Source organism: Haliotis cracherodii, unplaced genomic scaffold (genome assembly GCF_022045235.1).
Source record: "Haliotis cracherodii isolate W230 unplaced genomic scaffold, xgHalCrac1.p SCAF_7, whole genome shotgun sequence".
NCBI classification, from domain to species: domain Eukaryota; kingdom Metazoa; phylum Mollusca; class Gastropoda; order Lepetellida; family Haliotidae; genus Haliotis; species Haliotis cracherodii.
In genome coordinates this window covers 10,155,001-10,206,582 of record NW_027266330.1, presented here as the reverse complement: position 1 = coordinate 10,206,582, position 51,582 = coordinate 10,155,001, and the positions used below count along the sequence as shown (strand labels likewise).

General features: G+C 41.7%; 3 protein-coding genes across 3 annotated transcripts; 1 reads left to right on the top strand and 2 right to left on the bottom strand.

Annotated features, from left to right (window-relative positions):
• The first annotated feature begins 3,794 nt into the window (after positions 1-3,794).
• LOC139448657 (uncharacterized) lies at positions 3,795-8,950 on the top strand. Its single transcript, XM_071230217.1, has 4 exons — positions 3,795-3,861; positions 5,249-5,446; positions 6,516-6,758; positions 8,715-8,950. The coding sequence occupies exons 1-4, from the start codon at positions 3,795-3,797 to the stop codon at positions 8,948-8,950; spliced, it is 744 nt and encodes a 247-aa protein (XP_071086318.1).
• A 4,399-nt stretch (positions 8,951-13,349) lies between these two features.
• Positions 13,350-23,569, bottom strand: LOC139448033 (uncharacterized). The gene is made up of 4 exons (XM_071229535.1): positions 23,301-23,569; positions 22,001-22,426; positions 20,150-20,581; positions 13,350-15,099 (listed from the first exon to the last, which is right to left on the bottom strand). Exons 1-4 carry the CDS (start codon positions 23,329-23,331, stop codon positions 14,639-14,641), a joined length of 1,350 nt encoding a protein of 449 aa, XP_071085636.1. The 5' UTR covers positions 23,332-23,569; the 3' UTR covers positions 13,350-14,638.
• Positions 23,570-31,361: 7,792 nt separating this feature from the next.
• Positions 31,362-49,440, bottom strand: LOC139447651 (uncharacterized). The gene is made up of 4 exons (XM_071229075.1): positions 49,350-49,440; positions 36,073-36,519; positions 33,556-34,026; positions 31,362-32,942 (listed from the first exon to the last, which is right to left on the bottom strand). The coding sequence occupies exons 1-4, from the start codon at positions 49,372-49,374 to the stop codon at positions 32,092-32,094; spliced, it is 1,794 nt and encodes a 597-aa protein (XP_071085176.1). The 5' UTR covers positions 49,375-49,440; the 3' UTR covers positions 31,362-32,091.
• Between the last annotated feature and the right edge of the window lie 2,142 nt (positions 49,441-51,582).

The window sequence follows — 51,582 nt, the reverse complement described above, 5'->3', positions numbered from 1 at the left end:
GATATCTTACGTCATCCAGATCCTGTTGCTGTGATATGTCATCATCACTGGCATTAACGGCGCCACCAATGAACAAGTATAAATCACAACATTCTTGTAGAAAATCAAGAAATGAATCTTATAACATTGAGATGCCACATATTGATGATTTGGTGTCATAAGGATGGCCATAGACACGCACAAATAACACATCTTTGTGAATACCAAATAGTGGATTGTTAAAAAGCGGGAACCTAGGAAATCGACGTTCGTTTCACAAACGTTTTGGCAAGAGGGCGTTTTATCATCACAACAATTCTACCAGAAAGCCTGCCATGCAAAGCAGTTCTCTCCGCCTGTAAATCTAACTGGATAAAGTCATGCATATATTGAGAAAGGTCACAGGATTGTACCCATGTTTCACTTAGACCTATGAAATCAAACTGATTTAGAAATGTGAGAAAGCTGTGGTCAGCAAGCTTGTTCACAAGGCCAGACATATTCTAAAATAGACATTCCACTTCTATGTTGTATGCCCTTACATAATGGCAATATTCACCTGTAGTAACTCCAAATGTGCGGAGCAATCTAGTGACAGTTCCACATGTGGATGCAGCTATCAGTTCGACAAGTATCAGGATGCCACCCACAATAACAACCCCGGTCTGCCTTCTATAAGACCTACCAGAGGTCATGAAGAATGCATTTACTTTAGGTAGCTGGTAGTAAACAAGAGCAACAAAACCCTCGATTCCGACAATATCGTGAGTAGGTTTCTATGATCCATTATCAAACATTGATGATACCAAGTGTGCGTGAAGAGGTAAGCGTATCCTGCCCCACCGGTTTCACCCGCCATAAACTAGTGCAAAGGCAAGTCAATTGTTCACCTTATAAAACACGGAAACATATCTCAGAAGTCAAAATAGGGAAATTCATCAGACATTATCTTCGCCTACTCCAAGGGTTTGTAGCCGTCACGAATACATTAAAGGCAGGTCAAAATAGGGAATTTCACCAGACACCATCTTATCCTGCCCAGGTGGTTTGCAGCCGTCACGAATACATGAAAGGCAGGTCAAAATAGGGAATTTCATCAGACATTACCTTATCCTGCCCAGGTGGTTTGCAGCCGTCACGAATACATGAAAGGCAGGTCAAAATAGGGAACTTCTTCAGACATTATCTTATCCTACCCCACGGGTTTGCAGCCGTCAAGAACACATGCAGGTAAGGCAAAACAGGGAATATCATCAGACATTATTTATCCTACATCAAGGGTTTGCAGCCGTCACGAATACATGCAAGGCAAGTAAAAAAAGGGAATATCATCAGTTTATCTTATCCTGCCAAGGTGGTTTACAGCCGTCACAAACACATGCAAGGCAAGTCAAAATTGGGAATGAGAAGACGCTGATACTTCCCTTTTCCGCATTAATAGTCGCAGATATTATTCTAATTCCTCATCTTAGGAGACAACTTGTTCTTTCAATTTGTTAATTGCAAGTTTTGTCTCATCAAACTGCATGGATCGTTTCAAGTGCCATGGTGTACCTGATTGAGACTTGCCACTACAATGTTTCATGGTAACTCTGTGATAGTGATAGTGTTTTATTCCAACGGTATCAGTTACGGTATTATATATCCCGAGAGAAAGGTGTTGGCCATTAAATCTACATAATTGATTAAATTCACAAAATGTTCACGCTGGTGTATAATTTTATGACTCGGGAAGGCTTTTATTCAAATTTCCAATAATCAACTTTACTTTATGTTCAGCAACATTCCCCCGTGGGGACCCGGTGTAGAATGTCCCCAGCACCCATTTGCTTTCTGTGTCGGTGGAGGTGGAGTCATGTGGTTGAGGGTACAGGTTCCAAGAAGAGTGTTCCTGTGCCCAATACACTACTTTTGACTTCGCCTGGTCATGCCAAGTCCTGTGCATCAATATTTTGTTGTACAAGTTTGTCAAACTAATGATTATGTTTTGTTCAAACTCTGGAAATGATTTGTTTTTGTCTTGTTCAAATGATATTTTACTGGAATTTCATAGGTATGTTTTCAGTTTTGTAATTTGCCTGGAGTCCTATGCCCAGAACGTGGAGACACATGGTCAAATCTGATGAAACAATAAAACTACCAATTCTACCATTTGGGTGTATCACCCGGGTATCATTGATGCTCCAAGTCGGACTTCAGCTTGTTATTAGCATTGTCCTTATGGTACTCCATGGTGGGTGGGGAGCACGGATAATGACACATGAACAATCACCATCGCAGTCAGCTCCCCAACATCAATCTGAAACAGCTGTTAAATAAATTGTTAAAATCCAAATCTAACTTATTCCATATAATTCTAATAAAACTCAAAGCGTTTTTTATGACATATTAACAGGAATTGCTGATGAATCAATACCTACGTCTTCTACAAATACACGTTTGTAAACCAGCTAAACTATTGTCAAAAAGAAAGTATACCAACTAAAATGTTTTCCACTGTTTTGATTACTTGAAAAATCAAAATTAATTAAGACTTAGATATGTCGCACGAAAATAACAAGTATTCGGTGCCAAAAAGCAGGACTTATTTAGAATTGTTTGTGAAAATCGTGCATTTTGCCACAGCAACTTTGGGCTAATGCACGTGCAAAAGCACTGAATAAAACTGGTGACACGGCACGTGATGAACACATCAACCAAAAGCACCAAGAAGATATTCCACGTCTAACCACTATACAGAGCGAGAGAGCTGTTGGAATGGCATAACAGGGCGCCACACACGCTGCCATTGCAAGAACGTGTCGATGCACCCATGTCACCATTACCAAATTGATGCAGCGTTTACAACAGACAGGGCAGACATCAGACAGGCATAGAAACGGGACAACATGAGTGACCACACCCATTGAAGACTGGTACACCCGGACCATTCATATCTGAAAACGCTTCCTTACAGCAACGACAACAGCAACGGCAGCGACAGTACTGGGACACAGAGTCAGTCGACAAACAGCGAATAAATATAAAGATAACGTGGTATCAAACCACGTTTAAACAACACACGCCAAACCCAATGTTTCTAAAATATATTCACGAATATATCCAAGGTTTGGAATAAAACGTAAATATCTAGCGTTCACCACCTCAAAAGATGTTGACCCATTATTAACCAATAAATCAGGTAGAGTATATAAACTAGGGGAAACGTTAGCTAAATATTCTTCCTCATCAAACTATATACGTAATTTCAGAAATTCAAGGAACACAATGAAAAAGAAAAGAAATGAAATTTTAATTCTGATAATGGTGAGCATTATAATGAAATCATTTCCATTCAAGATCTGGATGCAACCTAAGGGCAAGTTCATGATACTGCTACAGGTGGTGATAATATTAATTATCACCTATATTTACCTAATTCCTGCTGAACACAGTTAACTACATTTGACCATATCTGGACAACAGGAAATGTTCCTTCATCTTGGTATGTATGTTGTCCTTCAATTATCTAACCCCCCCCTCTCTCTCTCACTCTCTCTCTCTCTCTCACCCTCTCTCTCTCTCTCTCTCTCTCTCTCTCAGTGTTATGCTCCACTCGTTTGATGATGGTCAGGCGCAGTGTTTTTTTGCAAGTCAAATGGGCGACCAGAATAATCCATAAGCACACCTGGTAGCCATAAATAATGTACCTAAAGCGAAAAAGAAACGTTATCCATTTGGGATATCACCCCTCAGCTTGTATCACGTTTCTATCTTCACGTTTGGGATTTACGCCTTAACGTTTTCATTTTGCTTGCGGGTCCTGGCGAGACAAGATGCTTGATCATGCCCTTCCCAGTGTAGCAATCTTCCTTAGCATTACAAGGCTTCAGAATATACATGGTGAGTATTTCTCGTTGAGTCTTGAAGAGAAGGAAAAAATATTCAGCTGTGATAATACATAAGTGTAATTACTATACGAGCTGTAATATGTCAACATAAGGGAGCTAACATTGTAGATGCGGAAACGTTAGCTCAACTCAATTCATCTGGAGAATGAGTGAGTGAGTTTGGTTTAATGCCGCTTTTAACAGTATTCCAGTTATATCACGATGTGTCAGCTTAAAGTGAGAAGAAAGTCCCTAGTGATACAGGTCGCAGACGTTTACTACTTCGGTGAAACCCACGAGCACGGGTATGGTGCTGACAAACCTAGAAACATAATCAGGGCGAACCGAGAGTCGAACCCACAATCATAGGTTTCTGGTGTGCCCAAAGGACCCAACTCTGCACAGCTCATCGCGGCGCCTTAGACAGCTGGGCCATCCGTGACCCCATCTGGAAAGTTGGCTTAAGATCACTGTATCGTACACTAGCTTGCTCAAAAACATTTAGTCCTAAAACGATAGGTTCCTGCAATAGGATCTGAACCAAAATAACAGTCTATCTGTGGAGACCTGAGACAAAAAAAACTGCACCAAAAGAAATTGTGATACTTATAGTGTGGCGATGAGGTGAAATTGGGTTGTCTGTCTGTCTGTGTCTGGGTCAGGTTCTTTGTCTGGGTCTATCGGCTTGCACTAGTCCGGACCTATGTCGGTTTTCTGGAGCTAAACAACTGAGATATCATGTCGCAAATAATCATGGATACCCTACTCAGACACTGTATACTGACTCTAAACCGACCAGTTCTATTTTTTTACCCCTTTAACGCCGAGCGCCAGGCAGGGTATTTTGACGTGTTCTGGTAGTACTCGGCCGGCGTTCCAATCGCCTACCTTCCTTTCCTTGGCCCGATGCTCTATCCACTGGAACAAGGAGTGTTCGATATGCTGTAGCACACCCATCTCAATATGAATTGACAACACATCACATATCATTTATGTAAATAGTTTCACATCTGCACAATTGATATGACCTTTAATTTGGGAGGGGTAATGCAGGATATGGTGGTTTTGACAGAAATTTTGGCCATGGCGTTGAAAATCTAAGGATAACTCGGGTACATAACAAGTTTTTAACAAGTTTGTGTTCCATTAGATCACTGGTCACCCCTGACCCTGGATATTGTAAAGATAAAAAACAACTAAACCAATTTTTATAGGTCCTTCAAAATCAGGTTGATTCATAATGAGTTTGCTATTCCTGTTGCTATGACATTACTACCTACCTTTCATGTACGTTTGTATAATATCAAGTACCTCAAATCCACATTTTCTCGTAATTGAATTGTTATCATTGAACCTGTTCATCTAACAACAGTCGTGACCGTCTCTGTTTTTCCTTGTAGGTGAAAACATTGCTTTTGGAAAAGATGCCAAACAAAGCAGCACTACTACAGGTTATTCTGCGATACGGGCCCTCGATATTACCTACTCTAAAGTAGGATCGGTAACGGGCGCAGGCAACCCATCCTGGTGGGAGGTGGACCTACGGGGTTACTTCAGTATCAGCAACATCACCCTTACAGCATCGGACAGCGGGTACGGTAAGTTAAAAGGACGAATTTGTCCAAAAACGAACATTGTTTTATGATGTGTATATCGTATATCTCTCTTGTGACTGTTACATTTTATGTTTTGTTCAGCAATACTGTTTCTCAGTAAAATGAACTTAAACACACCAATACCATATTTTGTATAATATTAGATAATAATACAGGAGTGTCTGTCAGATGTCATTTATGTTACAACAAGTTGTTTCAAAGATTATCCAGATCGTTAGATACGCTTTGAGACATCGAGTTGTAAGATAAATGGTATCTGAATCTGTAACATAAATGGTATCGGCAGTAATCTGTTTCTTACACACCCTAAAATCGCACCTTTTTAGCATCGGATTTATGCATTTGGTCTGTTCTCGTGATCACAGTGTCGGATTAGTACATGACACAACTGTCATGAGTGACGTCTCACGAAGTACTGCTTACTACACATAAATAACCTGACCCTGCTCAAAAAAGGTTTCCGCCATACCTGTGGATTATCGAGGCGGTGGTGATAATGCAAGCTAGATAAGATCAAAGGACATATATTGACCTGCTGGATGCCGAGTTAATAATTTTCACCTCAAAGAAATTACCAAATATCCACAACAATGTTTACTTATGTGTGACATCACATGACCGATTCTCACAAAATGACTTGTTCAGTGACAACAGGACGCGCGACAACAGTACATCACTACGATCATGAGAATAGACAAAATGCATCGATTCGATACTGAAAAGATGCGATTATAAGGTGTGTAAGAAACAAATTACTGCCTGTCAGATACCATTTACCTTACAACGTGTTGTTTCAAATCTTTCGCTCGTTAGATACGTTTTAAAACAACTCGTTGTAAGATAAATGATATCTGACAGACACTCGTTTATTTATCTTTATTTATGACATGACCATGATTTCTATTTTACTGAGGATGTGTCTTCAATGTTAGCGTTAAGTGCATTATCTAATAAACGTTTCGCAGCAGTTCACGTTCACAAAATAATCTTAGCCACATAGTTTGTGTCCCAACTTACCATCAACAGAAAGTGGGTTTATTGCTTGTTGCAGTTAGTAACCTGAAAAATGCCTATGTGGAGGTGATGGACAAAGATGTCAGCCTCTGCCCTGATGTCCAGGTGGAGTGGTGTGGGAATGTGTCCAGCACTGTCGCCAGGAAGGAGAAGTTCACCTTCACCTGCAATGCCACATTCCCCATCCGCTTTGTCCGTGTCACCAGGCGTTCTTCAAGCAACGTGAAGCTGAATATCGGCCACATTGATGTTCAAGGAGTCGGGGCTACAAAGCGATGTCGTGAGTTTAATTTGTTTGATTCGTTTGCTTGGTGTTTAACGCCGCACTCAGTAGTATTTTTCCGCTATATGACAGCCGTCTGTAAACAATCTCGTCTTGACCAGCCAATCCAGTGATTGACATCATTAGCATCGATCCACACAATTGGTACACGATGACAGGTAGTGAGCCTGACCCGATCCCGTTAGTCGCCTCTAGCGACAAGCATGGGTTGCTGAAGACCGATTCTAACTCGGCTCTTCACGGGTCATGCTGTGAGTAGCCTACTTGTGGTGTACAGTGAAATTGTTTTGTATTGTTTTGGTTTTCTAAACCATCTGCCACTCATTCACGCTTCAACACAATTATGAACTCATCTCAGGTTAATATTACCTGAATGTAACCCTATGGTTTTGCAGTGAATGTTCCATATCTGATGTTGCCTCCTGGATTTACATACATGACCAAACCTATTACTTGTCATGTCATTTGTTCTTAACCATTAGCATTTTTCACACACTCATTTGTTGAGTACGTCATGCAGATCTTAACACAATAGCAAAAACCAGTTCTACTACGAATAAAAATACCAACATCAATAAAAGCGACAAAAAGCATAACCATGATCATTATCTACTAAAAGCCAAATGAAACACACAATGACAACGTACGTGATGATAGTCCCAGTCAACTGAAACACACAATGACAACGTACGTGATGATGGTCCCAGTCAACTGAAACACACAATGCCAACGTACGTGATATAGTCCCAGTCAACTGAAACACACAATGACAACGTACGTGATGATAGTCCCAGTCAACTTAAACACACAATGACAACGTACGTGATGATAGTCCCAGTCAACTTAAACACACAATGACAACGTACGTGATGATAGTCGCAGCCAACTGAAACACACAATGACAACATACGTGATGATGGTCCAAGCCAACTGAAACACACAATGACAACATGTGTACGATTCTGACTCTTAAGATTATGGAAATGTTTTGTCGCGTTTACTTTATGCTCTTGTGATATTCCAAAAAAACAAATTTAATACTGAGATTGATTGATTGTGTCTGGGTATGTATGTCTCTGTATGTATTTAGCCCCGTGAAGCTGTGAATAAGTAACCTAGAGTTATAGTTACATAAGGGATTCATTCAGAGTTCGGGTTGTAACCATAAATTCATTACAATGTCACCCGTGAAGATCCGGGTTAGAATAGGTCTTCAGCAACCCATGCTTGCCGTCAAAGGTGACCAAAGGGATCGTCCGGTCAGGCTCACTGACTTGGTTGATGCATATCATCGTATCCCAATTGCGTAGAACGATGCCCATGATGTCAGTCACTGGAATATCTTGTCCAGACTCGATTATTTGGAGACCGCCATCATATAGCTGGAATATTGCTGAGTGCGGCGTTAAACAACAAACATCACAATGTCCATTGACATGGAGTTTTCATTTTATGACATCACTGGGCACCAGTTTTATCCGAATTATCTACAAATGTGGTTTTGGTTTCATTATATGTTCGGGGCGGTCGGGTAACCTAGTGGTAAAAGCGTTCGCTCGACACGCCGAAGACCCGCGTTCGATTCCCGACATGGGTGCAATGGGTGAAGCCCATTTCTGGTGTCCCTTGCCATGATATTGCTGGATTATTGCTAAAAGCGGCAGAAAACCAAACTCACTCACTCACTCATTATACGTTCATGGTTTCACCCATCGAACAACTTATAACCATACGCAATAGTAATTATTCACTCAAAGAAAAATGTATGAACCAAAGGAAGGAAACACGAAATAACTGTGCTAACTGTACTCTATTATCTTCAATGTGACACGTATTTCGATCGTTCGACAAACCAATGTTCTCTTTGTCCAACACAAACATACATATTTCTAATCAGAAAGGGGCTGACACGCTGAATATGATTTGTAGCCGTAAATTCGATCTACTCTCTAGGTTCCTACTACACGCCAACAACGAAAAGGAAGGTGTCCATCCCATCCTTGACTACATCAGCCATAACAGCTGGCGATTGCGGCATCCTATGTCAGCGAAATCATTCGTGCATCGACTTCAGCTACAGCACAACAGCATCCTCTGAAGCTAACTGTCTGCTAACCAAAAAGGAAGTACCTAAGAATTCTGTGGCAAATATTGCCTGGACCATGTACACCCTGGACAATTGCCTGTAAACCCAACTTATGTTGGAACGTTGGAACTAAACTTGAAATCTCATTTAAGTGTACTGCAAATTAGATTGTTACTCTCCTACCAGAAATGTGCATGTGCATCAAAGTGCACATTGGGAACGTTTTAGCTTACATACATGTAAGGACTTCTTTTGAATTTTTCATAGGTATTATATCGCATAAGGAAATTGGAATTTTCCGTTCACTGAATTTGACCGTTTCACTCAAACAAAAGTAGATGTTTATGATACATTGCATGAAGATAGTGTGTCAACGACCTGAAAACTATAGCAAACTAATTTATTTATAATACTATTTTATTTCCTGTCACTCTCTCTATTACGACATCAGAAGGGAATACTGTGTTATGAGCTGTTGATATGATGGTAGAAATTGGAGGTTGAAACTTGATAGACAAACAGTTCTGTGGACCATGTATGCATACACGGATGTTGTCTTTACTTTTTCAAAACATATTATAATTGCACAAATCTTATTGTTGGTTAAAAACTCTTTATGCGTAACCTGTTGAGTGGAAAAGATGTCCATGCATTCGCACTTCATGCCAAGTCCCCTGTTCAACTATCCATGAGAACCATGATATTGCTGGAATATTATTAAAGGCGCAATGATGCCACACTCACTCACTCACTCATTCGTTCACTTTAATTTTGGAAACCCTATGTTCCATTCACCTCGTGAAGTATGCACGAAATGTTAGATTAATGGGAACAGCTATCTGTCAACTGAGATATGGTTGGTTGGTTGGTTGTTTTACGCCGCACTCAACACTATTCCAGCAATATATCGGCGGGCTGTACGTAATCGAGTCTGAACCAGACAATCCAGTGATTGACATCATGAGCATCGATCCACGCAGTTGGGATCGATGACATGCTTCAACCAAGTCAGCGACCCTGACCACCCGATGTCCGTGTTCGGAGACATAGGATGTGTGTGTGTTTATGTTGGTCTGTGTGTGTATGTGCCTGTGTGTATGTGTGTCTGTGTGTATGTGTGCGTCTGGGTATGTATGTATGTATGTATGTATGTATGTATGTATGTATGTGTTTTTTTCGTTTGCGTGTGTGTGTGTTTATGTGTGTCTCTGTGTGTATGTGCCTGTGTGTATGTGTGTCTGTGTGTATGTGTGCGTCTGGGCATGTATGTCTCTGTATGTATGTATGTGTGTGTGTGCGTGCGTGCGTGCGTGTGTGCGTGCGTGCGTGGGCGCGCGAGTTGAGATTAACAAAGGTCACAATCACGCAAACTGAAAGATGTGATTTTCTCCCTGAAGGACGGCGAGTGAATGGGTGCTTAAGCAGTATTACAACAACCCCACGGCGTCAATTTAACGTTGGAGGAACAATGATCAGATACAGGTCTTAAACCAGGTGTACCCCCCCACCCCCCCCCCCACCCCACGATTGTTTTCTTTTATGCGGCTCTTAAAACAGTCTGGACAAACTGATGACAAGATGGAATGATCAACTTCTGCATTGATCAAATTTGTGTTTGACAGCAGTCAAGAGCTAATATAACACTGCAGCGAGTCAACACATTGTTACCATCCGATCTTCATTTTGTTGGCTCTTGAGAAGCGTGGGTTTCCCCAACTGATATTGTACCACGAATGCCCGGTTGGCATGTATTAACTGCAATAGACTTCAAGACTCGTGGAACCTGTGAGACTTTATTGTCACAAAAGAAGAAACGTCTGGTGACTTTGTGAATGAACAACGAATGACTGGATCAAGATTAACTCTTGTCCCCCCAGTTACAATCAACACAGGTGTAAGCACATCGGAATGTAGGCACATTGTGAAACAGACGTTTTCTCTCTATGTTATCATTGGGAACAACTCATGTAGGGAAAATACCGCTATACATACACGCCTTCACACGTGCGGCCGTATGTCACCAGCAGGTGTAAAATCCAGTCATCCCTGACATCAGTATCGACTATTCTGGAATACGATAAGGCGACCAAACTTGTATCAAGTGCCCTAACGAATACTGGTCAACTTTAAAATATTTAAGACACATACATTTTGAACAATAAGGTATCCTAGAGATTGGTATTTATCGATATTTCTAGAATGACCATGGCATCGATCTGCTTGGACAGCTGCTTACATTCAAAACTTTAACACTTAATCGGGCCGTGGGGATACCAGATTAAACTAGGTGACAAACAAACCTTGCTTGTCTGTGGAGGCCACGGAATACCTCGGTGGTCAGGTTCGGTGACTTGGATGATTACACGTCATCGATCCCCACCAGCACACTGTTCATTTTCTCTGGTTTCTCAGATTACCGTCAATACAGGCTGCTGTCATATACTGAAATGTATGATAGGGGGGCGGTATTTTTCTTAAACAGAACATTTTCAGACCCAGAGTATTTGTTTCAGAGAGTGACTTACGGTACACATTTGATCCCTTAAAGTAGGAGTAAAATAATATTTGTTTTCTGTGTGAAACCGGAGGCCAAATTGTTTTCCTTAATGTAGTTCTGCTGTAGAATACTTCCGTCGGCACTGTCAAAACTACATCGAGCGCGCTGGGAAAAATATCCTCCCGTCGTAATATTGCTCTAAGAGTTATAAATCACTCACACATTTACTTAAATTCTTTCTGAACGATCATTTCCATTTCAAACATGTGGCACGAGTAATTTGAATTATTTCTTATACTTTATAACGTGATGCACGTTTAACGGAGTCACGCCATGGATTTAACCTTGGAAATAACAAACAACAACACCAAACACAAAATGATGTTAACATCACCAAACAGTATTTGCAGAAAATAATGCAAAGTCTACCGTGGGCATGCCTATATATTCAACTTCGATCAAATATAAAACGATAGACAAGATTAAATTAGAAATGATCATGGTATTCAGAAATCTTTTCATGATAATTTCGGAAAAAAAGAAAATTCAGCGTATCAACTTTAAACTTGATAAACTATTTCAGAAAAAAACCCAGAAGGCCATAAAAATAATTAAAAAAACATAAGGCATTCAAATTTTACTATGAGAAAAAATTATTTTGTCGACACATGAATTATAGAATAACCAACGAGGCTCGATCGAGTGATAAGGGAAAAAATTCGCGAGTGACATTATTGATATTTTAAGTTCCGAGCTTTAGCGTACCGAGTAGGTTATTCTTTTTTTACTAATACTCATATGAAAGACATCTTTTAAGAACAAAAACCTGTTGCCGATAAAGAATCAGCTGTTTTATATCAATCTGCGTGTGAAAAACACTGCCCCCTCTCTCCAAACGCTTTACACCAACATGTTGTCACGGGCGATAAATGTAGTGCTGTCAAAACCTTTACATATCACATAATTGCATTAATATTTCTCTCTTATTGATCTATCATTTGTAGAACAAGACAAGTTTCAAAAGATATTCAACAGGTTTGTCGATGCTCATGATGTCAATCACTGGATTGCCTGGTCCAGACTAGATTATTTTACAAACCGCCGTCATAAAGCTGGAATATTGCTGAGTGCGGCATTAAACAACAAACAAACAAACAAACAGGCTTGTTTTAATCAAGGCTTGTTTTGAAATGCAAGATATCGTCATTGACAGACAGCAGCTGTCGAGCATAGACAGGCATTTTACATAAAGAAGAGGGAACATTCGTTTCATTTGTCGTTAGAAATAAAAACAACCCCAAAACAACAACGTTGACGGAATGGACAGAAGTCATGTTTGTTAGAGAAAAAATACATAAACTAGGAATTCCTTGAAAGGCATTTATAAGTGATACACCTAAGGGAGATAATTTATGGATGTCAACTTCTTTATTATGAGGATCACAACGAGGATTTGCCCTTTGCTATTTCTATTCTTTTACCTACCAGTGCCAATTACCCCCTGTCCCCCGTTTGCCCATTGTTCCATTGTCAATTACCAATCAGTTATAATTTAGTCCTGGCTTCCAGTTGTCCATAATTATCAGCTCTAATTATTGTAATATGTTAGCTTACCTTGTCTATTGCTAATCACCTATCGGCGACAATCATCTGTTGGCTTCCCTTGTTAAGTTTCCACCTTCTGTCATCTTATTACTTTTATTGTTCTTACATTTACATGTATGCTCTCTGGCTCATTGCATTCATTCACCTGATGAAGGAGTAAGCATAAATATACTCCGAAACGTTGTGATCCTCATAATAAAGAAGTTGACATCCATTATCTTCCTTTACAAAATAGCAACACTTTGAAAAATACGATTGCTGTCACAGTGTGATCACAATGAACGACCAAACTTGACCAAGCCGAAACCAGGAACGACCTACCAGTTTATTCCGGACAACAAGTTGCTTGCCAACAGACTACTGAGAATCAGAATCAATAAGAACTCGTCTCTTTGGGACCGGTACATGAAAAGTAGTCCTGTCGTCCAGTAGAAATTGATCTTTGTTAATCTGACCAATCAACTTCGAGAATTTTACTTCATCGTCGGGTTCAACGCCGGTTTGACCAGTATTCCAGTCATATCACGGCGTGTCAGCTTGATGGAGGAGGAAAATCAGAAGTGCTGCTGAACGCCGAAACCAACCCGTGAAGATCCGGGGTAGAATAGGTCTTCAACAACCCATGCTTGCCTTAAAAGGCGACTATGTTTGTCGTCAGGGGCGACTAACGGGATCGGGTGGTCAGGCTCTCAGACGTGGTTGATGCATGCCATTGATCCCATTTACGTGGATCGATGCTCATGACATCAATCGCTGGATTGTCTGGTCCAGACTTCATTATTTACAGACCGCCGTCATGTAGCTGGAATATTGCTGTGTGCGGCGTTAAACAACAAACAAACAAAGCGGTGAAACCAAGGGGTGGGATAGTCAGGGGCCACAATAATATACTGCCCGAAGATACCATCGTATTATGGAAATGCATATGTACATAATTGTCTGATTGGCGTGTGCCCTTCGAACGTAGCATTCCCCAAACCCAACACACGCACGCTTAAAGAAGGATACTTTATGATTCTAGATATGACACCCTCACAACCGAGGGTCGTAACGTAAAAGGTTAACATTTGAACACCTCCCCTGACACACTAAGAGACCCGTTAATATTCCGGGGTAGAATAGGTCTTCATCAACCAATACTTGCCGTAAAAGGCGACTATGCTTGTCGTAAAAGGCGACTAACGGGATCGGGTGGTCAGATTCCCTGACTTGGTTGATACATGTCATCGATCCCAATTGGATTGATGCTCACGATGTCAATCTCTGGATTGTCTGGGCCAGACTTCATTATTTACAGACCGCAGTCATGTAGCTGGACTATTGCTGTGTGCGGCGTTAAACAACAAACAAACAAAGCGGTGAAACCAAGGGGTGGGATAGTCAGGGGCCACAATGTTATACTGCCCGAAGATACCATCGTATTATGGAAATGCATATGTACATAATTGTCTGATTGGCGTGTGCCCTTCGAACGTAGCATTTCCCAAACCCAACACACGCACGCTCAAAGAAAGATACTTTATGATTCTAGATATGACACCCACACAACCGAGGGTCGTAACGTAAAAGGTTAACATTTGAACACCTCCCCTGACACACTAAGAAGATGAGAATAACCCACAACATCCCTTTATAAAATCCGTGGATCCGCCACCTCTGCATGAGGTCGGAATTACATTTTCATGGAGCTTACGTTTCACAATCGCGGGAACTAGCCCCTTCCAACAAGCCGAGTTCAATTAGAATGTGTTTCTGGGGGTGCTGTGGATATTTCATGGCTCTTACAAATGTCTCCTCAGTGTCAGGGACTTTCATGAGGATGTGAAGAACCTTTTCACACTTCTTCCTCCTAGTTGGCAATTCCAGGAACTCTTCTGCTTGTGTGGGTGTCATTTTATGACCCGCTAAAAGATGATCCGCCAAATGGTCTGGTTCAAGGATTTCTTGCAGGTAAACGTAATTGTTTTGTATCAAGTCTGAAAACGACTTCTTTGTCATCAGACGCTCTGAGGAACCAGCGCCTGCTGCAGGCCGAGCATCAGCACCATCGATGGCAGATCTTGGCAATTCGCGTGGTAGTGGACCATCTCCAGATCTATTGTCAGCACCATCGCTAACACATCTTGTCGGTCCAGATGAGATTGGCCGAGCTGAAAAAGAAATAATAATAAAATTCTGCTTTCTCTGGAACGAAACAAACCATAAATGGTAGGTCACATCGGCTGAATTTTCTAATCAACCAATCTGATGATGCATATAGTCTTCGGTACGAGCAGCATATCAGATTTCTGTGTATCGAAAACGAACGAAAACGGGCAGTTAAGAATTTAGATTAAAATGGCCGCACGACATCGTAAATGGGCCAACTGTAAGAATTCCTGTTCTGCCACCAGCGTAATATTATTTAATAAATCATAACTTTGGGTAATAATAACACTTTGCAACGACAAAATATGCACAATGTGATTAACGTTTGATGATATATAACAAAATGGGAAAAGACCATTTTCCCAATTTTGAGCAGGATCTTCAATTTCTGAATTTATCATAAAAAAGTATATTTGGGGGAGCAATAGATATGTATAATTTTATAATTGGTAACAAATTATATATATAAGACTTATATATATAAGAATTTACTATTGTAATGCTATAATTATATTTTGAAAATGACAGCTTTTTACCGTTCCAGGGAAATTGTCCCTCCTGTGACAAAGACCAAAATTAAGGCAATGACCACTCTCATTTCACCCCACAATTCCGACCCGTGAAGATCCGGGGTAGAATTGGTCTTCAGCAACCCATGTTTGCTGTAAAAGGCGACTGTGCTTATGGTAAGAGGCGACTAACGGGATCGGGTGGTCAGGCTCGCTGTCATGGTTGATGCATGTCATCGATCCCAATTGCGTGGATCGATGCTCATGATATCAATCACTGGATTGTCTGGTCCAGAGTGAGTGACTGAGTGAGTTTGGTTTAACGCCGCTTTTAACAGTATTCAAGTTATATCACAGCGTGTCAGCTTAATGTGGGAGGAAAGCACGAAGTGATGCAGGTCTCAGACGTTTACCATTTCGGCGAAACCCACGAGCACGGGTATGGTGCTGACAAACCTGGAAACATAATTGGGGAGAACCGGGATTCGAACCACAATCATAGGTTTCTGCACAGCGAATCTCGGCGCCTTAGAAAACTGGGCCACCCGTGCCCCCGTCTGGTCCAGACTCGATTATTTACAGACCGCCGTCATATAGCTGGAATATTGCTGAGTGCGGCATTAAACAACAAACAAACATCTCACAATTCCATCTTTGGACTGGAATTCCATTTCTACGTCCTGCCCTACCAATGGTGAGGTGAAGTAGAGCACTCAATTCAAGTTCAAGAAATAAACCTTGGAGGTGAGTTACCCTTACTGATTGTCCTTTATGGTACCATCCATTTCCACAAAATTATCAACTTATTGGCATGCTTGGTTACTTGTTAAGATAAGTCAGAGATTCCCTGTGAACATACCATGTTCTTCCATCAAACAGGGAGTGTTACATGGTAAGTACTTACCTCCTGTTACTGTTCCTGCTGGTACCATGATAGTAGTAACAGCAGGGACAATTTTAGTACTGGGGGGACATTATGTAGTTTATGAAGGGCTAAAGTGTTAAAATGTGTGTTAATCAATTCAACAGTGTGCGCTGTATTGTGTACTTGTGTAATAGTACAAACAGGCGAGGGTGTATGATAAGTGATACTTAAAACATTTAAGGTGTCCTTACCATGCATATTTAAACAATGACTGTAGTGTATATATTTCATAAACTGAGAATTTATTTTGATAATTTATAAATCATAGTATAGATTAATTTTCCATTTTAGTAAACATATTTTGTAAAGTCTTCTTTTTCTCAAACATTTGATTTACCTACGGTAACAGGAAGGACACTTGACATGTAAATACCTTTTGCCAAATTGCTTAAGTAAAACAGGAACAATGATTCAGATGTGAATTTCATGTTTTTCTGTTCTCAAAAGTTCATGTATTTAAGACAAAGTAAAAACATATATTTAACAAAAAACAAGTTTTGTCATTTTTGCCATGAAGACAATCTGACATTTTCTGAGAAAGACTCAAATATGTATCACCCTGTCGTTTCAGTCGTGTTTTTCAGTCATCGACTTCAGTGCTATTAACCAATTTTTAAAATAATTCTAATCGAAAAATATACAAACCTGCCCGAAAACCCCTGTCCACTGCCGCCAGTTCAACATTGATGTTGTTATAGAAAGGTGACATCTGATTGGACCCAAAAGACAATGTATCTTTCGTTTTCATTTCGCCTCATGCGGCGATCTCCTCTTGGCGGAGAGAGGTATTCAGTCGGAGTTAAGATGTTGATTAATGGTTATTAAATTTAAACGTCAACGCCAGAGAATCTCGATTTTTTCAATTACGGGGTAGAATACGTCTTCAACAACCCATGCTTGCCGTAAAAGGTGACTAAGCTTGTCGTAAAAGGCGACTAACGGGATCGGGTGGTCAGGCTCGCTGACTTGGTTGATGCATGTCATCGATCCCAATTGCGTGGATCGATGCTCATCATATCAATCACTGGATTGTCTGGTCCAGATTCGACTATTTACATACAGACCGCCGTTATACACCTGGAATATTGCTGAGTGCGGCGGTAAACAACAAACCAAACCAAACCTTGTTTATTCAACGAAACAGATTTCATTTGGCGTAAAAGGCAAAACAGCGGTGAAACTTACATGGATTGATCACTGAAAATCTGTGACGCCACAAGGTGTTAGCGAAAAGGGTAAGCATGTCCTACGCTACCTGTAGAAATCGCAAACACTTTTCATGAAAGGACAGTACTTCCAAGTCATATACTTCGAAAAATCGATCCCAACTGTCCTATGTCTGTCGAAGAGACACCTGAGGGTTTTTTCTTGCTTGGATCAAATAGTGAATAATTGAATATTATGAACAAATATTCGATTCTAATTTGTCGATAAAAGTTACATACAATGAAAACTACGTCAACAAATTTCATCAGCGAGCAGGAATGTATTTGTGCATAATCAAGACTTCACAGATCTGACCGGGTTGGAATAGGTCTCCAGCAACCTATGCTGGTCGTAAGAGGCGACCAAATGAATCGGTTGGTCAGGCTAGGTGACTTGGTTGACTGCGTGTTATACCTCGAGGCGTGGATCGTTGATGACAATATCGATAATATTAAATATCGGATTATTTCGAAGCCGAGAAACCCGACCAGCAAACACTTGGTCGCAGAAATTCAAATCTACTATAATGTACCTCAATATTGAACACCAAATAAGTTGATGTGTAATATACGAAGGGAGCTTGGATCACCGCTGATACTATCTACCATAGGTTTGTGTTGTCCGGGCTCTGACATGTCACCATGATTAAGTGAGATGAATTGAAATAGCGTTTTACGTCGAGTTCAAGATTATTTCACTAATACATCATACAAGTGCACGCACGTATTTATCGCTGCTTGCATCTGTGCGTGCCTATGTCGGCTTTATAGTGCTAGCCCATTGAGATAAAATGTCGCAGTTTAACATGAATACCCCACTCAGACTTGTATTGACTCCGAACCGACCAGTCCTTGTTTTATCCCCTTAATGCCGAGCGTAACAACAAGTACCATCCTGAAACGTCATTTAGTATGACGTGGTCAGAGGATCAAACCACCTCCCTTCCGCTCTATCTATCCTTCTCCAGGCAGACGCTCTCCTCCACTACACCACTGAGGCCGTCCCGCCTTGAGGAGACTGTATATTGTTACCACGGCAAGAATAGAGGCTATCACGCGAGGTGAGGTGAGGTGAAATTGGGTTTAACGTCGCATATATATTGCACTTATATAGCGACGTGCATGCATTTGTGTGTGTGTGTCTGCTTGTACTAGAACGGACTGATGCCGATTTTATAGTGCTAGCCCACTGAGATACCATGCCGCAGTTTAACATGAATACCCCACTCAGACACAGTATACTGACTCCGAGCCGACCAGTCCTTGTTTTAGCCCCTTAATGCCGAGCGCCAGACAGGGTAACAACAAGTTAACGTCTTTTGGTATGACGCGGCCGGGGATCGAACCCCGGACCTTCCGCTCTCCGGGCGGACGCTCTACCACTAGACCAGGGAGGCGGTTGCTATCACGCGAGAGTATTTTCGGATGGTGAATTTACTGTATATGAAATTAACATTGTATTTAGCGCGCATAGGCAACTAAATGCAAAGCGTTTATTCCTAGTACATGATATTTACCATCGCAAAACACACGAGCGTCATAACCGCTGTAAAATTCTATTATCAAAATAATTATTTTTATCTCTCAAAACGGTATATTATCATTGCAAGTGTTCCTGGAATGTGCGCATTAATACATTACGTCATATGTAGACCCTGTGAGAAGTCGGACAGCAATCAATATAGTCCCAGCAGAAACGTTTCAATGATTTTCAGTTATCCATTTATATAAGTTTCACCGCTATTTTGCCTTTTACGTCCAATGAAATCTGTTTCGCCGGATAATCGAGACTGGTTCTCTTACGTTGGCATTTTATATTTTAGACAGTGGCGCAACCAACATATGGGCAAAATGACAGTTTACTACAGATATGTTTCAACTTTATCAGTATCGCCTTTCGTGGGAATCCATCAGTCCGCCTGTTGGAGTAATTGTCCTTTATCAAAGGGAAGCTACTCTAGACTCTGAAACGTCATGTTTGTTAAGGGCTTCCCAGACCTGTCATGACGTTTCGTAACAGGATTACGAAACACAGAAAAACATCCCACAGAGCGAAAAATTGGAATATGGAAAACCTTCGGATATATTTCGGCCAAATCCAACTGTTCGTGAATAGACCCCAAGCCTCAGAGGTATGTGTCTGGGAACTGATATTCCGAACGTGGTCGCTAAATTGTTTCTCAATTAATATCTCCAAAGTTGCCTCAGTTGTAAAATGCCTCAGCTACGCCTCTCTTAGACACCGATTTGGGTGTCTTAGACCATTATTTGATAATGATTTCATTGATCCTAGTAATTTGTCCAGGTCCTGGATTGTCAATTCTGACTTGATCGCCGATAGACAAGCGCTACGCAATATATGTTTTAAACACTGAAAGTAGTACCCACCTGACCTTAGAATTTGCATATTTACCTGTATGGAGGTCAACTCGTACTCTAAAAAGTTGCATGTAGAGAAAGAGGGGAGCGGAAAGGTCAAGGTCGCTAACATCAGCCCGTTTTTTCCTTCCATTGAAGGCATAACTAGGAACGCCGCCATCTTGAAAGCAAAGTTGGACAGTTCCACGCAATTTGAATTTCATGCGAGATCTAAGTCCCATCTTCATATTATTTACATCCATCATTGCAGGACTCCTATTTGATAGATACGTGATCATATGACACCATTTTGCCTCATCCACAGGATTGAAGATGAGATGGATTGTCTCCCTTTTCCCAACAGCTCGACTGGCTGAGCACATTGTGTCTCCATATGCATTCTGAAGACAAACAGATGTACAGCTTCGTGATGGGTACTGTATGTTTGGGCCGCAAACAGCGTCAAATTTATAATTCCTCCCATCATCTGAAAATTCAAATGGTTAATGTCATACTGTGTTAAGGACAAAGTATTTGGGGGCTTTTGTGTGTGGGGGGGGAGGTGGGGGGGGGGGGGGGGGGGGTGTTGGAATCATTGGAATGTTGTGAAAAAGTAACAAACATGCCCGTTATCCTTTTTCGCTTACACGGATTTGTCTTATGTCAAATTCAGAAGTATGGCAAAAATGAGAGACGCTTAGGAGTACAGTTTACTTGTACCTTCAAGACCTGAATCAAAGAAAGACTTCTTACCTCACTTCGCACTTTTAGGTGAAAGACTAGCTCCTGTTCAAAATATTCAAAACGATATTCCCGATACTGACATGTGAGCGGCTTTGCCCAACCTGTATATTTGGTGTTATGACGTGTTGTGTGAGGTGAAATGACATTTAGCATTGCGTTTTATGTATATTGCATTTTCATAGAGGCGTGCGTGAGTGCGTGACTGCGTGCGTGACTGCTATTCTGGTCCAAACTAATACAGGTTTTATAGTGCCAGCCAACTGGCTGCCCCACACAAAACACGACCAGATCGTGTTGTATCCGCTTAATGCCAAGCGTCAGTCATGGTAACAACAAGTACCATCTTTAAACGTCTTTGGTAAAACGCGAGCAGGGGACCAAACCACCGACCTTGCGCTCTTCGCTCTTCCCCCAGAGCACGGAGCCTGTCAGTATTTCTGGCCTGTATTAAACTAAACATTACAATTGGTACCAGGCATATGTAGTCAGCAGTTTCAAATGTCAACAAGATTGACACTTAACCAAAGTAACCGTCAGCCTTCATTTACAAATAACAATTTAGTTTCTGCATACATACTGAATCAAGAAACTAATCAAGAAACAAGTTTTGTTTGTTTGTTTGTTGTTTAACGCCGCTGACAGCAATATGCCAGCTATATGACGACAGTCTGTAAATAGTTTAAATAGTGTAAGAAAAAAATAGTTTTTAGTCATGGTAGAATGGAAATTAACGTAATTTATTCTCCGACGTCACGGCGTCTTACTGAAATATTAACGAAGGCTGTACACATATTTAATGAAAAAAACGAGCACGGGAATGGTTTGTTAGTTTGTTTGTTGTTTAACGCCGCACTCAGCAATATTCCAGCTATATGACGGCGGCCTGTAAATAATCACGTCTGGACCAGACAATCCAGTGATTTACATCATGAGCATTTGATCCACGCAATTGGGATACCATGACATGGATCAACCACGTCAACGAGCCTGACCACCCGATCCCGTTTGTGGCTTCTTACGACAAACAGTGGTTGCTGAAGACCTATTCCAACCCGGATTTTCACGAGGGGGTTTATGACCGCCGTAATAGAGCTGGGGGGGGGGGGGGGGGGGGGGGTTACACAAAAAACAAATATAACCACCGACATAAAATAACATTCACCTGACAGGAGCTCCATTACAAAGTCCCCAAACAGGAGCTCAAAGGCAAGAAAAATATGTCCGTTCTTGATCTCAAGGGTTCTTGTTTCGACATCATTTTTTAGTTTTACTTCTCGAGAAGTCTCGCGAGAAAGTGACACTGTGAACTTCTTCTGTTTGTGCATGTCGTACTGCTGCAAATAGACACAGTTTGGTGATAGCTTGTTCTCAACATCACGGACTTCGGACTTTCTTGGGCGTCTGTTGAGGAGACCAAGAAGCAGGGCGCCACTCCCGGACAGTTCCAGTGTTAGACGTCCTCCTCTGGAGAGAGGTTCCGTGACGAAACACTTGCCGTCGAAACAACGCTGGAACCACAGCGCTGACGTCTTACCATTCGCCAAGCGCACGTTCTGTCCATGCTTGTCGGTGAATTGAAATACATCTGCTGCAATGATATTGAAAAAAGATTTCCTCTCAAATGGCTTCTTTGAAAACCAAACATGATTTGAAAATCCATAAAACAAACTGATGACATTATTATGATTTCCGGATAAGGTATACAGGAGAATGTGGGGATATATATATATCATGTTGTCGACAAGATCCGTGTGATCACCTCACGAAGTAAGTTACAGAGGCCTTCTTTGTTAGATATATCGGTCGTTATAAGAATATGCATTACAGTGTATTGTTCATTGTGCGTAACGACGACCTAGCAACGTGACAAGGATCTAAATATACCTGGGGCAGCCCCATGTCATAGTTCTATTGATGTGGGTCATTTATTAACATGATGGATCCCATACCTAATCACTTCAGTATACTGGTATTTTGATGTCCAGGGAGTTCAAGGCCCTGATTATGTATTTATGTCAGATCCACGGCACTTACAGTCTCAACAAACTGTTTGTCAAGGATAGATTTCACTCAGGTCATGGGTCCTTGTTTCCCCCCGAATATTCACAGGTCCATACTTATTCAGATTAGTCAGTGTGGTCGTGGGTTTAGTGACGGGCAGACAGTGTCTCATGAGTGAATATGGTTTTACGCCGCTTTAAGCAATATTCCAGCAATAGCACAACAGAAATCGCCTTCCTACATAGTACCCTTGGGGAGAATCGAACCCGGGTTTGGGGTCATGTTTAGGCACCAGACTACCCGTGTCCAAATAACGCATTAGTACACCAATAGACAAAGCATAGTGTTCTGCTCAGGGGGTTAAGGGGGGGGGGGGGGGGGGGGGGGGTGTTCGAGATATGACATTTATCGAAAATGCAAACATGAGTGAATGGATGAGATGGTGAAACAGTAATACTCACTGTTCCTCTGGATCATATGTGATCCCGACATGACGAGATCTGGTATCTGGGGGCTCTTTACGTGACTACAGCCGTCTTTGTCAGCTCCAAGTGCCGCTTCTTCTGCGTCACTGACGGTAAAACCTACTGAAGAACGCTTCCAAGCCCGCTCGTATTGTAATAGATGTTGACACTCCCCATGGACCGTTTATATGATAGTACACTAGTAATATCACAGATATTGAGACCCAATAGGATTCCTTCCACGCAAGTAATATCACAGATGTTGACACTCCATGAGGGCCGCTTATGCACTACTAATATCACCTTCAACCCGGATGTAACGTGCAGGCGACAAATTCCCCTCACATGTGACCATATTGTTGACGCGTTATTCCCCTAGGCCTCCTGTAATCACTATATTTAACGTATCACAGGTTTTTTTAGACTCGGGGCGCATGTATAGTCAAGGCGTCTAAGGCGCCGCAATTCTGTGTGAAGAGTTGCCACCCTTTGTTGTGTCAGAAACCTATGATCGTGGGTTCCAATCCAACATGATTCGATCCCCGGCCGCGTCATACCTAAAGACGTTAAAAGATAGTACTTGCTGTTACCCCGCATGACGCTCGGCTTCAAGGGAGTAAAACAAGGACTGGTCGGCTCGGAGTCAGTATACTGTGTCTGAGTGGGGTATTCATGTTGAACTGCGGCAAATATCCCTTTTGGCTAGTTGGCTAGCACTAAAAAATCGGCATTAGTCCAGACTAGCACACACACACACACACACACACACACACACACACACACACACACACACACACACAAATTCACGTCGCTTTATAAGTGCAATAATCTTAGACGCGACGTTAAACTCCATTTCACCTCACCTACTATCACAAGTCAGTTCAGCAACCCATGCTTGGCGTAAGAGGCGACTAACGGGACCGGGTAGTCAGGCTCGCTGACGTGGTTGATGCATGTCATCGTATCCCAATTGGGTAGATCGATGCTCATGATGTCAATCACTGGATTGTCTGGTCCAGACGCGATAATTTTCAGGCCGCCGTCATATAGCGTGAATATTGCTGAGTGTGGCGTTAAACAACAAACAACAAACAGTTACTTCTGAAAGAACATATCCCAGTTACGCATGTCTATCACGAGCCAACTGTATTGGGGTAAACTGGTTATATCGAAAAGATGTTGTACAAATCTGTGCCATTTCAGGTTTAGGTGGGCATTGGTCCCGTCCTTAATAACGAATGTAGCTATACTATCGGGGAAGTTTATACATAATGGATCGTAATGACGCTTACTTACTTATAAATATGTTATATGCTAACTATTTCTTGTTATTTATTTAACTTTTATGACACATCAATAAGGATTGATCGCTGCTGATTTTCTTTAGCGAGATCGGTAAACTAAGTACCTGTCATTAGCGACTTAAGGGCGGGCAATTATATTATCGCGGTATCGCCATTTTGTGATGTGACACGTGTGGAATATGTGTTGTACATCACTTCCTGTTATGAATTATGCATAATTACATTCGTCACCACTCACCCCTTTCCGTAACCTGCAAGAAGACTCGATGAATGTTATGTGCGAAAATACGACAAACCAATCAGAATGCGCGTATGATTTCAAGTTCTTCGTCAAAGAATCCCTCAGAAATAATTTTTGATTTTACATATGTCTTGCATCTAAAAATATACCCAAGAACAGTTAAACTGTATAATTTCGCATGCCCCGATGTGCTTTAAATTGCACCTGAAATATATATAATATAGGGAGAAAGATCTGTGAACCATTACGCAACGAGCTGACAATTGTTTTAGGTATGCTCGTTTGCGCTAAGACGGAACCTGGTCGCAAAAATGGCCACGAGAGAGGCACGAGTCGCTATTCGGCTTGCCCCGGAATAACACGAGTTGGTCACGAATGGCATGATCAGTACACATATGACCTATATTGGGTCACCAATGGAGGAAGGGTAATGCCAATTCAAAAACATTTCAGAAACTGTTACGAACAAATTTACTTACGAGTAATCGTGATATTTCACTGTGTATCCTGTATTCGATCAAGCGCTGGAATATCGCGCATTCGTCACCACTCGCCCCTTTCCGTAACCTGCAAGCTATTCGGCTTGTCCCGGAAAGACACGAGTTGGTCACGAATGGAATATCGCGCTAAGGTTTGCATACGTAAACAACCGACAGGGGGCGTGGATTACGAGATTTCTGATACCGTGTTAATATATGGACTATGAATCAACATTGAGGCATCTCTACACCTCGTCAGTTTGTGTCGATAAAACTAATAAACTCCTCTACTGGTGTTAATTGTTGTGAGAATAATAATGTGCCACTTCCTTTCATTTGATAACGAGAACCAAAGATTTCTCTATACCGTCGTCAAATCGAGTTTTTGTATGGGGATTTGACATTTGTTCATATGGAGCTGCATAACATCTCTTGACAGAACCTATGAGCCTTAATTGACAAATTTCTTAAAATATCTTGCACACATGTATATTTTGTGGCAGACAATTTCTTTTGTTTTCAGCAGTCTGAAGCATAATTATTTTTTCAGGTATTATCTGGGACAAGTGTTTTTTTTTGTCGATAATAATGGTATTATATAAATATAGTAGTCGACCCTTAGAGGCTCTAGTAAGCTTGCAGAAAATGAAGAGATGGACATCTGATTCTTTATTGTTTCTAACTCCCTGCAGAATTACTTCGTGCCCCCACTGCCTTAACACAAAACCAGCTCTAACTCCCTGCAGGATTACTTCGTGCCCTCACTGCCTTAACACAAAAATAGCTCTAACTCTCTGCAGGATTACTTCGTGCCCTCACTGCCTTAACACAAAACCAGCTCTAACTCTCTGCAGGATTAGTTCGTGCCCTCACTGCCTTAACACAAAACCAGCTCTAACTCCCTACAGGATTACTTCGTGCCCTCACTGCCTTAACACAAAACCAGCTCTAACTCCCTGCAGGATTACTTCGTGCCCTCACTGCCTTAACACAAAACCAGCTCTAACTCCCTGCAGGATTACTTCGTGCCCTCACTGCCTTAACGCAAAACCAGCCCTAACTCTCTGCAGGATTACTTCGTGCCCTCACTGCCTTAACACAAAAATAGCTCTAACTCTCTGCAGGATTACTTCGTGCCCTCACTGCCTTAACACAAAAATAGCTCTAACTCCCTGCAGGATTACTTCGTGCCCTCACTGCCTTAACACAAAAATAGCTCTAACTCCCTGCAGGATTACTTCGTGCCCTCACTGCCTTAACACAAAAATAGCTCTAACTCTCTGCAGGATTACTTCGTGCCCTCACTGCCTTAACACAAAACCAGCTCTAACTCTCTGCAGGATTACTTCGTGCCCTCACTACCTTAACACAAAACCAGCTCTAACTCTCTGCAGGATTACTTCGTGCCCTCACTGCCTTAACACAAAACTAGCTCTAACTCTCTGCAGGATTACTTCGTGCCCTCACTGCCTTAACACAAAACGAGCTCTAACTCTCTGCAGGATTACTTCGTGCCCTCACTGCCTTAACACAAAACCAGCTCTAACTCTCTGCAGGATTACTTCGTGCCCTCACTGCCTTAACACAAAACCAGCTCTAACTCTCTGCAGGATTACTTCGTGCCCTCACTGCCTTAACACAAAACCAGCCCTAACTCTCTGCAGGATTACTTCGTGCCCTCACTGCCTTAACACAAAACCAGCTCTAACTCCCTGCAGGATTACTTCGTGCCCTCACTGCCTTAACACAAAACCAACTCTAACTCCCTGCAGGATTACTTCGTGCCCTCACTGCCTTAACACAAAACCAGCCCTAACTCTCTGCAGGATTACTTCGTGCCCTCACTGCCTTAACACAAAAATAGCTCTAACTCTCTGCAGGATTACTTCGTGCCCTCACTGCCTTAACACAAAACCAGCTCTAACTCTCTGCAGGATTACTTCGTGCCCTCACTGCCTTAACACAAAACCAGCTCTAACTCTCTGCAGGATTACTTCGTGCCCTCACTGCCTTAACACAAAACCAGCTCTAACTCTCTGCAGGATTACTTCGTGCCCTCACTGCCTTAACACAAAACCAGCTCTAACTCTCTGCAGGATTACTTCGTGCCCTCACTGCCTTAACACAAAACCAGCTCTAACTCTCTGCAGGATTACTTCGTGCCCTCACTGCCTTAACACAAAACCAGCTCTAACTCTCTGCAGGATTACTTCGTGCCCTCACTGCCTTAACACAAAACCAGCTCTAACTCCCTGCAGGATTACTTCGTGCCCTCACTGCCTTAACACAAAACCAGCCCTAACTCTCTGCAGGATTACTTCATGCCCTCACTGCCTTAACACAAAAATAGCTCTAACTCTCTGCAGGATTACTTCGTGCCCTCACTGCCTTAACACAAAAATAGCTCTAACTCTCTGCAGGATTACTTCGTGCCCTCACTGCCTTAACACAAAACCAGCTCTAACTCTCTGCAGGATTACTTCGTGCCCTCACTGCCTTAACACAAAACCAGCTCTAACTCTCTGCAGGATTACTTCGTGCCCTCACTGCCTTAACACAAAACCAGCTCTAACTCTCTGCAGGATTACTTCGTGCCCTCACTGCCTTAACACAAAACCAGCTCTAACTCTCTGCAGGATTACTTCGTGCCCTCACTGCCTTAACACAAAACCAGCTCTAACTCTCTGCAGGATTACTTCGTGCCCTCACTGCCTTAACACAAAACCAGCTCTAACTCTCTGCAGGATTACTTTGTGCCCTCACTGCCTTAACACAAAACCAGCTCTAACTCTCTGCAGGATTACTTCGTGCCCTCACTGCCTTAACACAAAACCAGCTCTAACTCTCTGCAGGATTACTTCGTGCCCTCACTGCCTTAACACAAAACCAGCTCTAACTCCCTGCAGGATTACTTCGTGCCCTCACTGCCTTAACACAAAACCAGCCCTAACTCTCTGCAGGATTACTTCATGCCCTCACTGCCTTAACACAAAAATAGCTCTAACTCTCTGCAGGATTACTTCGTGCCCTCACTGCCTTAACACAAAAATAGCTCTAACTCTCTGCAGGATTACTTCGTGCCCTCACTGCCTTAACACAAAACCAGCTCTAACTCTCTGCAGGATTACTTCGTGCCCTCACTGCCTTAACACAAAACCAGCTCTAACTCTCTGCAGGATTACTTCGTGCCCTCACTGCCTTAACACAAAACCAGCTCTAACTCTCTGCAGGATTACTTCGTGCCCTCACTGCCTTAACACAAAACCAGCTCTAACTCTCTGCAGGATTACTTCGTGCCCTCACTGCCTTAACACAAAACCAGCTCTAACTCCCTACAGGATTACTTCGTGCCCTCACTGCCTTAACACAAAACCAGCTCTAACTCCCTGTAGGATTACTTCGTGCCCTCACTGCTTTAACACAAAACCAGCTCTAACTCCCTGCAGGATTACTTCGTGCCCTCACTGCCTTAACACAAAACTAGCTCTAACTCTCTGCAGGATTACTTCGTGCCCTCACTGCCTTAACACAAAAATAGCTCTAACTCCCTGCAGGATTACTTCGTGCCCTCACTGCCTTAACACAAAACGAGCTCTAACTCTCTGTAGGATTACTTCGTGCCCTCACTGCCTTAACACAAAACCAGCTCTAACTCTCTGCAGGATTACTTCGTGCCCTCACTGCCTTAACACAAAACCAGCTCTAACTCTCTGCAGGATTACTTCGTGCCCTCACTGCCTTAACACAAAACCAGCTCTAACTCTCTGCAGGATTACTTCGTGCCCTCACTGCCTTAACACAAAACCAGCTCTAACTCTCTGCAGGATTACTTCGTGCCGTATTCCGGGGTTGTGACAGAATCGCCTTCACATAATAAAACAGTAAAACCGTGGCAACTATTCCGGGGTTGTGGCTGAATCGCCTTCACATAATAAAACAGTAAAACTGTGGCAACTATTCCAAGGCTGTGACTGAATAGCCTACACATAATAAAACAGCAAAACTATGGCAACTATTCCGGGGCTGTGACTGAATCGCCTTCACATAATAAAACAGAAAAACCGTGGCAATTATTCCGGGGTTGTGACAGAATCGCCTTCACATAATAAAACAGCAAAACTATGGCAACTATTCCGGGGCTGTGACTGAATCGCCTTCACATAATAAAACAGAAAAACCGTGGCAATTATTCCGGGGTTGTGACAGAATCGCCTTCACATAATAAAAGAGTAAAACCGTGGCAACTATTCCGGGGTTGTGACAGAATCGCCTTCACATAATAGAACAGTAAAATGGTGGCAATTATTCCGGGGCTGTGACAGAATCGCCTTCACATAATAAAACAGTAAAACCGTGGCAACTATTCCAGGGTTGTGACAGAATCGCCTTCACATAATAGAACAGTAAAAAGGTGGCAATTATTCCATGGCTGTGACTGAATCGCCTTCACATAATAAAACAGCAAAACTGTGGCAACTATTCCGGGGCTGTGACTGAATCGCCTTCACATAATAAAACAGAAAAACCGTGGCCATTATTCCGGGGTTGTGACAGAATCGCCTTCACATAATAAAACAGTAAAACTGTGGCAACTATTCTGGGGTTGTGACAGAATCGCCTTCACATAATAGAACAGTAAAATGGTGGCAACTATTTCGGGGTTGTGACAGAATCGCCTTCACATAATAAAACAGCAAAACTATGGCAACTATGCCGGGGCTGTGACTGAATCGCCTTCACATAATAAAACAGTAAAACCGTGGCAACTATTCAGGGGTTGTGACAGAATCGCCTTCACATAATAAAACAGCAAAACTATGGCAACTGTTCCGGGGCTGTGACAGAATCGCCTTCACATAATAAAACAGAAAAACCGTGGCAATTATTCCGGGGTTGTGACTGAATCGCCTTCACATAATAAAATAGTAAAACCGTGGCAACTATACCGAGGCTGTGACTGAATCGCCTACACACAATAAAACAGTAAAACCGTGGCAACTATTCCGGGGTTGTGACAGAATCGCCTTCACATAATAAAACAATAAAACCGTGACAACTATTCCGGGGTTGTGACTGAATCGCCTTTACATAATTAAACAGAAAAACCGTGGCAATTATTCCGGGGTTGTGACAGAATCGCCTTCACATAATAAAGCAGTAAAACCGTGGCAACTATTCCGAGGCTGTGACTGAATCGCCTACACATAATAAAACAGTAAAACCGTGGCAACTATTCCGGGGTTGTGACAGAATCGCCTTCACATAATAAAACAGTAAAACCGTGGCAACTTTTCCGGGGTTGTGACAGAATCGCCTTCACATAATAAAACAGTAAAACTGTGGCAACTATTCCGGGGTTGTGACAGAATCGCCTTCACATAATAAAACAGTAAAACCGTGGCAATTATTCCGGGGTTGTGGCTGAATCGCCTTCACATAATAAAACAGTAAAACTGTGGCAACTATTCCGGGGCTGTGACAGAATCGCCTACTCATTATAAAACAGTAAAACCATGGCAAGGATTCTGGGGTTTGTGACAGAATGCGCTTAACGTAAATAATGAGTTAAGACGCATACACGAGTTATAACTTTTGTAAAGTTGCGAGGTATCTGTATTCATAACATAATTGTTTAATAATTGTTTCGTACAATGTGTCATGTTCTTATCACGAAAGACTTCGCCTGAACCAATACTCAAGGCATCGAACTATATCCTTATCCTGTCTGAGTACAAATTTTAACACTCTGAATCTGGGTTGTAGTTTTCAACATACATTCCAGTACGTTTCGGTATTCATTTCGTGGAACAAAAATGGCAAGACTATCGTCACAACTTGGAATGCTCCTCCTTACACCAGAGCTGTGGCACTGACCAAAAATAAAATAAAATAAATTTATACTGAATATTAGCCTGGGAACAAACTTTTGGATGGACGAAAATAAGACATAGAGAAACCGATGTCAGGAAATTGGTTTTTAATATCAAATACTGAATAATCACAACTTAGGTATCTTGCCACTGCATATGTCTGTCTCTAAAGGTGAATACGTCCATAGGCAATACACTGTCTATGCAAGCGGTTAATATAATGCAAAGCAAATTGATCATTTTACTATTAAGATACGCTAATGTATTTGGTTTTTATTTCGATCCTCCCTAGCTGAAAGGCCAGCAATAAAAATATTCGTGTCCCATATATAACACAGGAATCACATATGGTATTGATTATTAATACTGATCAATGATGTGGTTAGTTCTGGTGTCTAACTGCAATGGGAAGGGACTGTGAGTGTTAAGATGACACAACAAGATAAATATAAAATCTCGATTGCCGATTCCATTGGGCGTACGAGGCAGAATAGAGGTGAAAAGGGATATGATTGGACTTCTGCAGTGATGACACTCGCCACACAGAACTTACAGACATAGAACGCCGCTCCGTAGTACTCCTGCAGACAAATATGAAGCGATTATATCCAGTTTAAGTATATTCATCGGGTCATCTTGATTAAAGTATGTCGCAAATACAACTTTGAATAATGTTTTTGATACAGTGCGCTGTGTGGGAAATAAGGGAGAGATCTTCCGACACAAGCAATATTCCAATATCACGCCATGTGGCACCTAAGAATGGGCTTCACAGAATCAAACCAGGAATTTTAGGCGTGACGAACGGACGCTTTAACCACGAGGCTACCACACCTCTACTTATTGAAACAGCCCTCTTGACAATGAAATTGCAAAGAATACGATGGCCCTCAACTACTCAAGTCCAAGTAAGTCTACGATATCTCTTTGAGCAGACTGTCGCAAAGCGGTGATAAAGTTGTCCTTTGAGCGAGGCCGAGTCTTAAGAATCTGTAACACAAAACGACTCTTTGCTTTCTTGTTCATCTCATGGAAGGAACATTGTTCCGCGTCTGATATATTTCCACCCTGAAACAAATGATCAGCAATTGGATCGGGTTCAAGTCTGTCCAGTAGTTGAACATAGTTCGTGCGGATCTTCTCGGCAAACGAGGAAACTGGGACGGGACCTCCAATGGGATCATTCTGGCTAACTATTGGCCCCAGTGCAAGATGTGACGTGAGACTGTCAATCAGTTGAAACGACATAGCATCTTGAGGAATGGGTGTAGGAGGAGGTTCGCAGCTCTCAGGACCAGAGGAGCCACCTGTTGGTTGGCCTTGAGGACAACAATGACCAGCGGTTGGACCACTCGCTTCGGTGTCCCCTCCTCCAAACTGTCCCTGGTCCTTCCTTGGGACTGGGATGGGCGGCCGTTTATCTAAACTGTCTCCTTGTTTCTGCACATGTTGCTGATTATTTGCGTTGGGTGTAGGGTCTACCCTGCTGTTTCCAACTATATCGTGGCGCTTTGGCAACGTCAGAGATGGGTCAGGAAAGATGTCTGGTAGGGTCTGTCTTGCGTCGACAGTATCTTCAGAAATCTCAATGTATTCCCGTTCAGGTAAAAAAGTTTTGATTAGGGATGACACTTCAGGAAATCCTCTTGCGCCTGTCTTGCAGGGAGGAGTATGACTGGGGTCAGGAATAGGCTGCAGGTATGGGTTATCTTCTGTCAGGTTCAAGGCAGTGAGGTAGGTTGCTTCTGAAATGACAAGCAAGGCTTTGGGTCTTAAACAACCAATGACAACCAATGACAACCAAATATGACGTACTTGGAATAACCACGTGCATAACACACCAACACATTAGCCTTTAATACATCTGGAAAAATACTGAGCACCACTCCTTCATTGTCACATGCATCGTTTGAACTATCCACATACTGCATTTCGATAATGCCTCCGATTACCTCCGATACGTGATGGAAATTTGGTGTGGGAACACTGCGTTTCTCCGGAAGGTCACAAAGACTGTGTTACGGCTTATGATGCCAAGTAGCAGTGGAACATCTTCCCGATGCAAGGGAGTTAACTGACTGAAAAAGTCCATTTGGAAACTCCCTTGCCTTCAGAAGATGGGATAGCAAATGGAAATGGTAGTCGAATAACTGTTACAAAATAATCGATTCCAGGATACGATAGAAAATGGAAATATAATGTAGAGGTGCAAACCTAATTTCCAGGTGTATATATGCCACGTATTGTTTTATAGTACGTTTGGCAATATCAACTCTTGGATTAATTCCTTAGAACAAATGTTCTCAATCAGTTTTGCATTACAACCAAGTCTCAATCCGTAATGGCAAGATTAGTCACCTTCTTCTGGAAGTGTTGATTCAATTACGACCTTCACACGAAAGAGTTCCACGAAGAGATACAGGGGTCGATTAAGGTCGAGGCCAGGACCACTTATGGCTTGCCTTGTTTCCCTCGTCTGCACCGAGTAGACAATCTCCCCTGCCTCACTCAGTCGAATCTGTATAGTACCCTTTTTGTCCACTTTTATTCCTTCTGGAGGGTAGAGGGACGAATCGGGACTGACTTCGAATTTTTGGAGCTGTAGCTGGGTTCCATTCAGGTTAGATACGAAAAGTTTGACATAGGTCCAGCTCGCGTTATCTTTGGGGGAAATGTGAAGGTCGATTACCTCCCCTGGAGCCAACGCTCTGTCTGTGCAGCAACATGCGCTGAGGTTACTTTGCTTCAGACTTGCACGCTTCCCTTGTTCTTCGAGAATCATGTTCGAACCGCATGCCTTGTCAAAACAGATCGTTTTCTTTTTGCTATCTGCAAAATATAATTCAGAAGTAATTTTGTGATTCCATGCAAGCTATACATTTGGATGTGATTTCACATGCTTGAGTTATGTGCCAGATCCATTGGACCTCCATTTAAAAAGATAAAGATAGAATACTGGACCTGGACTGGATACAATATGTGTATGTCACTTTACAAACGGTATAAACAATATTGGCAGGAGTCGAAAAGCTAAATTTCAGACAGCCACGGTTTCCTGATTTCTAGTTTTAAAATAAATTGGTTATGCGCAGTGAACACGTTACAGGGTAACCGCATTAATCAAAATGGTTGGGTTGCAGTAGCATTTGGTCCGGATATACGAGTTTGGTGTATCCCGTGGTTTGTGAGGTGAGGGAAAATTGGGTTTAACGTCGCGTCAAAGATTATTGTGCTTATATAGCGAGGTGCATGCACGTGTGTGTGTGGTTGCTTGTACTAGTCCGGACTGATGCCGATTTATAGTGCTACCTCACTCAGATACCATGCCGCAGTGTAACATGAATACCCCACTCAGACAGAGTCAATCTCATTAAAATCAGATCAAAACAAAGGTCTGAGGACATCTCTTTAATGAGATTGAGACACAGTGTACGGACTCCGAGCCGATCAGTCCTTGTTTTAGCCCCTGAATGCCGATCGCCAGACAGGGTAACAACACGTACCATCATTTAACGTCTTTTGGTATGACGCAGCCGGGGATCGAACCCCGGACCTTCCGCTCTCCGGGCGGACGCTCTACCACTAGACCACGGAGGCCGTCCCATGGTTTGTACGAAGATCAAATCAGTGGGTGAGAGTGATTCTGTTTGTGAGAATGAGTGGATGGGTGGGTTGAAGAGTTACTGATCCTGGGGAGTTGGGGCGGTGGGTCTCTGAATAGCATGAGTTAGTAAGCAAATTGGTTCATCACAGTAATGATAAAACGTGCATATACTGTTACAGCGCCAGCCAGTGAAACATGGTAACAGTATCCAGTGGCCGACTGCGTAAGCATGAATCCGATGTATGATGTTACCCCAAATCAGCCATGTGGCATCTCTGAGTCGAAATGTCCAGGTCGTCAACCACTCACGTACTACTTATATTCTATCCGTGAAGAATGCTTGCCGCAAGATGCGACTAACGCGATCGGGTGGTCAGGCTCGCTGACTTGGTTGATGCATGTCATCGTATCTGAGTTGCATGGATCGATGCTCATGATGTCAATCACTGGATTGTCTGGTCCAGACTCGATTGTTTACATACCGCCGTCTTATAGTTGGAATGTTGCTGAGTGAGGCGTTACACAACAAACAGACAAATAAACAAGCTACTCATATTCAGCTGCTATTGGACAAACAACCTGTTGTTGATACCGGGTTAGATTTATCTTCCCGAGGCAAATTTGTTAACTGACTATAAAAGTCGAGTTTCCACCCTTGCCGAACTAGGCTGGTATTATGGAATTACTTTGGGCTGGACTAACGAGTCTATATGCATAGTCCAATCACATTCGCGCAACGAAATCGAATTCCGATTTGTAAACTACCATGCAGATTTCGGTCCATGTGTTTGTCAACAGATATTTTCCAAATCTTTTCATGTTTTAAATCAAGATGCTCGCGTGATGCACTTCGCGATGTAAGACCCATTACAATATAGATCTTCATTATCGATTAGATCGTCTTGACCGGGCGCGGCCATTTTGTTTGAAGCAAATGCAAGTGATACGAGATGTGGAATCTGATTGGTCCATAGGAGAGGCAAGGAAGGGACATAACTCGTAATAGCCACTGGTGGCGCTACGATCGTGCCCAGGAATTCCAGCCTAGTTCGGCAAGGGTTGAAACTTTTAAAGTCAGTTAGCTCTCTTGCCTCGGGAAGATGGGTTAGATTAGGTGCGCAGGGATTGTTTTGAAAAATACATTTGTTTCAGAAAATACTGAAAAATCATGTTGCCTCATGTTTTCTCCACAAAAATGTTCCTGGGCATGTTAGATGTCCTGAAGAAGCTTGGCCAGAAAATATATAGTGTTATTTTTAAACATTCCTTACCTGAAGTCATTTCAATAACAATGTCACCGAACTGTATTGCGAAGAAAACAAACAGATCCTGTCCGGCAACGCCGCAGGTATGTGTTTCCGTCTTGCCCTTTACCTCGCGAGAAAACGTGACCTCTCGCGTCTTTGAGCGAGACAGTGTAATTCCAGTCGTTTCCTTCTTGAAACGGAATTGGGTCCAGTGGGCGTTTTTTTCGACCTTGGTTATTTCCATATTCTGAAAATTAGCAGCGTCGGGTTTGAAAGACAGGAGGCCCAGAAGGACATGCCCACTGCCTGAGAGTTTGAATGTCAATTTGTCGCCTTTCTCGAGGGAGCGGCTCGTGCAGCACGTGCCACAGTGACAGCTGATGTTCCATTGCGCACTTTTCCCGTGCTGTTCGAGTTCAACATTCTGCCCGTGCGTTGTGGAAAAACGAAGAGCCGTGATTCGAGGCGGTTCTGTAATGAAAAGGTGATTGCAGGTTAACAATGAAATAACTGTTTCTTTTCTGTACGTATTTCACGGGTTTGTTTTCACCACGTTCCAGCATCGCCCGTGAACACATTCGGCCGTGACGTGTTTGGGTCGCTATTTTAAACCAGCGAATCAAGACTGATTCAAGCCAGGGGGAAACCAGATCAGATGTCTTCAGAGTGAGTGAGCTGGGTGTATCAGCTTAATGTGGGAGGAAATCCCGAGGTGATGCAGGTCACAGACATTTACCACTTCGGTTAAACCCACGAGCACGTGTATGGTGCTGACAAACCTAGAAACATAATCGGCGCGAACCGGGATTCGAATCCACAATCATATGTTTCTGGCGTGCCCAAGGGACGCAACTCTGCACACCGAATCGCGGCGCTTTTAGACGACTTGGCCACCTGGCCCCCTGTCTTCTGATCAATGAGCGATAATATTTTTCATGTAAGATGTGATGTAGCGGGCATCTGCCGCAGATATTGCGTCGTTTTCCGGCAATGGTAGAGTTGCACGTGCTCATTTGACCCCTTTGATATATCAGTGGTCCCATTGCATCAATCGACTAAACATAGACATGGAATACGTTTACGCCAAAAGCGGCCATTTGTGAGTGAGTGAGAGAGTTGGGTTTAACGCCGATTTGAGGCAGCTCAATGTGACATTTACAACTTCGGTGGAACCCACGAGTAGGGGTATTGTACTGCCAAACCTACGATCAGAGGTTTCTGGCGTGTTCAAGGGAAGCAGCTCCGAACAGCAATCGCGATTAGACGATTGTGCCCCCGTTGCCGTGTTTATCCATGGGTGATGGAGGATGAAGAACTGACAATGTTTGTCTTCGTGTGTTCCCCATGTCCAGAATGTATCCCGAAGTTTGTTTGTTTGTTTGTTTGTTTGTTGTTTACCGCCAACAATATTCCAGCTATATGACGGAGGTCTGTAATTAATTGAATTAGTTTGGTTTTACGCCGCTTTTAGCAATATTCCAGCAATATCTCGGCGGGGGACACCAGAAATGGGCTTCAAACATTGTCCCCATGTCGGGAATCGAACTCGGGTCTTCGGCGTGACGAGGGAACGCTTTAACCACTAGGCTGTCGAGTCTGGACCAGACAATCCAGTGATTGACATCATTATTGATTGATTGTTTGTTGTTCAACGCCGCACTCAGCAATATTCCAGCTATATGACGGAGGTCTGTAAATAATCAATCCTGACCAAACAATCCAGTGATTAACATCATTAGCATCGATCCACGCAATTGAGATCGATGGCATGCATCAACCAAGTCAGCGAGCCTGACCACCCGATCACGTTAGTGGCCTCTAAGGAAGATCATAGTCGCCTTTTACGGCAAGCATGGGTTGCTGAAGAACTTTTCAACCCAGGATCTGCACGGGTCTATCCCGAAGTAAAACCTGTGAGAGCAACCATTTGATTTTCGAAATTTATTTTCAAAACGAAGCACTCGTCGCTATATGGCTGAAATAATGCCGATGCGACGTTAAAATTTAACTCGCTCATAATGAAGCCTATGTGCACTGAAAAATATACATCTGCCTCGATCGTGTGCCGTCGGGCGGGGGATAAGGTGTCAATTAAATATTATAGTTCCAAAACAAAACAATTGAGCGCCTGCTTATTAAGGAATGAATAAATAAGCTCTTACACATTTAACATATAAATACTGGTCTCAAACGAAAACCCCTACCCACAGGTGTATGAGTAAGACAACGCCATACTAAAATGAGTAACCCGATACTATTGAGATATATGTGTAAGTTCAGCATTAGTTGGAAGTGTTCCTGTACCCTCCTCTAACGCTGATTACCAAGTGGGCCCAAGTTGACTACTGACATTGATGTATTGTCATTAGACCATGGGCAGTTGCAATGCATCGATAGTTCGACTAATCACTACACTTCTTGTCAGTACCATGCCTGAAACGTCTGACGTCTGAAACCTGCATCGCTCGGGATTTCCTCCCACAGTAATGTGTAGGGCAGGGACGGTATTCCTAAACATTATTAAATTATTCTTAAGAATACAGTGAACTACGGTTATAACGAACTCAAAGGGACCACTAATTTTAGTTCGGTATAACCCTTGTTCGTTATAAGCATATATACAGCATAACTACAGAAAATAGTCGGGACAAAAAAGTTCGTTATATCAGTCAGTTCGTTATAAGCGAGTTCGTTATAAACGTAGGTTACTGTACTCTTAACTCGCTAAAAAAATTCTTAGGTAAGTGTTACACTTAGGGGTGCGGTCATAATGACTCTGAGAGTAACGTTTAGCTCGGACATTGGTCGTACCCAGGCAAATCCCTGTGAAAACGCAAAATTAACTTTAATTGAAATTAAAAATTATGTTGGTTTTTTTTTTGCTCAAGTCCATCTACAAACACATCGAATGAGATTCGAACCCGTGAGTCGACATCGTTGTGTTTGATTATCTCATGTCTAAATACCCAGAACAACTTAATTTGCGTGACCACAAAAACTCGAATATCCGTTTCCACAGTGCCTCAGTATAGAACTGAAGGTGTCGTTAAACCCACCTTATTCTGTCACTCGCCCACTGTCATAGCCACCCCACCCTAACCCCAGCCGCGACCTCCCTTCACCACCCTGATCCCCTACCCCTACAAATCAGTCTGAGTGCAATGTACACAACTCGCAGTCATGTCCATGTACCAAGTCTGTACGAACATTGGCTTAACCGGGAGACCCATGAATAGTCGGGTGAGAATAGGTCTTCAGCAACCCCTGCTTGTCATAAGAGACGATTCTGCTTGTCGTAAGAGGCGACAAACTGGATCGGGTGGTCAGGCTCGCTGACTTTGTTGATGCATGTCATCGTACCCATTGCATAGATAGATGCTCATGATATCAATCACTGGATTGTCTGGTCTAAAATCGATTATTTACTGACCGCCTCATATAGCTGGAATATAGCTGAATGCGGCGTTTAACAACAAATAAACATAAACGGCTCAACCAGGGAGGTAAACATGTGGCTATAGTTGAGTCATCGGTTCATTCAGGACGTTCAGTGTTTCAACTGAACACGTCATAAATGAAAAAGGTAAAAATAAAGTAGTTTTGAATGTAAACAAATAAACATTTCAATTTTCTCTACAGGTTTTACTCTGTCACATTAAACGTGCGGAAATATTTGACAATCTGCTGTCGATAATTTCCTTTTTTTCCCCTTCCTTGTTAAAACACGTGCTTTTGTCGTTAAGAAAATACTTCAACGAAATAATGATGAATGATTTGTTCACAGTATATTGACAGTTCATCAATCGTCCTCAAAAGGATGTGATGATGTTTGTTGTTTAACGCCGCACTCAGCGATCATTCCAGCTATATGACAGCGGTCTGTAAATAATCGAGTCTGGACCCGACAATCCGGTGACACCATGAGCATCGATCCACGCGATTAGGGTACGATGACATGCATCAACCAAGTCCAGCGAGTCTGAGCACCTGATCCCGTTAGTCGCCTTTAACGGCAAGCATGGGTTACTGAAGGCTAATTCTACCCCGGATCTTCAGGGGACAGATCATACTGTAAAGGAACAAGAAAAGAGATGCACGCCTGATGTATTTTAGTAGTATGTGTACTGTAATGTCCATATTTTTATGCCCCAAATCTACACCCTGAAGCATGCTCAAAGAGCTACATTATTACCTCAACTGATCAGCGTTCACTTGATTTTACCGCCTCCGTGGTCTAATGGTAGAGCGTCCGCCCGATCGCGTCATACCAAAAGACGTTAAAAGATGGTACTTGTTGTTACCCTGTCTGGTGCTTGGCATTAAGGGGCTAAAACAAGGACTGTTCGGCTCGGAGTCAGTATACTGTGTCTGAGTGGGGTATTCATGTTAAACTGTGGCATTGTATCTCATTGAGCTAGCACTATAAATCGGCATCAGTCCGGACTAGTACAAGCAGCCACACAAACACACACACGTACATGCAGTCGCTATATCAGTGCAATAATCTTGGACGCGACGTTAAACACCATTTCACCGCACCTCACCTAACACGGAATGACCACGGGGTTTGTGCACCTGCATACACAATATTTGAATTTGGGTGCACCTGTCGTTCAAACAGCATTAATCCATTTGTTTTGTCGGTTAGCACTGAGAGGAACACATACTGGACGTAGTTTCGCTCACATGAATGTCGGGGGCAGGGGTGTCCATGTCGTGTCCTGTAAGACCCCGCGATTCGCTATGCAGAAACCTATGTTCGTTGGTTCGATTCCCAGATAAGCTAGTGATGTTTCTCGGTTTGTCAGCAATATACTACGGAAGCCTTTTAGGGACATTTGTTTTTTTAATATCTTTTTTTTTTAAATTTTAAGATACTAAGTTGAAATTTCAAGAAACATACTGAGTTGATATTTCAAGACAATGATCTTGAATTTTCATGATAATAACTTGATGTTAAATTTCAAGATATTAACTTGAAATTTCAACTTATTATCTTGAAATTTCAAGATCATTATCTCCACGCACTGAGAGGAACCCATGCTGGCCGAATCCACGCATTCTCGGTTTTTCTGTTTGACCCACAACGATGATGAGCATTAGGTTATTTTATATTTTTTCTTGAAATTTTAAGATACTAAGTTGAAATTTCAAGACAATGCTCTTGAATTTTCATGATAATAACTTGATTTTAAATTTCAAGATATTAACTTGAAATTTCAACTTATTATCTTGAAATTTCAAGATCATTATCTCCACGCACTGAGAGGAACCCATGCTGGCTGAATCCACGCATTCTCGGTCTTTCTTGCATAAACCAAGTCACCGAGCCGGATCACCCGATACATTATATCACCTCTTACAACCTACGTTGGCTGCCGGGGACAAATGCTAACGGGGATCTCAATCATGATAGCCTGTTGTATGTTGTGTCGTTAAAGCTATTGAAGAAACCCACTGGACTATGAAGTCTGTGTCCCGTCATGAACATTATCCGCGTGTCGTGTTACACAATGATGTCGTCGGTGGGTGGGTGTATAGCGGGGTGGACGATTGGAGTGCGTTTATACTGCACCTAGTGGTAACACGCGGAGGTTACACTGCAGGTGTCTGTGTGATACGGGAAACAAGGAGTGTAATAGGTATGTAGTGAGTGAGTGAGTATGGTTTTACGCCGCTTTTAGCAATATTCCAGCAACATTACGGCGGGGGACACCAGAAATGGGCTTCACACATTGTACCCATGTCGGGAATCGAACCCGGGTCTTCGGCGTGACGAGTGAACGTTTTAACTACTAGGCTACCCCACCGCCCCGTAAAAGGTATGTAAAGATATGTTATTAAATGTGTAGAGATGTATGAGTGAGTTTGGTTTTATGCCGCTTTTAGCAATATTCCAGCAATATCACGGCGGGGGACACCAGAAATAGGCTTCACACATTGTACCCATGTCGGGAATCGAACCCGGGTCTTCGGCGTGACGAGCGGACGCTTTAACCACTAGGCTACCCGACCGCCCCAGATGTACTATGAAATGTGTACGGATGTAATATGAGGTGTGTACGGATTTAATATGAGGTGTGTATGGATGTAAAATGAGGTGTGTATGGATGTAATATGAGGTGTGTGTGGATGTAATATAAGGTGTGTAAGGATGTTATATGAGGTGTGTATGGATGTAAGATGAGGTGTGTATGGATGTAATATAAGGTGTGTATGTATTTAATATCAGGTGTGTATGGATGTAATATGAGGTGTATGTGGATTTACTATGAGGTGAGTGTGGATATAATATGAGGTGTGTTTGGATGTTATATCAGGTGTGTATAGAAGTTATATCATGTGTTTCTGAATGTAATATAAGGTGTGTATGGATGTAAGATGATGTGTGCGTGGATGTAATATGAGGTGTGTATGGATGTAAAATGAGGTGTCCATGGATGTAAAATGAGGTGTGTATGCGTTTAATATGAAGTGTCCGTGGATTTAATATGAGGTGTGTATGGATTATATATGAGGTGTGTATGGATGTAGTATGACGTGTGTGGGGGGGTTATATGAGGTGTGTATGGATGTAATATAAGGTGTGCATGGATTTAATATGAGGTGTGTATGGATTCAATATGAGGTGTGGATGTTTGTAATATGAGGTGTGTATGAATTTAATATGAGGTGTGTATTGATGGAATATGAGGTGTGTATGGATGTAATATGAGGTGTGTATAGGTGTAATATAAGGTGTGTAAGGATTTGATATGAGGTGTGTATGGATTTAATATGAGGTGAGTGTGGATATAATATGAGGTGTGTTTGGATGTTTTATGAGGTGTGTATGGAAGTTATATCATGTGTTTGTGAATGTAATATAAGGTGTGTATGGATGTAAGATGAGGTGTGTATGGATGTAATATGAGGTAGGTATAGATGCAATATGAAGTGTGTATGGATGTAATATGAGATGTAATATGAGGTGTGTATGGATTTGATATGAGGCGTGTGTGAATGTTATATGTGGTGTGTATAGGTGTAATATAAGATGTGTATGGATTTTATATGAGGTGTGTATGGATACAATATAGGGTATGTAGGGACGTAATTTGAGGTGTGTATGTATGTAATACAAGGTGTGTATGGATGTAATATGAGGTGTGTATGGATGTAATATGAGATGTGTGTGGACGTAAAATGAGGTGTGTATGGATGTAATATGAGATGTGTATAGATGCAATATGAGGTGTGTATGGATGTAATATGAGGTGTTTATAGATGTAATATGATGTTTGTGTGTATGTTATATGAGGCGTGTGTGGATTTAATACGAGGTGTGTATGGATGTAATATGAGTTGTGTATGTATGTAATATAAGGTGTGAATGGATTTAATATGAGGTGTGTATGGATGTAATATGAGGTGAGTGTGGATATAATATGAGGTGTGTTTGGATGTTTTATGAGGTGTGTATGGAAGTTATATCATGTGTTTCTGAATGTAATATAAGGTGTGTATGGATGTAAGATGAGGTGTGTATGGATGTAAGATTAGGTGTGTATGGATGTAATATAAGCTGTGTATGTATTTAATATCAGGTGTGTATGGATGTAAAATGAGGTGTGTGTGAATGTAATATGAAGTGTGTATGGATGTAATATGAGATGTGTGTAGACGCTAAATGAGGTGTGTATGGATGTAATATAAGGCGTGCATAGATTCAATATGAGGTGTGTTTGGACGTAATATATGGTGTGTATGGACGTAATATGAGGTGCGTATGGATGTAATATGATTTGTTTGCGGATGTTATATGAGGTGTGTGTGGATGTAATATGAGGTGTGTATGGATGTAATATAAGGTGTGTATAGATGCAATATGAGGTGTGTATGGATGTAATATAAGGTGTGTATGGACGTAATATGAGGTGTTTATAGATGTAATATGATGTGTGTGTGGATGTTATATGAGGTGTGTGTGGATTTAATATGAGGTGTGTATGGATGTAATATGAGTTGTGTATGTATGTAATATAAGGTGTGAATGGATTTAATATGAGGTGTGTATGGAAGTAATATGGGGTGTGTGTGGATGTAATATGAGTTGTGTATGGATGTTATATGATGTGTGTGTGGATGTTATATGAGGAGTGTGTGGATTTAAAATGAGGTGTGTGGATGTAATATGAGGTTTGCATGGATGTTATATGATGTGTTTGTGAATGAAATATAATGCGTTTTGGGATGTAAAATGAGGTGTGTAAGGATTTAATATGAGGTGTGTATGGATTTAATATGAGGCGTGTAAGGATTAAATATGAGGTGTGTATGGATGTAATATGGGGTGTGTATGGATGTAATATGAGGTGTGTATGGATGTAATATGAGATGTGTATGAATTTAATATTCATTTGGATTTGGATTTAATATGAGGTGTGTGTGGATTTAATGAGGTGTGTATGGATTTAAAATGAGGTGTGTATGGGTTTAATATGAGGTGTGTGTGGATATAATATGAGGTGTGTGGGGGTATAATATGAGGTGTGTATGTATGTAATATAAGGTGTATTTGGACGTAATATGAGGTGTGTATGGATGTAATATGAGGTGTGTATGGATTTAATATGAGGCGTGTATGGATGTAATATGAGGTTTGTATGGATGTAAAATGAGGTGTGTATGGATTTAATATGAGGTGTGTATGGATTGAATGTGAGGTGTGTATGGATGTTATATGAGGTGTGTACGGATTTAATATGAGGTGTGTATGGATGTAAAATGAGGTGTGTATGGATGTAATATGAGGTGTGTATGGATGTAATATGAGGTGTGTGTGGAGGTAACATGAGGTGTGTATGGATTTAATATGAGGTGTGTATGGATGTAAAATGAGGTGTGTATGGATTTAATATGAGGCGTGTATGGATGTAATATGAGGTTTGTATGGATGTAAAATGAGGTGTGTATGGATGTAATATGAGGTGTGTATGGATTGAATGTGAGGTGTGTATGGATTTTATATGAGGCGTGTATGGATGTAATATGAGGTGTGCGTGAATGGAATATGAGATGTGTATAGATGCAAAATGAAGTGTGTATGGATGTAATATAAGGTTTGTATAGATGCAATATGAGGTGTTACTGGACGTAATATAAGGTGTGTATAGATTTGGGTTGTTTGGTTTGTTGTTTAACGCCGCACTCAGGAATATTCCAGCTATATGACGACGGTCTGTAAATAATCGAGTCGGGACCAGACAATCCACTGATTAATATCATGAGCATCGATCCACGCAATTTGGATCGATGACATGAATCAACCAAGTCAGCGAGCCTGACCACCCGATCCCGTTAATCGCCTTTTACGACAAGCATAGTCGCCTTTTACAGCAAGTATGGGTTGCTGAAGACCTATTCTACCCCAGAATTGTGTATAGATGCACTATGAGGTGTGTATAGACGTAATACAAGGTGTGTATGGATGTAATACAAGGTGTGTATGGATGTAATATGAGGTGTGTGTGAATATATGAGGTGTGTATAGGTGTAATATAAGGCGTGTCTGGATTTGATATGAGGTGTGTGTGGATGTAATATAAGGTGTGTATGGGTTTAATATGAGGTGTGTGTGGATATAATATGAGGTGTGTGGGGGTATAATATGAGGTGTGTATGTATGTAATATAAGGTGTATTTGGACGTAATATGAGGTGTGTATGGATGTAATATGAGATGTGTGTGGATGAAAATGATGTGTGTATGGATTTAATATGAGGTGTGTATAGATTCAATATGAGGTGTGTATGGACGTAATATAGGTGTGTATGGATGCTATATGATGTGTGTGTGGATGTTATATGAGGTGTGTATGGAAGTTATATCATGTGTTTGTGAATGTAATATAAGGTGTGTTTGGATGTAAAATGAGGCGTGTAAGGATTTAATATGAGGTGTGTATGGATGTAATATGAGGTGTGTATGGATGTAATGAGGTGTGTATGGATGTAATATGAGATGTGTATAGATGTTATATGAGGCGTGTATGGATGTAAAATGAGGTGTGTATGAATTTAATATTTAGGTGTGTATGGATTTAATATGATGTGTGTATGGATGTAATATGAGGCGTGTATGGATGTAATATGAGGTGTGTATGGATGTAAAATGAGGTGTGTATGGATGTAATATGAGGTGTGTATGGATGTAATATAAGGTGTGTATAGATGCAATATGAGGTGTGACTGGACGTAATATAAGGTGTGTATAGATTTGGGTTGTTTGGTTTGTTGTTTAACGCCGCACTCAGCAATATTCCAGCTATATGATGACGGTCTGTAAATAATCGAGTCGGGACCAGACAATCCACTGATTAATATCATGAGCATCGATCCACGCAAATTGGATCGATGACATGAATCAACCAAGTCAGCGAGCCTGACAACCCAAACCCGTTAGTCGCCTTTTACGACAAGCATAGTTGCCTTTTACAGCAAGTACGGGTTGCTGAAGACCTATTCTACCCCAGAATTGTGTATAGATGCACTATGAGGTGTGTAGACGTAATACAAGGTGTGTATGGATGCAATATGAGGTGTGTGTGGATGTAATATAAGGCGTGTATGGATGCAATATAAGGTGTGTATAGATGCAATATGAGTGAGTGAGTACGGTTTTACGCTGCTTTTAGCAATATTCCAGCAATATCACGGCGGGGGGTACCAGAAATGGGCTTCACATTGTACCCAAGTCGGGAATCGAACCCGGGTCTTCGGCGTGACGAGCGGACGCTTTAACCACTAGGCTACCCGACCACGCCAGATGCAATATGAGGTGTGTGTTGATGCACCACTTTCCGCCAGCTTTCATTGAAAGGTTTAGGAATATCATTGTCATATTGGTGTAATAATCAAAGACAAAGTTTAGTTATCTTAATATACATGTTCAGGTTCAAGGAATATGTTCCAAGTGCACCTCTACAGGTGTAGTAAATACAGATGTACCAGTGTGAATGCATTCTGTATGTATCATGCACATGTTCAATACTGGTTGAAGGGAAAAAGACACATATATAGATATATATACATATACATAGATACATTTTCAGGCTAGGTATTTGCCCTCAGCAACACCTGCATAACTGTTTATTCGTAGTATTGTTGTGGTAGATCGTAATTGACCGAGAGCAGGCATTGTAGAATCACCTGTAAATAAGGCCGACATTGTAATTAGATGCGTCATAATGAGAATATGGGAATTATCATAAGAAGGCTGTTTTTTTCTGAACTGTTACCATTTTCATACTAAGAGTAACAATGCATTTAAAAGTTGCTTTAGTGTTATAGTATTCATTCAAATTTTCCTCATTCGCCTGTAAACATAATTCCCATTGGTCAGTTCGACACTGCATGTAATCAAATAATTATTTCGAGATTTCGTTAGAATGCGAGATATTTAGCCAGACGTTATCCAATAAAAGACGAACAGTTTTTCCCATTAAAATACACGCACGCGTACCTGTATATTGCATACCTAGTGTCATGTAATTGCCCAGTGTGCTATATCAACGGGACATAAAATGGGAAATGAAATAGAAACTAACTAAACTTTAATGTTGTGGAAAATAACGCCAATGAATTGGATTACACGCGCATGAATTCGTATGATAAAGTGTAAAAACGTTTTGAGAGGTAAGGTCGGGTTCATTAAAGATCGCTACAATGTGTAAAAAAGGTGAAATTTCTATAAACTTCTGAAACTTCTATAGAGGAAACATCCAACCAAGGGCCTTTTTAAATAGTAATGTAATGATATAATATAAAGTATATTTCACATGATACAATATACTTTACACACATTTAGTTGATGCTTTAAAGGGACTGACGAAAACATGGGAGAAGTATTTTAAATAACGCCGTAAGATAGTTGAATTAAACTAAAATGAGTTGAATCATGTGCCATGCTTGTAGGCACGCCTTTATGTATTTGCGAAACTAAAACTGTTGAGCAAGATAAATATTCTCGCCCATGCATGGGCAAGAATATGTTCCTTTACTCAAAACTCATGTTTTTGTTTCGCGAATACATTAAATGTATTTATTCAAGTATCATGACACAAAATTTAACTCATTTTAACTTAATTCAACGATTTTATAGCGATATTGAAATATTTCGCCCATGGGCGAGAAAAAGGTTTCGCCCATGGGCGAGAATATTTTCCTTTACTCAAAACTTATGTTTTTGTTTCGCAAATACATGCAGGTGTTCTTACAATTTTCATGGCACATAATGTAACTCAATTTTACTTAATTCAACTATTTTATAGCGATATTTAAATATTTCGCCCTGGACCAGAAAAAGGTTTGGCCGGGCAGGCCCATGGGTGAGATAGTATAAATATTGAGTTTTTGAACAATTTTTTTTTCATTTTTTCTTCCTTGGTAGGTTCCCATGAAAACAGCTTGTTTATTTTGGTAAATACCTTTGACCGAGAGTCGGCAAAGACCGTAAAGTTTCTGGACTTTTGGGTTTCCAGAATTACAAAGGGATGTGTTCTGACTTTTAAAAAAATTCTTCACCATACATTTATTACGGGAAAACTTCCCATCAAATATTTAAAATAAATATGAGACGTCAAAGCCGGAGAATAACCAGTCTCAATTACCCACCGAAATACTCTGTCAAACTTAAAATTTATATTCCTTAGAGTTTAGATTAATAAAATACACGATATTCTCTAGATGATATAAAACCTATTTGGATATGAGTGTTTGAAGCATGGATGACTACTTGAGTCTTTCGAAAGGGGAAGGGGGAAAGCGGGGGGGGGGGGGGCTATATGTGTGGCTGTATGTATCATTAGATGGATTTAACTAAGTATTATCACATTATACAATGAATAAAACATATTCTGGAATAATGGTAGGCTCACAACGGAATTAACACGTCTCCCGGACATAGCATTAACCGTTCATATTGCGGTATAGTCACTTCCCTCCCTATGTACAATCACTGTTCATGTCGACAATATTTGGAACAATGTTGAGCATCAGTGGCGATTTAAAAGCGCAGTTGGGATTTTGATTGTTACTAAAGTTCAGATGACTTTCACAAAAAATACATCCTTGATACTTGTAAAAGGTCACACCACAAATAGAACGTCTACTCCATGAGACTGTAAACGAGCGAATATTACTTGACTAACCGACCATCATGTCATACGGGTATGTGACCCGCATTCCTCCAGGTGGACGGTCAGTGTGTTTGCGAGGGCTTCAAAGACAATGTTCAAAAATCAATTATGATCATAAACTTACCTTTCCCATCAGGAGGAGTTGCCATGGCTCCCTAATAAACGTTAAATTTTGTCGAGATGATTCGTCATTACATGTGACCTACATATCTCATACTTCCTTGTTGGATCACGTGACAACGACCTGTCATTGGGTTTTTTCCAGAAATAGTCTTTATTGTTAGCAATATGTATATACTAGTATATGTATGACTTTTATTTACAGGAGTGTCACGTTGGGTCGCGGTATTGGTTATAAATTCTTAACATTGATTTTAATTCGTAGATCACTTCGTATAATGTTTGACCCAGCTCGCTTCCCTTTGTACAATGTTATAGGTGTGTCGTTCTTCAAGCAGCAAGCAGGACCCTGCTGTGATAATAATAGACAGTACAACATGGCGATCAGCGGTGTTGAGGAGGAAAGTACATTCCCAGCCTCGCCGATAATCTCGGATCACCAGTTTTCAATAGGTCGCTCATGTGGAACACCTGATAGTGGATACACTGATCTCGACGACTAGATGGGCTGGATGTGGAATACGACCACTACACACCCACCCCTAACGCTAGTTACATACAAAACTCAAAACTGTCGGGTAGGGGAGAGGAGTGTTTCTTGTGTACCACGCACGTTCTTCTGGCCTAGTCTAAGGCGCCGCGATTCGCTGTGCAGAGTTGCGTCCCTTGGGCACACCGGAAACCTATGATTGTGGGTTCGAATCCCGGTTCGCCCCGATTATGTTTCTAGGTTTGTCAGCACCATACCCCTGCTCGTGGGTCTAACCGAGGCGGTAAACGTCTGAGACCTAAGAAGCTGACATGCCGTGATATAACCGGAATACTGCGGCGTTAAACCTATCTAACTCAATCACAATTCTGGCCTGGCGGGTGTGAAGGAGTTGGGACAAAGCTATGAATTGCATGGCGTGAGCGTACAAGGTGTAAAAAATAAATTTGAGTAAGAAAATCGTTTGAGCTCAATGAGAATGAACCCAGGCAAAGAATACTTACTTTTTAAGCAAATTGTGTAAATGGTGGGTGCTACCGGTAGAGCAGGACATGCTTACCATTTTCGCGAACATCACTGATTTTCAGTGGTCCATTTCTATAGTTGCCACAGCTATTTGCCCTATAATCCAATGTGGAATCTGTTTCAGCAGAAAATCTGGGTTGGCTGTTCTCTTGCACTGACAATTTATTAACAGTGTTTGATAATATATAAAAATTAGCTGCGGGAGTAAGTTTGGGTTCGGGCAGGTATATAATAAGTGTATTTCAACAAGCCTAAAATATACTTGACTTGACAAATTGTTTCTTGCTTGTTTGTTTGTTGTTTAACGCTGCACTCAGCAATATTACAGTTATATGACGGCAGTCTGTAAATAATCGAGTCTGGACCTAACAATCCAGTGACAACATGAGCACCGTTCCACGCAGTTGGAATACGATGACATGCATCAACCAAGTCAGCGAGCCTGACCACCCGATCCGCCAGTCGCCTTTTACGACAAGCATAGTCGCCTTTGCTACCCTGCCTGGCGATCGGCATTGAGGGGCTAAAACAAGGACTGGTCGGCTCTGAGTCAGTATTCTGTGTCTGAGGGGGGTATCTATGTTAAACTGCGGCATCTCAGTGGGCTAGCACTATATTATCGGCATTAGTACGGACTAGTACAATCAGCCACACACGCGTGCCATTCGTGACCAACTCGTGTTATTCCGGGACAAGCCGAATAGCGACTCGTGCCCCTCGCATGGCCATTTGGTGCGACCGGGTTCCGTCTTAGCGGAAACGGGCATACTTAAAACAAATGTCAACTCGTTGCGTAATGGTTCACACATATTTCCCCACATATAATATATATTTCAGATGCATTTTAAAGCACATCGGGTCGTGCGGAATTATACAGTGTGATTGAACACACTTAACTGTGTTTTGGGTATATTTTTAGACGCAGGACATATGTAAAATCAAAAATTATTTCTATGGGATTCTTTGAAGAACTTGAAATCATACGCGCATTCTGATTGGTTTGTCGTATTTTCGCACATAACATTCATCGATAGTGGGACGAGTCTTCTTGCAGGTTACGGAAAGGGGCGAGTGGTGACGAATGACACACGTGCATACACGTCGTAATATAAGTCCACTAATCTTGAACGCGACGTTAAAACCCAATTCACCTCACCTCATACATACTAACTTCCATAAGTATCTGGTATACGTCAGGAGACAGCATGTATATGGTGTGTTG

Coding starts and splice junctions, on each gene's coding strand:
- LOC139447651 (XM_071229075.1), bottom strand. CDS start 49,374: ATGGCAACTCCTCCTGATGGGAAAG. Junction 34,027..36,072: donor TGTTATTGAAATGACTTCAG/GTAAGGAATGTT, acceptor TATATTTTGCAG/ATAGCAAAAAGAAAACGATC. Junction 32,943..33,555: donor ATCAACACTTCCAGAAGAAG/GTGACTAATCTT, acceptor TTGTCATTTCAG/AAGCAACCTACCTCACTGCC.
- LOC139448657 (XM_071230217.1), top strand. CDS start 3,795: ATGCTTGATCATGCCCTTCCCAGTGTAGCAATCTTCCTTAGCATTACA. Junction 3,862..5,248: donor AAGGCTTCAGAATATACATG/GTGAGTATTTCT, acceptor TTTTCCTTGTAG/GTGAAAACATTGCTTTTGGA. Junction 6,759..8,714: donor CGGGGCTACAAAGCGATGTC/GTGAGTTTAATT, acceptor TCTACTCTCTAG/GTTCCTACTACACGCCAACA.
- LOC139448033 (XM_071229535.1), bottom strand. CDS start 23,331: ATGTCGGGATCACATATGATCCAGAGGAACA. Junction 20,582..22,000: donor TGTAATGGAGCTCCTGTCAG/GTGAATGTTATT, acceptor TTGAATTTTCAG/ATGATGGGAGGAATTATAAA. Junction 15,100..20,149: donor ACGAGTTGACCTCCATACAG/GTAAATATGCAA, acceptor TTTCTTTTTCAG/CTCGGCCAATCTCATCTGGA.